The following is a 60,948-nucleotide window of genomic DNA, read 5'->3' as shown; positions in this document are numbered from 1 at the left end:
TAATGACAAAACAACCAAGAGACAGAATATTCAAGAGAAACATACTGTACCCGCATCTGTTTAATTGTAGTTCAAGAGAGACTATAGATAATTGTTATTCCAGCCAAAAGTACAATACAATAAATAGTTGTGAAAGTAAATTATTTGACATTTGATTATAGGGTACAATAATATTATTGCTAATAATACGTAGCTCACACAAGGTACCAGCACATTAATTGGATCATGGTTAAGAGTTGTTTTAAGGTCCCAAACCTGTCACCTGTTATAAATAACTCAGAGTGAGAAGTGAAACAGGATATATGGAAATGAGAGATGCTTTCAGGACGAAGGCAAGGAGTGCTTTCAGACATGCTTTTATCAATAAATATACCCAAGAGCATTTGGCTGACTCAGACAATGCCACAGTAGTACAAGGGTGAAACACTGATCAAATGTATGGTGTCTCCTTTAATGGTAAAACAGTAGCTCCCACCTATCACCCTCTTGTGATGGTGCTTCATTTCATATACAACGATCATACCTATAGCTCTAACATGCTCCAAGTGCAGGTTTAGATAAAGACTGATCTGGTTGGGCCTAGTCTATCACGACTCGGGATAAGACCCAGATGCAGACAGTTCGAATCACAGATGTTTATTGACCAAACAGAGGGCAGGCAAAAGACAGGTCAAGGGCAGGCAGAGGTCCATAATCCAGGGCAGTGTCAGACAGGTTTGATATAGTCTCTCCTAACGTCTGTGACAAAAAGGATACGTCTGTCAGGAGCATATGGGATATGAGAGTTATGTAAATGTGACATTTCGTTCTGTGTTTCTGAGATTACTTTGGGCCGAATCAGGCCTACTGTAACTAGCAGGAACCATTTGTAATTGGAAATCATTTTTAAAGGATTCCAGTGTGAATGATCTACTTGAAATGTGATTGCATTAATGCAATTCTATTTTGGGTTTCATTTGCCTCTAGTTAAAGCTTTGCACATAAATGTGAAAATGCATGGGTGAAGAATGAGTTCCAAACAGAACCACCATGTTAGCTTGCAAATCAAGAGTCCTTTTGTATTGCTTTCCTCTAACAGTTAGTGAAGTGGTTTATTAAGAATGTTCTGCAATACAGAGAAACGGAATCAATATAAAAAAACTATTTTTATCTCTGTGGTTTTCTCATTTTACACACACAACTTTTAAATGACATATTGACTTATAAATCAAGAAAGCTGTTCATTTACACATTTATCAAGTATACATGTTGAAATTAATCTTATCCTAAAACCTCTGCACATCTATTTATAGCCCAGTAAGATAATACCATTAATCTGAGAGGAACTGATGTTTACAGACTACAGGAAGACATGGTGTCCACAGAGTAGAAGATATGTAAATCAAGCAGGGTGATATTATTATTATTTTTTGTAAGTGCATCACCAGGTTGAAGGAAAGGCACGTAAGTTAACTATGAGAAAAACTAAACTTTTCTTCAAGACAGACTGTCTTTCTTATTCTATTATTCTGCTAAGAGGGCGTAGTCTCCAGTCATTGCAAACTTGATCTTGGTGCACCCAGGTCCAGCTTGGTTACCGGTAAATGTCACAGTAGTATAAAGCAGACTTGCTCGGTCACTGGTAGATGTTGCTGTAGCATATTGCAGACTAGTGTCCTCTTCCTGTAAGAGAGAACGCAAGTCACTTCGAGTTATGTGCAGCTGGGGTTGCCATTGGCAGTATATTGCTAGGTTTTGTGATCTGATCAATGCATGTGGTATGGGGAGTAAAATTCAAAGTTCAAACCGTATTATTGAAAGTGGAAGTCAAGTGCATATTAGCCTACTTCACATTGCACTTATTCAATCCAACTCACCTCATCCCTTGGCAGTGGTGTAAAGTACTTAAGTAAAAATACTACTTAAGTCGTTTTTGGGAGTATCTGTACTTAACTATTTATATTTTTGACAACTTTTATTTTTATTTCACTACATTCCTAAAGAAAATAATGTACTTTTTACTTCATACATTTTCCCTGACACCCAAAAGTACTTCTTAGATTTTGACAGGAAAATGGTCCAATTCACACACTTATTAAAAGAACATCCCTGGTCATCCCTACTGCCTCTGATCTGGCGGACTCACTAAACACATGCTTTGTTTGTAAATTAATATCAGAGGGTTGTAGTGTACCCCTGGCTATTCGTAAATAAAAACAAAAAATAAGAAAATTATGCTGTCTGCTTTGCATAATATAATTTGAAATTATTAATACTTTTACTTTTGATACTTAAGTACATTTTAGCAATTCCATTTACTTTTGATACTTAAGTACATTTAAAACCAAATACTTTTCGACTTTTACTCAAGTATTATCTTACTGGGTGACTTTCACTTTTACCTGTGTCATTTTCTATTAAGGTAACTTTACTTTGAAGTATAACTTTGGACTACTTTTTCCACCACTGTCCCTTGGTCTTGTGTTGACAGAATCTGTTTCAAATGAGAGAATGATTGAAAATAAAACACTGATCAAAGAAAGGCAGTAGTGGTTTAGTCAGCCCACATACTCACGGACACAAGGTGGGGTGTTGTCTTCCTGCGCAAGTGGGCTTCTGTCGAGACAATGCAGTACATTCAGACGGATATACACTGAGTGTACAAAACTTTATTTCCATGACATACTGTAGACTGAGCAGGTGAATCCAGGTGAAGGCTATTTATCCCTTATTGATGTCACCTGTTAAATCCACTTCAATCAGTGTAGATGAAGGGGAGGAGACATCTTAAATAATCCTTTTTAAGCCTTGAGACAATTGAGACATGGATTGTGTGTGTGCCATTCAGAGGGTGAATGGGCAAGACAAAATATTTAAGTGCCTTTGAACGGTGTATGGTAGTAGGTGCCAGGCACACCAGGTTCAGTGTGTCAAGAACTGCAACGCTGCTGGGTTCTACACGCTCAACAGTTTCCTGTGTGTATCAAGAATGGTCCACCACCCAAAGGACATCCGGCCAACGGCAGCCCAGTGGTTAAAACAGGTCATTGATGAAAGAGGACAAAGGAGCCTGACACGAATTGTTCAGAGCAACAGACGGGCTACAGTTAGTCAACTGACAGTCCAGTACAACATTGGTGCCCGAAGTCCCATAAAAGAATGCACAACTCGTTGTAGCTTGACACTAATGGGGTATGACAGCCGATGGCCTTACAGAGTATCACTTCTTTCAGCAAAAAAAAAAAACCAAACAAGAAACTGCAATTGCAGTGGGCTAAGGAACAAAAACACTGGACACAGGAGGATTGGAAAAACATTGTCTGGTCTGATGAATCCCGGCTCCTGCTTCACACTACTGGGAGAAAACCACATGAGTACATGCATTCATTCATCATGCCGTGTGTCAACATCACAGGCTGCTGGTGGTGTGATGGTTTGGGGTGTGTTTATTATGGCACACATTGGGCACCTTGATAAAGGTGGAGCAACGTTTAAATGCCACAGGATATCTGAACATTATTGCCAATCAGGTGCATCCCTTCATGGCAGCAGTGTATCCATCTGCAAATGAATTTTTCAGCAGGGTAATGCCCCATGCCACAAGGCTATATTTATTTTACCTTTATTTAACTAGGCAAGTCAGTTAAAAACAAATTCTTATTTTCAATGACAGCCTAGGAACAGTGGGTTAACTGCCTTGTTCAGGGGCAGAACAGATTTTTACCTTATCAGCTCGGGGATTCGAACTTGCAACCTTTTGGTTACTAGTCCAACTCTAACCACTAGGCTACGCTGCCGCCCCAATATTGCCCCATGCCACAAGGCAAGGATTGTCCAGCAATGGTCCCACAAACATGACAGTGAATTCAGCTTACTGCTGTGGCCTGCCCAGTCACCAGATCTCAATCCAATTGAGTATCTGTGGGATGTTGATGGACCGAGCCATTCGGGGTAGAGATCCAGTACCAGCCAACTTGACACAACTGTGGGAGGCTTTGGAGGTAACATGGGCCAGCAACCCTGTGGAACGCTTTCAGTACCTTGTAGAATCCATGCCCTGATGGCTGTTCTGAGGGCAAAAGGGGGTGCAACTCAATATTAGGAAGGTGTTCCTAAGGTTTTGTACACTCAGTTTTATTAATGTGCATAAATATTGGAAACATAATGGTAGTTTAAAATAAATAAACAATTCTTAACCAGTATTTGCAGGCCAGCCTAGAAACCCTTCTAGAGATAGAGAGAGATAATTTGGCAATTCTGAAAATAATTTAAAGTAGCCTTTGGAACAAAATATCAGTGGGATATGAGTAGGCCTATCTGAAGGCATGCACCACGCTTGCGTTGGAGGACACACAGCACAGACCAAGATAGCAGAATGAGTAAAAGGACACAAACTGAAAAATGGTTAGTGAATGATTCTGTAGCTAGAATGTTCATGCAAATAGACCTTACTAAGAGTGACCATCAAAATACTAAGAGTTAAGGAGTTGAGATATTTTAGGAACTAAACAATACCTGTACATTTACTAGCAACAGAATCCTACACTGTAAACCAATGTTACTCACCTTCTCCTTCGGTTGTTGTATTGCTGACTGCCATCTCCTCTCCAGGAGGGATGGAACTGAAAACTGGGGAGGAAATGTTGGTTCCAGGAGGATTTACAACTGAAATAAATAAAATATTGAAATATGTCCAACAGTAATTTATCACTCTTGTAATACAGTAATAGATTAACAGAGTATTGTCATGTTAAAATGTCTGAGCAATTTATAGGATCTAGTCCTCCTCAACATCTATGGGGATACTGAGGCTGTGATGTGACAATATCTTCATCCTTTTCGACCAGCTCTACAGCACATGTGATGAAGATATCTCCAGTACTGGTCCTCTTCATCAACAGCTCCTCTTCCACCACTCTCCCCACACAGACATTGTGTGTGTAGGGTTGTTTTATAAAGTGTGAGGCATTATTGTTCAGGTAAAAGTTGCCATGTTTGGCCCCACATCAAAGAGTGAGGTATTTCCCTTCCTTTTGCACAGACTCGGATTTCCAAGGAGATCTGTTTGTGAATTGTGAAGGTAATATATGAAGTCAATTAATGAAATCCTAGGGAAAAGGTGCCGTCTGTTTAATGCTAACTAAACAAGTGCTTTGGAGTACAGTAAAACAGTCACTCACTGCTCACATTGTCTTCGAGAATAACTACGTTTTGAGAAGATTGTCTCTTTGTCCATTCTGTAGAATAGCACATCTCAGATCGATTTCAGTATTGTTCCACTTTTTGAACTCATTCCAGAACAATGTGAATTGGTAAACACTGGAATGGACTTCCTTTATAGATGTGGTGGTCTTTGTAGAAGTCGCACTCAGTGCCTTCTTTTGACTCACAGCATACTACAACAGGAAGGTATAGCTACAGTGCATTTGGAAAGTGTTTAGACCCCTTGACTTTCTCCACATTTTTTTACGTTACAGCCTTATTATAAAATGGATTAAAACTTATTTTCCTCATCAATCTACACACAATAACTCATAATGACAAAAAAGTTATTCAGACCCTTTATTCAGTACTTTGAAGAAGCACTTTTGGCAGCGATTTCAGCCTCAAGTCTTCTTGGGTATGACACTACAAGCTTGGCACAGCTGTATTTGGGGAGCTAGTCTGAGGTCATGAGCGCTCTGGAGCAGCTTTTCATCAAGAATCTCTCTGTACTTTGCTACGTTCATCTTTGCCTCGATCCTGACTAGTCTCCCAGTCCCTGCCACTGAAAAACATCCCCACAGCATGATGCTGCCACCACCATGCTTCACCGTAGGGATGTTGTCAGGATTCCTATAGACGTGATGCTTGGCATTCAGACCAAAGAGTTCAATCTTGGTTTCATCAGACCAGAGAATCTTGTTTCTCATGGTCTGAAACTCCTTTAGGTGCCTTTGGAAAACTCCAAGCGGGCTGTCATGTGCCTTTTTACTGAGGAGTGGCTTCCGTCTGGCCACTCTACCATAAAGGCCTGATTGGTGGGGTGCTGCAGAGATGGTTGCCCTTCTGGAAGGTTCTCCCATCTCCACAGAGGAACTCTGGAGCTCTGTCAGATTGACCATCGGGTTCTTGGTCACCTCCCTGACCAACGCCCTTCTCCTCCGATTGCTCAGTTTGGCCGGATGGCCAGCTCTAGGAGGAGTCTTGGTGGTTCTAATCTTCTTCCATTTAAGAATGATGGAGGCCGCTGTGTTCTTGGGTACCTTCAATGCTGCAGACATTTTTTAATAGCCTTCCCCAGATCTGTACCTCGAAACAATCCTGCCTCGGAGCTGTACGGACAATTCCTTCGACCTCATGGCTTGGTTTTTGCTCTGACATGCACTGTCAACTGTGGGACCTTATGTAGAGAGGTGTGTGCCTTTCCAAATCATGTCCAATCAATTGAATTTACCATAGGTGGACTCCAATCAAGTTGTAGAAACATCAAGGATGTTCAATGGAAACAGGATGAACCTGAGCTCAATTTCGAGTCTCATAGGAAAGGGTCTGAATACTTAAGGAGTTTCTATTTTTATATTTAATACATATTTTATTTTTTAATTTTTTTAATTTTAAAAACAGTTTTTGGCTTTGTCATTATGGGGTATTGTGTGTAGATTGATGACATTTTTTTTTAATCAATTTTACAATGAGGCTGTAACTTAAGAAAATGTGGAAAAAGTGAAGGCGTCTGAATACTTTCCGAATGCACTGTAGGTATTTTAGACGTCTTTTCAGAGTCATTTTGCTTACTGGGACTACTCTATTTTTTGGGGCCACAATTGTTTGGTCTTGCCTAGGTCGACAGAACGGCAAGGACCGGTCCTGAGGTCCAAACTCCTATTGTGACAAATTGTGTATGAAAGAAATGGTGTATGAAAGATATCTCCAATATCATTCCACAACTAATGTTGTTTGACATGATGTAATACATTCCTGACTAACATTTTCTTACTGCATCACTGGCCACAATTTTAACATGGAAAACAGGAAGATATCGTAAAGAAGGCATTTCAGTTAACATGTCAACATAAAATACACACTATACACTCTTAATATATTGATGGAAATAAAAAACAGAGCCATATTTTCCACTTTCTGCCATCAACTATTGAGATTCTGACTTGAGAGCAGATCTGTGCTTAGGACACAGGACAGCCCAAAGAGGATATGGTGACTGTGGGCAGGTCTGAAGTCACATTGAATAACATTTCTTTTTTCATTATCCACTAAATTGCTGCCCATGCAATGAACCCTCAATACGGCTTACGAAAAATATAGATGAACAGTAAAGTGATAGCTGGAGAAGGCACTTTAACTTGTCAAAGATGATTTATTGCATCCAACCTCTTGGTTAGACACTTTATTCAGGTGGCTAATGTATATCGAAAAGAGACAATTGATTGATCCCTGGTGGGGGAGACCAAGGATATTTCTAGGCAACCTTTACCATTGTGGATTTATTCAGCAGTTGAACAAATGAGTTCCCAAGTCTTGATGTTCCACCTAACATTTCAGTTTCCACATTTAGGGGCCCTGTAGTTTCCAATACCAAAACAACAATACAATGCTAATTTCAGTGGCCATCATTTGAAAATTAGGATCTCAAAATCAGTACATGGATTCATAGACCTAATAGACCCCTTCTCATTGGACAAAATGAAATATAAACTACCAGAAACTGCTGGTAGAGGGGCAGACCTATTGTCTATACATTATATGGTTGTCTGTAAAAGTGGGTATCTATGGAAATTTTAAGAAATGGGTCTCTATCTGGCTATATGTGATTTGGGTTAACTAGTTTGGAGGTAGGCCTATCTGGTCCTTGAGGGCCCCTTTATACTAGCATCATTACTGAAAATATCGAAGAAAGAAAGTGGTGGGTTGAAATGTGAAGAAGTAGGTATGACATTTGCAAATTGCAAATAGTGATATAAAGCATTACTTATACGGTGATAGGTGATTGGTAATTACAATGTGTAATTACACATACCACTAACAGGTTTAAGTTTGTGGGAAGACTATAATTTCTGGGAAGGCCTACCAGTCACAGCCTTGTAGCTATTCTCGCCTGCTCTAGCTCTTGACCACAACCACACTGCACTCATACTTCTGCAAGAAATATCCTGCAGACAATGTTTCTGAGAAGTCGTTTGTCAGAGATGTGCTTGACATGATGTGCTGAAAGCTTTTGGGGCTTTATTGCCCCCTAGCCCCCTCTAGGGGCTAGGGGGCAGTATTTTCACGGCCAGATGAAAAACATACCCCAATTTAAACAGGTTACTACTCCGGCCCAGAAAATATACTGCTCAAAAAAATAAAGGGAACACTTAAACAACACATCCTAGATCTGAATGAAATAAATAATCTTATTAAATACTTTTTTTCTGTACATAGTTGAATGTGCTGACAACATGGGCATGCTCCTGATGAGGTGGCGGATGGTCTCCTGAGGGATCTCCTCCCAGACCTGGACTAAAGCATCCGCCAACTCCTGGACAGTCTGTGGTGCAACGTGACGTTGGTGGATGGAGCGAGACATGTCCCAGATGTGCTCAATTGGATTCAGGTCTGGGGAACGGGCGGGCCAGTCCATAGCATCAATTCCTTCCTCTTGCAGGAACTGCTGACACACTCCAGTCACATGAGGTCTAGCATTGTCTTGCATTAGGAGGAACCCAGGGCCAATCGCACCAGCATATGGTCTCACAAGGGGTCTGAGGATCTCATCTCGGTACCTAATGGCAGTCAGGCTACCTCTGACGAGCACATGGAGGGCTGTGCGGCCCCCCAAAGAAATGCCACCCCACACCATGACTGACCCACCGCCAAACCGGTCATGCTGGAGGATGTTGCAGGCAGCAGAACGTTCTCCACGGCGTCTCCAGACTCTGTCACGTGCTCAGTGTGAACCTGCTTTCATCTGTGAAGAGCACAGGGCGCCAGTGGCGAATTTGCCAATCTTGGTGTTCTCTGGCAAATGCCAAACGTCCTGCACGGTGTTGGGCTGTAAGCACAACCCCCAGCTGTGGACGTCGGGCCCTCATACCACCCTCATGGAGTCTGTTTCTGACCGTTTGAGCAGACACATGCACATTTGTGGCCTGCTGGAGGTCATTTTGCAGGGCTCTGGCAGTGCTTCTCCTGCTCCTCCTTGCACAAAGGCGGAGGTAGCGGTCCTGCTGCTGGGTTGTTGCCCTCCTACGGCCTCCTCCACGTCTCCTGATGTACTGGCCTGTCTCCTGGTAGCGCCTCCATGCTCTGGACACTACGCTGACAGACACAGCAAACCTTCTTGCAACAGCTCGCATTGATGTGCCATCCTGGATGAGCTGCACTACCTGATCCACTTGTGTGGGTTGTAGACTCCGTCTCATGCTACCACTAGAGTGAAAGCACCGCCAGCATTCAAAAGTGACCAAAACATCAGCCAGGAAGCATAGGAACTGAGAAGTGGTCTGTGGTCCCCACCTGCAGAACCACTCCTTTATTGGGGGTGTCTTGCTAATTGCCTATAATTTCCACCTGTTGTCTATTCCATTTGCACAACAGCATGTGAAATGTATTGTCAATCAGTGTTGCTTCCTAAGTGGACAGTTTGATTTCACAGAAGTGTGATTGTCTTGGAGTTACATTGTGTTGTTTAAGTGTTCCCTTTATTTTTTTGAGCAGTGTAAAATATGCATATTATTAGTAGATTTGGATAGAAAACACTCGAAGTTTCTAACTGTTTGAATGGTGTCTCTAAGTATAACAGAACTCGTATGGCAGGCAAAAACCTGAGAAAATACAAGCAGGAAATGAAAATGTTGTACTGTACTATTTTCAAGTCATTGGTAATAAAACAGTGACAAAGGATTCATTTTGCACTTCCTATGGCTTCCACTAGATGTCAACGATCTTTATAAAGTTGTTTGAAGCGTCTGATGAACAGAGACCGAATGAGAAGGAAGGGAAGTTGACGTCCCTGGGAGGTCGTCACTTCATTATTGCGCGCACATGCACGTTCATGTGAGGCGAGACATTTTTCAAAACTTGTTTCAAGACACAGGAGAGGTCTGGTTGAAATATTACTGATGTTTCACGTTAATAATGGACCAAAAGATTGATGCTAAACAACGTTTGACATGTTTGAATGAACGTAAATAGATTTCTTTTTTGACTTTGTCGTGACTTTTCCCTCCCATTGAGTAGCCTACCGAACGCACTAACACGGAACAGCATGGAGTTATTTGGACATAAATTATGAACTTCATCGAAAAAAAAAATAACATTTGTTGTGGACCTGAGATTCCTGGAAGTGCCTTCTGATGAAGATTATTAAAGGTAAGGGGATATTGCTAATGTTATTGATGGTTTTAGATGATTCCAACATAGCGGCTAGCTGTATAGCCTAGTGTATTTTTCTGACCAGAGAACTCAGATTATTGCAAAGTATGCTTTCCCAGTAAAGTTATTTTGAAACCTGTCAATGCGGTTGCATTCAGAATGCAACCGTTATTCTTTGAATAACAGTTTAATACTTTAACCACGTTTTATGAGTATTTTTTTGTAAATTTACTGGCAGTTTTGGGGGAGACATTTTCTCAACGACACGCGCCGATGTAAAATGCTGTTTTTGGATATAAATATTTACTTGATAGAACAAAAATGCATGTATTGTCTAACATAATGTCCTAGGAGTGTCATCTGATAAAGACTGTCAAAGGTTAGTGCATCATTTTAGCTGGTTCTCTGCTTTTGGTGACGCCTGTCCTTGAATTGAAAATGGATGTGTGTACTTTTTTGGCTATGTACTCTCCTAACATAATCTAACTATGCTTTCGCCGTAAAGCCTCTGAAAATCGGACAATGTGGTTCGATTAAGGAGATGTTTATCTTTTAAATGGTGTAAAATAGTTGATTGTTAGAGAAATTGAAATTATTAGATTGATGTTTTGAATTTCCCGCCTTGCTAGCAATCCCGTCAGTGGGATTAGGTTACCCTCGATCCCCAAGAGGAAAGAAACTGTTTACGTTTTTTTGTTCGACTCTGGAAATATACAAGTGTGAGTGAAAGATCAGTACATCCCCTGTGGTCACTTCTACAGGACAAACAGAATAAGCACAAACACACAGGCGTCATGAGACAGACAGTTTAACTATACTGTGTTTCAGATCAAACTAGTGGTTAGAGTACACCCCTGTCGTTACCATTACCCTTCTCCATTTTCTACTGAACCTCTGAAATATCTACCTGTGTGGCAGATAGCTGAGCATTGGACCAGTAACCAAAAGGTGGCTGGTTTGAATATCTGAGCCAACAAGGTGAAACATCTGTCGATGTGCAAGGCACTTAACCCTGCTGTACTACTGTGGCTGACCCTGTAAAACAACACGTTTCACTGCACCTACCCTGTGTGGGACAATAAAAAAAACTTTGTTGCTTCTCTAACTCGCACAATCATTTATCCACATCAACTGGGCAATAAAGGTACCAACCATCAAACAATAATGTTGCCCAACAACTCAGTGATCCCTTGTGGTTGTGCCCATTTCTTCCTCCATATCCCAACATCCTCCAGGAGGGAGAAAAAAAGCCCCTCAACTGCCTGATAGCTGGAATGATGTAACGTCAGGACAACAGAACCACACACCAGCATAAAATTGTAATGCTGTAATATAATACATGTATTTTATATATTCAAAAACATAATTATATATTTAAAACCGCACAGAATAGGAAAATGTTCAAACTACTCTACATAATTATCAGGGATACCTCTGTAAATTGATAATATCTTTAACCCTTTGCACATCTATTTCTTGCCCAGTAAGATATTACACCATTCATCTGAGGGGAACAGATGACATCAGGCTACAGGAAGAGCAGTGTGGCAGTTATGCAAATCAGGAAACAGATAAATTATGTGGAGGAAGTTCAACAACAGGTGGAAGTACAGGCACACTTGAACTAGTACCACCCAGCACTGACACGTCATTGACTTTAGCATAGTCAATCATACACAGTCCCAACTCGCCTCATCCCCATGTTCCGACTGCCTTGTTGAAATGATGAAGCATTTGCATCTGTTTCAAATGAGATAAAAGGTTCAATGTACAGTAGGGGGGGTGAAATGCAAGTGCTGAGGTTGAGGTGATATGGAGAATTATTTAAGATACTGTTTGAAGAGGTAGGGTTTTAGATGTTTTCAGAACATGGGCAAGGACTCTGTTGTCCTAGCTTCAGCTCCAGAATGAGGGTGCCAGGACAGAAAAGAGCTTGGACTGTGCTGAGTGGGAGCTGCCCTCCCATACGGGTGGGCGGGCCAATAGACCTGAGGTGGCAGAATTGAGTGCTTGGGTTGGGGTGTAGGGTTTGAGCATAGCCTGAAGGTAGGGAGGGGCAGTTCCTCTTGCTGTTCTGTAGGTAAGCTCCATGGTCTTGTTGTGGATGCGAGCTTCGACTGGAAGCCAGTGGAGTGTGCGGAGGAGCAGGGTGACATGAGAGAACTTGGGAAGGTTGAAAACCAGGCAGGCTGCAGTGTTCCCGATAAGTTCCAGGGGTTTGATGGCACAAGCGGGGAGCCCAGCCAACAGCGAGTTGCAGTAGTCCAGACAGGAGAGGAAAAGGGCCTGGATTAGGACCTGCGCTGCGACATGTGTGAGGTAGGGTCGTACTCTATGGATGTTGTAGAGCATGACCCTGTAGGAGTGGGTTATTGCTTTGATGTTTGCAGAGAACGACAGGGTGTTGTCCAGGGTCACACCAAGGTTCTTTGCACTCTGGGAGGGCACACTGGAGTTTAACTGATGAAGAGGTCTTGGAGTGGGCAGGCCTTCCCCGGGAGAAAGAGCAGTTCCGTCTTATCGAGGTTGAGCTTGAGGTGGTGGTCTGACATTCAAGTTGAGATATCTGCTAGGCACGCAGAGATACATGACGGCACCTGGGTGTCAGAAGGGGGGAATGATAAAAGTAGTTGCGTGTCATCTGCATAGCAATGATAGGAGAAACCATGTCAGGATATGACAGAGCCGAGTGACTTGGTGTATAGAGAGAAGAGGAGAGGGCCTAGAACCCTGGGGGACACCAGTAGTGAGAGTACGTGGTGCAGATACAGATCCTCTCCACGTCACTTGGTAGGAGCGGTCTGCCAGTTAGGATACAATCCAAGAGTGTGCAGCGCCTGAGACACCTAGCCTGAGAGCGTGGAGAGAAGGATCTGATGGTTCACGGTGTCAAAGGCAGTGGATAGATCTAGGATGATAAGAACAGAGGAGAGAGTCAGCTTTGGCAGTAAGGAGAGCCTCCATGACACAGAAAAGAGAAGTCTCGGTTGAGTGACCTGTCTTGAAGCCTGACTGATGAAGAAGATCTCTGTGCAGTCAACGCTTGGCATTGCGCATGGTGATCTTAGGCTTGTGTGCGGCTGCTCGGCCATGGAAACCCATTTCATGAAGCTCCCGACGAACAGTTCTTGTGCTGACGTTGCTTCCAGAGGTAGTTTGGAACTCAATAGTGAGTGTTGCAACCGAGGACAGACAATTTTCATGCGCTACACACTTCAACACTCAGCGGGTCTGTTCTGTGAGCTTGTGTGACCTACCACCTCGTGGCTTAGCTGTTGTTACTCCTAGACGTTTCCACGTCACAATAACAGCACTTACAGTTGACCGGGGCAGAAAGTTGATGAACTGACATGTTGGAAAGCATGGCAAGACTAACAGATATGGCAGACTGAACATAGCAGAGCAGATAAAGTAAAATTCAATATCTGTAAGTTAGATATTAGCACTTCACATACTGGTGGGTAATAATCTGGATAACAAAACAAATCATAAGGCTAGAGAAATGAATCGACAAATATTACGAAAACAAGCAACACCCAAAGACTCCTCGAAAGACACATACGATTTAAGCTTTTCACCACCGGGAATGGTAAGGGTGGAAACCGATCTGTTAAAACCGATAAATGGCAGACAAACTGGGCATACTTGAATTAGTCAGTAAAGATATAAAGGAGATGAGATGAGTGACGAAAAAGCTGTGACAATGGAGAATAAAAGAAACAAGCTAAAAGGGACAGTCAATAAGATTAAAGTTAATTAACTTTAAAAGGAGAACATCTTTCTGAGAGAAGCCTTACTTGACATATAGACTAAATCCACGAGAGCCAATCTGGTACTTACTGGTATCCAAGAGAAAAAGGAGAAGTTCCTGAGGGTGTAGTGAGGGAGATCCTTATTTTAGTGCATCAGATCCTGAGCGAAGCTGTCGACAAAATCCAAATCGAACGCGTACACCGTTTCGGACAGAGAGGACAGAGATATGAGTGCCCAGTCATTGTCAAATGTGCTTTCTTTAAATAGAAAATAATGGTTGAAAGCCTGGGTAAAAGAATTGCTGGCACGAAAATAGGCATGAATTATCAATTTCCGAAGGAAATTGCAGAATGGCCAAAGCTCTGTACCCAATCTTCAAGGAGAATAGATTAAAAGGGAAACGTGTAGTTCTCGTAGTTGATAAACTTTATATTGATAACCAAATGTTCTGAGACAGAAAGACTACTCCATGGCTATTCTAAATATTACAAAGTTCCAATAAAGGAGTCGAATAATGTAATACCCTGTAACGGCCGTCGTCTGTGGAAGTAGGGGACCAAAGCGCAGCGTGGTGAGTGTTCATATTCAATTAATAGAAACACTTCAACCAAACCACGAACGACAGCCTACAGTTCTGCTACGTACAAAACTAAACAGAAAATAATCACCCACAAACCCCAAAGTCAAAACAGGCTGCCTATGTATGACTCTCAATCAGGAACAACGATCTACAGCTGTTCCTGATTGAGAGCCACACACGACCAACCAAAGAAACAAACCAACATAGAAAAATAAACATAGAACGCCCACCCATGTAACACCCTGGCCTAACAAAATAGAGAACTAAAAACCCCTCTCTATGGCCAGGGCGTTACATACCCGATACTAGCCATGGTAGGGATTGTAATAAAAAAAATATAGAAAAGTAATAAAATACAACAATTGTTAAAGAAATAAACTACAACTAAACTACACCATTCTAGATAGGGAATGTTGGAAAATAATTAGAATTAGACTTTCCATTTACAGTATTTCATGAATTGATAAGACAGCATTAGAAGAAAGGATGATTAGCGAAATAATACATCTTAAAATATAAGGAACTGGAACACAGAAGTACTCAATCACCATGGTAGAGATAAAACACAGCAAATAGAGGACATAGAAGGCACAGTATGTGGGTATGTGAAGATGTATTGTGATGGAAGGTGGGGTGTCTGTTTTTGTGTTTAGAATAGCGTGGAGTTAAGTGAGTGAAAAAGGATAACGGTTGCAAATCTCAGAGCCCATTGTCACGCCTGCTCCCCCTCCAACTCTCTGGCGCTCAAGGGTGCCAGCCTGCCCTTCATTACGCACACCTGTCTCCATCATTACACGCAGCTGCGCAATATTGGACTCACCTGGACTCCATTACCATTACCCTTATATATCTGTCTGTTCCTCAGTTGGTTACTCGTGTCAGCATTATAGTCGTTGATGTCGTTAGTTTTCCCCTGTCCAGACACTGTTCTTGTTCCTGTCTGTTGTTTATTACATGTTCACTCCCTGTACTTGCTTCTCATCTCCAGCATCTGTCCTTACACCCATGTGTGTTTGTGAGCAGGGGTTGTGAGAGAGAGCTTTCAATTTTGTGCAGATATATTTTGAAATAAAATACAAATAGTTTATTTATTTATTGTTCTATCATGATGGATAGGTCCCCAACCCTATACCCTAGATACCCACGAGAGCGACCCATACACTAAGGAGAAGTCCTTATCTGTTTTATGGGCCTAGCCTATACACAGTCAAATCAGAAAGATGAATGCGGTCAGAGACCTACTAAAGTAGCACCAGCCCCTCAAGATTCTGAGCCTTCCTGGCAGGGTTGGTCCTGCAACGCCCAAGCCCCATGATGGGAGTACATAATATTCAAGGAAATTCTCAAAGCTGTTAATGAGAAACTTGACGACGTTGTACCTAGCCTGTGGGGATTCCGGTGGGGTGCACCCACCCAGGTAGTGCCAGTGCTGGCAACACTAGCTGCAGTAACCCATGGTGAGGGGGTCACACTCGGACAGAGAGGGGGCATATTATTGTGGCCCTGGTGGTACAAAATAATCAAAGGTCTGACTGCACAGAGACGCTTTGGAAAATGGTCACAATGGGGGACCAGCGTGTGTTTCAGAGGAATAGGGTGAATCTGATTTCCATCACCTAGGACTTGACGACGGTTAATCAAAACTCCCAATTTTTGCACATTTTTGCTCAATTTTGCATGCCTTCTCAAACAGCTGCAACTGTATATGCATTTGTAAATCAAGTCCTTTCTTTAGATGGGCTCTGGAATGGAACAACTGTTGAGCATTTGAGTTTATGGTTGTTTGTGGGGGAAAGGGGTTGAGTGTGTGTGAGTGTGTGTGTGTGGGGGTATCCCATAACTGTTGCTAGGGAGTAAAGATGTTAGGGACAATATAGGATGAATCACAATCAATTGTTTGCTAAAATAATTGCTTGCCAAAAAATGTAATTTTTGTAATGGCAATCCTGGTTAGAGGTAACAAACCTTTGCATGAACTGCCTACATTACTACGAATATTATTAGTTAATTATGGAAATTAAGATAAGCAGGTTTTAAAAAAATAAAAAAGGATGAATTGTTTAACACTTATTTGGTTACTATATGATTCCATATTTGTTATTTCATAGTTTTGATGTCTTCACTATTATTCTACAATGTAGAAAATAGTCAAAATAAAGAAAAACCCTGGAATGAGTAGGTGTCTCCAAGCTTTTGACTGGTTTATATACACTGCTCAAAAAAATAAAGGGAACACTTAAACAACACAATGTAACTCAAAGTCAATCACACTTCTGTGAAATCAAACTGTCCACTTAGGAAGCAACAATGTTTGACAATAAATGTCACATGCTGTTGTGCAAATGGAATAGACAACAGGTGGAAATTATAGGCAATTAGCAAGACACCCCCAATAAAGGAGTGGTTCTGCAGGTGGTGACCACAGACCACTTCTCAGTTCCTATGCTTCCTGGCTGATGTTTTGGTCACTTTTGAATGCTGGCGGTGCTTTCACTCTAGTGGTAGCATGAGACGGAGTCTACAACCCACACAAGTTGCTCAGGTAGTGCAGCTCATCCAGGATGGCACATCAATGCGAGCTGTGGCAAGAAGGTTTGCTGTGTCTGTCAGCGTAGTGTTCAGAGCATGGAGGCGCTACCAGGAGACAGGCCAGTACATCAGGAGACGTGGAGGAGGCCGTAGAAGGGCAACAACCCAGCAGCAGGACCGCTACCTCCGCCTTTGTGCAAGGAGGAGCAGGAGGAGCACTGCCAGAGCCCTGCAAAATGACCTCCAGCAGGCCACAAATGTGCATGTGTCTGCTTAAACGGTCAGAAACAGACTCCATGAGGGTGGTATGAGGGCCCGACGTCCACAGGTGGGGGTTGTGCTTACAGCCCAACAGACGTGACAGAGTCTGGAGACGCCGTGGAGAACGTTCTGCTGCCTGCAACATCCTCCAGCATGACCGGTTTGGCGGTGGGTCAGTCATGGTGTGGGGTGGCATTTCTTTGGGGGGCCGCACAGCCCTCCATGTGCTCGCCAGAAGTAGCCTGACTGCCATTAGGTACCGAGATGAGAACCTCAGACCCCTTGTGAGACCATATGCTGGTGCGGTTGGCCCTGGGTTCCTCCTAATGCAAGACAATGCTAGACCTCATGTGGCTGGAGTGTGTCAGCAGTTCCTGCAAGAGGAAGGCATTGATGCTATGGACTGGCCCGCCCGTTCCCCAGACCTGAATCCAATTGAGCACATCTGGGACATCATGTCTCGCTCCATCCACCAACGCCACATTGCACCACAGACTGTCCAGGAGTTGGCGGATGCTTTAGTCCAGGTCTGGGAGGAGATCCCTCAGGAGACCATCCGCCACCTCATCAGGAGCATGCCTAGGCGTTGTAGGGAGGTCATACAGGCACGTGGAGGCCACACACACTACTGAGCCTCATTTTGACTTGTTTTAAGGACATTACATCAAAGTTGGATCAGCCTGTAGTGTGGTTTTCCACTTTAATTTTGAGTGTGACTCCAAATCCAGACCTCCATGGGTTGATAAATTGGATTTCCATTGATTATTGTTGTGTGATTTTGTTGTCAGCACATTCAACTATGTAAAGAAAAAAGTATTTAATAAGATTATTTAATTCATTCAGATCTAGGATGTGTTATTTTAGTGTTCCCTTTATTTTTTTGAGCAGTGTATATAAGTGTGCACAATTATTAGGCAACTATTAGTGTGCAGAATTATTAGGCAACTAAATTACAAAAATAATTTCTCTCAACTCACTTATTTATTCTCAATTTTTAGAGTAAGTGTAACAGATAACTAACACAAAATGACAATTATATAAAATTTCTGGCCTTTCAAAAAAATTCTGTGACCAATTTAGCCACCCTTATTTTCAATAACTGCCATGAGCCTTCCATCCATGGAGTCTGTCAGTTTCTTGATCTGTTCACGATCAATTTTTGCTGAAGCAGCAACCACAGCCTCCCAAATGCTGTTCAAAAAGGTGGATTGTCTTCCATCACTGTAAATCTCACGTTTGAGAAGGGCCCACAAGTTCTCAGTAGGATTTAAGTCAGGTGAGGAAGGGGGCCAGGTCATTATTCAGGCATCTTTGAGGCCCTTGCTGGCTAGCCAAGCAGTGGAGAACTTGGATGCATGTGATGGAGCATTGTCCTGCATAAAGATCATGGCCTTCTAGAATGCTGAGGACTTCTTCCTGTACCACTGTTTGACGAAAGAATCTTCCAGAAACTGGCAGTAGATTTGGGAGTTGAGTTTCAGTCCATCTTCAACCCGAAAAGGTCCAACTACCTCATCCTCAATGATAGCAGCCCATACCAGTACCCCTCCTTCACCTTGCTGGCACCTGACTCAAAGTGGTGCCCTGTGTCCATTACTGATCCAGCCACGGGCCCTTCCATTTGGTCCATCAAGAGTCACTTTCATTTCATTTGCGCCTTTTCTTCCCCATGCGTTTTTTGCGCCCCAGTTGACTATTCGCAACAAAACGTTTGATTGTCCGGTGGTCACACCTCAATAGTGTAGCTATTTAAAGAGTGTCGCATCCGTCTGAAAGGCATTTTACATTTTTGGCTTTTCAGTGTCAGTTAAATCTCTTTTTTGTCCCATTTTACCTGAGGTAATGAGGCTGCCTAATAATTATGCACACCTTGATATAAGGTGTTATTCACTTTCGCCACACCCTCCCTCATTACACAAATACATATCACCTGAAAATGATTAAATCCAATAAGCATTCAAGTTTATATGGTTTGGAGTTCGAAAATGTGAATAGAAATAATGATAAGATCAGAATACTCACTTGCCTAATAATTGTGCACGCAGTGTAGTCATCTCACATCAGATACAGAGGTACCATACTCTGGAATTCTTATCTTCACATTGCCTAAACCTCATCATCCCTCAATAACTTCAAGCAAAGATTGATGAACCAAACTACCCAATATTCCCCTCAATGCAGCCTAACTCTCACACTCACACATAATCAAATTTGTTTTTTCTTGTATTCTGAATATATCATGTAAAAATATAATTAATAAGCTTTGTTTAACCTTTTGGGCTTTCAACCTCACCTGCACACCATTTTGTCTTCTTTTTTTTTATCATATGTTTATTATTTTCCAATATATATATTTTTTAAACATACCGCAATACAAACATTGACATTCATTGTACTGCTAGATTGAGCTCACGACCATCAGTATACAACAGAGTCCTGCCCCTCTACGCCACAGAGGAGCTGACAGAGAGGGAGATCGCTGTATGAACCTGAGAGCTCAGAATCACAATCATCTCAGTGCCAAGATATACTATCGATCACTCTGGGGGAGCGGGATGGTGTTCCCGAAAATGGAGAAGCAGCAGGCCATTCAACAGCCAATTCAAAGATAAAGGGAATTGGAGTGGAATTTTACCTGTTTCAACGGATGTGCTACCTTGTCCCAGTCCTACTGTTTCAACTCTCTCTTTCAACCTATGAATGCTCAGCTATGAAAAGCCAACGGACATTTGCTTCTGTGGTGTTGAACTGTTGCACCCTCTATAACCACTGTGGTTATTATTTTGATGTAAAAAGGGCTTTTGTAAAATACATTTGATTGATTGATTGTTTGCTGTGCTGGATACTGTGTGTTCACTAACTGTATGAGTGATGGGATTTTTATATAGTATCTGTAACATATGTTGGTGTGTATTTAATCTGCATCTTAACTTCTTAAAGTGGCAATCAGCAGTAGAAATAATAACAAAGTCTCCCTGCTCCTCTTTCGGTAAAAAGCTGAAGGATGGGGATGGAGAAATGTAACCACTCTCAAATTGGTACCCTGTGGCTCAAATTGGTACCCTGTGGCTCAGTTGGTAGAGCATGGTGTTTGCAACGCCAGCATGGTGTGTGCAACGCCAGGGTTGTGGGTTTGATTCCCACGGAGGGCCAGTACAAAAAAATGCATGAAATGAAATGTATGCATTCACTACTGTAAGTCGCTCTGGATAAGAGTGTCTGCTAAATGACTAAAATGTAAATGTAAAATGTTGAATGGGATGGCCAACTTAGAGGACAAAACAAAACTTAACTCACACATACACAAAATAAAACAAAATCCTATTAGGTGGTACATGTATAAGAAGACAGCATATAGTCATTACAAGCAGTGTAGTTAAGCCAGAAATAAATATTGAGTGGAGTACAGCACAGAGTAGCAGCAGATCATCAACCCAGTTATGAAGCAGGACTAGACCATTTATCCAGTATCAGCTGCCATATTTTGTAAAACATTGGACTTCTATTGGAGGTATTGTATAGAATCTTCTCTATATGTATTACATTCCCTAAAAGGTACAGTCTCCAGTTTCCAAAATTGCAATATGAGCCTTTTGGCTAATAGAATACAAAAAGAGACAGCCTTCCCTTCCTGGTTATTCCCATCAACTGTAACCAAACAGAGCGATCAATGGGTCTGGGGCTAGAACTCTATCGAAGGCCTTAGATAAGTCATCAAAAATGAGAGCCCAGTAAACATGTAACTTAGGACATGTCCAAAATAAGTGGGTCAACGTCCCCTCATCCAGCTTGCACCTCTCACACAGTGGTGAGGAGTCCGGGAATATTTTATGCAGTTTTACTGTTGGGTAATGTAACCTGTGTATCACCTTAAACTGAACAAGGTTGTGCCTGGCATTCACTGAACTGTGGTTTATATTCCTGAGAGCTTCTACCCAGTCCTCATCTGAAATTTCTGAACCAAGTTCTTGTTCCCAAGCCCTTTTTAATAGTGTCTGTGGATACCTCTATGTGGGCCTGTAGCACATCATACAGTCTAGAGACTGACCCTTTTGAATGGGGTTTGACAAGGATCAGGCTATCTAATGTAGGATTATTTGTCTTAATGCCACACTGTGGATGTGTCCTTAAATTCCTGATTTGGAGCTATCTGAAAAAATGTGTTGTTGGCATGTTAAACTTACCCTGTAATTGTTCAAATGAAGCTAAATGACCATCAATATATATGTTACCGATTGTTGTGAGCCCCTTCTCCCTCCACTGTGAAAACACCATATCATCCAATGCAGGGTGGAAAGCATGATTCAGGCAAATCGGGCTGTCAATGTATACAGTGGGTATGATTACAGTCATAAGTGGCTTTTTTCACATATGATGGACTATTAACAAGTGCAGGGAGTGAGGAACGTTGACAAGATGCCTGCTCAATCAAAAGCCATGAAGGCATATCATTCTGTCACGTCCCAGGTAAACTTTCCCTCCATGCACACCATTTTTACCAGTTTTTTATCTGTACCGTTTTGTCTTTCACTTATTTTCTTTGGTGCGAATAAATAAAACCTAAAACCTATGAAGTATCGTGTCTATGAAGTTACAGCCTGGAGAGGGAGTGAAAGTTGGACTTCTTGTAACGATGTGCGTTGAGAGTCGGGAAGCAAGTACAAGGAGAGAATATTTTAATAAATAAACTGAACATAATACAAAACAAGAAACACTAACGACGCACCGACATGAAAGAGAAACAGAAATAATAACAACTGGGAAGGAAGCAAAGGAAGTTACATAAATAGGGCAGGTAATCAAGGAGGTGATGGAATCCAGGTGAGTGTCAATAAGCGCTGGTGTGCGTGCCGATGGTGACAGGTGTGAGTAATAATCAGCAGTCTGGTGACCTAGAGGCCTGAGAGGGAGCATACGTGACACTTCTAAAATAAACAGCATAGGGACATATCAGAATATACAGTTAAGGTCAGAAGTTCACATACACCTTAGCCAAAGACATCCTAGCAAAAATTCCCTGTCTTAGGTCAGTTAGGATCACCACTTTATTTTAAGAAAGTGAAATGTCAGAATAATAGTAGAGAGTGATTTATTTCAGCTTTTATTTCATTCATCACATTCCCAGTGGGTCAGAAGTTTGCATACACTCAATTAGTATTTGGTAGCATTGCCTTTAAATTGTTTAACTTGGGTCAAACGTTTTGGGTAGCCTTCCACAAGCTTCCCACAATAAGTTGGGTGAAGTTTGTCCCATTCCTCCTGACAGAGCTGGTGTAACTGAGTCAGGTTTGTAGTCCTCCTTGCTCGCACAAGCCTTTTCAGTTCTGCCCACACATTTTCTATAGGTTTGAGGTCAGGGCTTTGTGATGGCCACTCTTTGTTGTCCTTAAGCCATTTTGCCACAAATTTGGAAGTATGCTTGGTGTCATTGTCCATTTGGAAGACCCATTTGCGACCAAGCTTTATAACTTCCTGACTGATGTCTTGAGATGTTGCTTCAATATATCCACATAATTTTCATTCCTCATGATGCCATCTATTTTATGAAGTGCACCAGTCCCTCCTGCAGCAAAGCACCCCCACAACATGATGATGCCACCCCCGTGCTTCACATTTGGGATGGTGTTCGTCGGCTTGCAAGCCTCCCCCTTTTTCCTCTAAACATAACAATGGTCATTATCAGACCAGAGGACATTTCTCCAAAAAGTACGATCTTCGTCCCCATGTGTCGTGGCAAACCGTAGTCTGGCTTTTTTATGGTGGTTTTGGAGCAGTGGCTTCTTCCTTGCTGAGCGGCCTTTCAGGTTATGTCGATATAGGACTTGTTTTACTGTGGATATAGATACTTTTGTACCCGTTTCCTCCAGCATCTTCACAAGGTCCTTTGCTGTTGTTCTGGGATTAATTTGCACTTTTCGCACCAAAGTACGTTCATCTCTAGGAGAAAGAACGTGTCTCCTTCCTGAGTGGTATGACGGCTGCGTGGTTCCATGGTGTTTATACTTGCATACTATTGTTTGTACAGATGAACATGGTACCTTCAGGCGATTGGAAATTGCTGCTAAGGATGAACCAGACTATTGGAGGTCTACATTTATTTTTCTGAGGTCTTGATTGACTTCTTTTGATTTTCCCATGATGTCAAGCAAAGAGGCACTGAGTTTGAAGGTAGGCCTTAAAATACATCCACAGGTACACCTCCAATTGACTCAAATTATGTCAATTAGCCTATCATTTCACGGTAAGGTTGTATTTGTAAGGTTGTATTCGGCGCATGTGACAAATAACATTGGATTTGATTTGATTTAGAGATGGTAAGTCCGGTCTGACTCAAAGGCACTCAGGTTCCCACAGGCGAGGAAAGGAACTATGATTCAGTTGGGTCCCTGGTCCCACGTCAAAATGTTAAAGAAGATCGTAAACTGGGATTACAGGAGGGTGACGTCTTTTCCACGGAATATCTACACAGGAACCACAGGATAGGACAACATTCACAGCTAATTTAATTCCACAAAGTTCCAAACCCACTACATCAATGAAATTCTCATCCAACATTCAGCCTACCTTTGCAACAAACGTTCCTTCAGGATTCAGTACCGATTTTGTAATGCTTAGTGCCTGAGAAGGTATATTTAACAAAATATTGTAAAGGGATGAACAATACATATAACTGGATCAGCCATTTGGTATTCAACTGAATATAACACTTGTTGCAGTGTGGTACTCGCAGCTAATATGAGCTGAGCCTGAACGTACTCATCCACATCATGGAGTCCCGTCACTATGGAGACAAGCCAGAAAATGACCAATGAGAGAAGCCATACGCAAATAGTCCAATGACAAAACAACAAACTCCAAAGTGGCCACTAAAAGAAAAGCATGTAACTAAATGCCTACATTGAAACCAGAGGGAATAGAACACTAACCGTCTGGTGCTCCATCAAACATTACCAGGTCTGCAGGCTGTCCTTCAAAATGCAGATGAACTTCTGGGCAGTGGAGATCTAAAAATATTAAAGCAACAGATATTTTTGACCCACCAGCTTTGTTGAAATACAATTTGAGTGCCTGATCCAAATCTGTCACACAATGGCTTGATTCCAAACCAAGCACTTATACCCGTCCCTCTGCCCTTGATGATGACTTGCACTTCCTTCTCTGAGAGGTCTGGAATCCAGCCAATGGTGCAGCCAATTCAGTGTTCCAGAATAGTGTGCAGTCTCTACAGGTCCTTGTGGGACAGACTTTTCCTTGTTACCTTTATGATGTCTCCCTGGATCTGTGTGACCCCTGGGAGAGGAGTCATGGCCTGGGGGTCCACCACCACAATCTTCACCTCCTTACTCTTCTCCTATGTCAAACAATCAGATAACAAAACAGTATTAGTGTTATGCACACTATTCAATAACACCACATACTAACTGCCAACCATGCTTAGAGGAGAAGGAAAGTGAGTGAGACCAACCTGAATTTATGGCTGAGGACCTGGCTCCAGCTGCCTGACGGCTCGTGTACATTAGTACGTGGTAAATTGCGCGTGCCACTCCAGCCGCACAGAGTGGCTCACCTGTGGGTGTGCTGGCAGCATATAACAGCACGTTTGATTGTGCATCAAGAATTCAGCATAGCACGTTTGTATGAAGGTCTGGTTATTGAATGGGTATTCTCCATTTCATGAATTTACTCACAGGTAAACAGTAATATGCACTAAACCGCTCTGGTGAAAAATATTGCAGTGTCACCACTTCGGCAGTCGATGCCTCTCCTTGGTCGGGTGGTGCTCGGCGGTCGACATCACCGGTCTTCTAGCCATCATTGATCCGTTTTTCGTTTTCCATTGGTTTTGTCTTGTCTTCCTACACACCTGGTTCCAATCCCATTCATTACATGTTGTGTATTAAACCCTCTGTTTCCCCTCATGTCCTTGTCAGAGATTGTTTTGTTTGTATGCTTGTGTATTATGGAATGGTGCGCGACGGGGTCTTGTACCCACTTTTATTTATTATGCACTTTGGTTTTGGAGTTTTATTAAACTACTCCATTTATACGAAGTTCGATTGTCCTGCGCCTGATTTCCCTGCCACCTACACACAAGACATTACATACTGCCCTGTTTCAAGTCCTCCACATGGCTGGGAGAACCTATTCAAGAAAGTAAATTCATTTCTAAAATAAAGTATTATTAGCTAACTAGCTACAGTGCAGGCCAACTTTACATATGGTATAGCTAGCTAGATAAGTGAATTAAATATCACTGTCAAAGTGAGAGAGTAGGCTATTCTGAATAGGGAAGGTACTTTTGTGTAGTTTCAGTCCCTAGAAGTGAGGACAGAGACAATAGTAACATAATGTTCAGTGCTGTATAATTTGAATATCCACAATGACCTGGTGATGTGAAAGTTTAATAATGACATTATATTCCTACAGATACCTTGCAGATCTTCAAAATGACTGTCAACAGTTCAAGGTTGCGTGACAAGGGCCCTCTGGGACTGCCTCCTGGGGGAATTCAGGCGTGTGAAGGTCACCTGTGTCCTGCATAACTTCATTAGCATGGACATGAGAACCAGGATGGGATCTGCAGCTCGCCGCCATGTGCCAGAGGAGAAGTCTGCTGCTCTGCTGAAATGTTTCAAGGAAGGGGTCCAACAACGCAGCAAGAGAGGCAATCTGTGTGCGGGAGATCTTCAGCTCCTACTTCTTTGAAGAGGGTGCTGTTCCCTGGCAACACCATAGACTACAATAAAAGAGCCATCCACATTGCAATAAGAGTATTCTTCCATTTACTTAGTTATGTCAACTGCAGTTATTCAATTCCCAGTTTCTCTCCCTTTGATTTCTACTTCTCAGGCGAGGGTGCTGTTTAGGTAAGGGTGATGTCTGTATAAAAGCAAAACAGGCTCTTTTGAGTCACCCATATTGAAAAAATTTAGAACAATTAGACACCCTATAACCCACACCTACACACTAATGTATCAATCTGATTGATGGATTGTGTTGTGCAGTAAGCAGGCTCAGGTGTATAACTGTGGCTCCTTCCACCTTCAAAGAAAACTGTAGGCAAGAGGGCCAACCATCACGAATAGTAAGACACTTCATTATTTCTTTAACTACACTATATTGAGACTGAGACCGATGTCTTGCTTCCGGGCAGGCTAAACACATTCTTCACACGCTTTGAGGATAAAACAGTGCCACCGTCGCGGCCTGCTACCAAGGACTGTGGGCTCGCCTTCTCCGTGGCCTATGTGAGTAAAACATTTAAACGTGTTAACCTTCGCAAGGCTGCTGGCCCAGACGGCATCCCTAGCCGTGTCCTCAGAGCATGCGCAGACCAGCTGTCTGGTGTGTTTACGGACATATTCAATCTCTCCCTATCCCAGTTTGCTGTCCCCACATGCTTCAAGATGGCCACTATTGTTCCTGTACCCAAGAAGGCAAAGGTAACTTAACTTAATGACTATCGCCCTGCAGCTCTCAGTGCTTTGAGAGACTAGTCGAGGATCATATCACCTCTACCTTACCTGACACCCTTAGACCAACTTCAATTTGCTTACCACCCCAATAGATCCACAGACAATACAATCGCCATCACTCTGCACACTGTCCTATCCCATCTGGACAATAGGAATACCTATGTAAGAATGCTGTTTATTGACTATAGCTCAGCATTCAACACCATAGTACCCTCCAAGCTCATTAAGCTCGAGGGCCAGGGTCTGAACCCCACCCTGTGCAACTGAGTCCTGGACTTCCTGACTGGCCGCCCCCAGGTGGCAAACGTAGGAAACATCACCTCCACTCCACAGATCCTCAATACTGGGGCCCCACAAGGGTGCGTGCTGAGCCCCCTCCTGTACTCACTGTTCACCCATGACTGCGTGGCCAAGCACGCCTCCAACTCAATCATCAAGTTTGTGGATGACACAACAGCAGTAGGCTTGATTACCAATGATGACGAGACAGCCTACAGGGAGGAGGTGAGGGCTCAGTGAGTGTGGTGCCTGGAAAACAACCTCTCACAAACCGTCAACAAAACAAAGGAGACGATCGTGGACTTCAGGAGAGAGTGCACCCCCCATCTACATCGACGGGACCGCAGTGGAGAAGATGGAAAGCTTCAAGTTCCTGGGTGTACACATTACTGACAAACTGAAATGGACATCCCAGACAGTGTGGTGAAGGCGCAACAGAGCCTCTTCAACCTCAGGAGGCTAAAGAAATGTGGCTTGTCACCTAAAACCCTCAAACTTTTACAGATGCACAATTTAAAGCATCCTGTCCGGCGGTATCACCGCCTGGTATGGCAACTGCACCGCCCGCAACCGCAAGGCTCTCCAGAGGGTGGAGCGGTCTGCCCAACGCATTACTAGGGGCAAACTACCTGCCCTACAGCACCCGATGACACAGGAAGGCCAAAAAGATCATCAAGGACATCAATCACCCGAGCCACTACCTGCTCACCCCACTATCATCCAGAAGGCGAGGTCAGTATAGGTGCATCAAAGCTGGGACCGAGAGACTGAAACAGCTTCTATCTCAAGGCCATCAGACTGTTGAACAGCCATCACTAGCACATTAGCGGCTGCTGCCTATAGGCATAGACTAGAAATCACTGGCCACTTTAAGGAATTGAACACTAGCCACTTTAATAATGTTTACATATCTGGCATTACTCATCTCATATGTATATACTGTTTTCTATACTATTCTACTGCATCTTAGTCTGTTCCGCTTGGACATCGCTGGTCCATATGTGTATATAGTCTTAATTCATTCCTACTTAGATTTGTGTGCATTGGGTATATGTTGTGTAATTTGTTAGATATTACTGCACTGTCAGAGCAAGAAGCACAAGCATATCGATACACCTGCAATTACATCTGCTAATAACGTGTGTGTGACCAAATACATTTGATTTGCTTTGTTTGTCCGTGTGTCTGTCCATGTTTTTCAGTATAAAGTACTCTGCAGCCACTTAGTGTGGACACCAGGTGAGGCCACACACAGAGATTCTTGTTGGACACTGTCTCCTTAACTACCTTATTTTCTCAATAACATACTCTCTCCTCTTCACTTCATCCTCTCTCCCCTTCTCCCTAAATCCTCTAGGTTATATCAGCTGTGTGGGTGAACCCCTCCCGCATCTGAACTGGCTACATAGAGGGCACAGCATGATGAGAGGTCACTCGGTCAGGCCAACAGGATATATTATTAAAGAGATGCTTTACATTGAAATTCAGATAGCGATGTAGTAGTCCCGGAGTTAATGATCCAAGGTCAGTTTTGCATTTCACCTCCTTATGATGACCGACAGTGTTAGCATGTTCAAAACTTTTTTTACATTTGTATTTATTCTATTCTATCTCTCTCTCCATCTGTCTCTCGCCTGCAGGTATGTTTTGATGTGAAAGAGGATGCCAACCCCCAGTCCCGGACATTGCCACCCCACCCGCTCTTAAGATAACCTTTGGGCCAACTGGGAGCCAACGGCTGGTTAGGAGACACCGCTAGAGACACTATTATGTAATTGTGATGAACTGAGAGAATATTAGGGTAGCACTGTAATTCATTAATCATATGCTGTATTCCCTGCTCCTCTGTTCTTAGCGCTTTCCCTTTCTGTCTTTTACACCTCTCTCACCACCTCCTCTTTCTTCCTCTGTTTTTAGATGTGCATTGAAGAACAGATTGAACTTGTATTTATAATATTTAGAATGCATGAATTATGTATTTATAACACTTAATGATAATGAACTTCTTTCCATAAAGTGTTTCACATTCTCTACTGGTTGAAATTAAGTCTCTCATTTGATGAAATAATACTCCTGTGTCCTCAGATCAGTGCAGTTGAAGGAAATTGGATATTGAGATGAACCGGTTTTAGATTATTTACATGATGCATAGGTGTAGTGTACTGTTTTTTTTTAATTCTGTTACAAATCAGCCTTTAACAAGTTAAATCATGTTTCTAGTCTACTGCATAGTTAAAATATGTAACCATTTATGTCCCAGAACCAGGATTTGTAGACACGGTTGAAGTTTATAATTGTAATACATACATGCAGACACAGCATTTTTCAAAGACTGGAGTTTGATAGGACAGAAAAGGAATGTCTCCCACACATTCATACCTGAACTGGACCTTTATTTGCCAAGGTAGAGTACATGATCAGTGAATATATTCAATGTACAGGCTACAATGTGGGGATCTCATGCATGGTAATAACTACATGTATATACGACTTGCATCATTGGCATACATTTATATTATATTCTACATTAATGTAATTCAGACTGTTTTGAAGTTGATACAACCGGCTATGATAGCTGAGGTTCATAGCTAGGTTCTGAACCAATATTTATATCAAACGTTTTAGGGTCCATACACAGATCGGCTACATAGCTAGCTACGCGTCCTTAGGCATACAGGTATTTTTATCCTCCACTGCACAATAAGCAAGAACATAGTTAGCTAGCTACGTTACTTCAGCTGCATTGCATGGCAAATATCAGCAAGGCAAGCTTACAAAGTTGTACATTCAATTTGCATTAAATGCTTTAGCTTGCTAGTTTCTTTACATCCACTGTTTCACAAGATGACAGCCTGGTTTTCTCAGGAGTCCCTAAAACACTAAACACTAACTACAATTGCATACTCATGTCACAACGCCATAAAGCTAGCTAGCTATCTGGCTAATGTTAGCTTGTCACCTAGCTTGCTAAATAGCGATTTTTGTAAATTTACTTTGACATAACTATGCATAATTGTTAGTCTCTACATTAACTAACATATTCCTCTCAACTGTACATTTTATGCATTATTTGTTATGACGTTATAATTACTTACGCTTGCTGACATCCTAGTATTTTTGTCAGCCATCTTTGCTGAAGAAAGTCTTCAGCGTTGGGTCCCATAGCTTCAAATTCGTCATGGGAACCACTTGATATGATTGGTCATCGCCCAGCGGTCGTCGCTGGTGATTTGCATAAAGATGGGAAATGTAGAACTTTTTCAATGCCTTCCATGCTATGTTTGTGATGCCCAACGGTCCCCTGACCTCTCCGCTTCTCACCACTTTCCTTTTGTTGAAAATGAATGGGAAGCGGTATTTCACCACGCTGCACCGCGTGCTAGTGTACACGGGGCATGAGGCAGCACACAGGCCTACTGCCCTCTTCACACCTGGGAAGGAGAAATGGATGTGAAAATCATATACAAGTAACATTACAAATATGCATGATAAAACTCATCTTCCTATTCCTTTGGCATGATGTTATATCTTACAACATCCATCGATACCCAATATCATAAGCCATAAATATCTGATGTTGACTTAGGGTGAACTAGTGAACTATGCCCAGAAAAGTTTACCCAAATGGCCTTCTTGTCTTAGATCAAGCCAAACTTCTCGTCAAACTGCAGTAGTTTGAAGACACTCCTGGCCATTCAGCCCTCATCATTGGCCAAATGGTAGTAGATATCCTGTTTGTCTTTGGAGGAGTGACACATCTTCAAATTGTTGCTTTTTTTTTTTTTTACTGAAATATCACATTTACATAAATATTCAGACCCTTTTATCAGTACTTTGTTGAAGCACCTTTGGCAGCGATTACAGCTTCAAGTTTTCTTGGGTTTGACGCTGCAAGCCTAGGCACACCTGTATTTGGGGAGTTTCTCCCATTATTCTCTGCAGACCCTCTCAAGCTCTGTCATGTTGGATGGGGAGCGTCACTGCACAGCTATTTTCAGGTCTCTCCAGAGATGTTCGATCGGGTTCAAGTCCGGGCCCTGGCTGGGCCACTCAAGGACATTCAGGGACTTGTCCCAAAGCCACTCCTGCGTTGTCTTGGCTGTGTGCTTAGGGTCGTTGTCCTGTTGGAAGGTGAACCTCCACCCCAGTCTGAGGACCTGAGCGCTCTGGAGCCGGTTTTCATCGATGATCTCTCTGTACTTTGCTCCGTTCATCTTTGCCTTGATCCTGACTAGTCTCCCAGTCCCTGCCGCTGAATAACATCCCCACAGCCTGATGCTGCCACCACCATGAGCACCGTAGGGATGGTGCCAGATTTCTTTCAGATGTGACGCTTGGCATTCAGGCCAAAGAGTTCACTCTTGGTTTCTTGTGGTGCCTTTTGGCTAACTCCAAGCGGGCTGTCATGTGCATTTACTAAGGAGTGGCTTCCGTCTGGCCACTCTACCATAAAGGCCTGATTGGTAGAGTGATGCAGAGATGCTTGTCTTTCTGGAAGGTTCTCCCATCTCCACCGAGGAAGTCTGGAGCTCTGTCAGAGTGACAATTGTGTTCTTGGTCACCTCCCTGACCTAGGCCCTTCTCCCCCGATTGCTCAGTTGGGTTGGGCGGCCAGCTCTAGGAAGAGTCTTGGTGGTTCCAAACGTCTTCCATTTAAGAATGATGGAGGCCACTGTGTCCTTGGGGACCTTCAATGTTGCAGAAATATTTCGGTACCCTTCCCCAGATCTGTTCCTCGACACAATCCTGTCTCGGAGCTCTACGGACAATTCCTTCAACCTCATGGCTTGGTTTTTGCTCTGCCATGCACTGTCAACTGTGGGACCTTATGTAGACAGCTGTGTTCCTTTCTAAATCATATCCAATCTAATTAATTTACCACAGGTGGACTCCAATCAAGTTGTAGAAGCATCTCAAGGATGATCAATAAAAACAGGTTGCACCTGAGCTCAATTTCGAGTCTCATAGCAAAGGGTCTGAGTACTTATGTAAATAAGGTATTTCTGTTTTTTGTTTTTCTTTCTAAAACCTGTTTTCACGTTGTCATTATGGAGTATTGTGTGTAGATTGATGATGATTTTTTAAAATTTAATCCATTTTAGAATAACGTAACAAAATGTGGAAAAAGTCAAAGGGTCTGAATACTTTCCGAATGCACTGTACGGTTTGCATTGTGGGTAGGTTTAAAATCTGAATTTAAGAAATAGGCAAGGTTTATGACTTTGTGGCTGTGTTAACTAGTGACTACCGTCTGAGTTCCCTACATAGTTGCTTTGTTAGCTCCTTTTCAAAATTCCATGCATCAATTAAACCATCCTAGGTTTCCATATCTGGTGAACAAAAGGTGCAATGTAAAAAGTTTATGAATAATTTTTTTGTATGTGACTATTCCGCTTTTTTTATTGATGTTATTTATATATATATATATATATATATATATATATATATATATATATATAAATATATATATATATATATATAAACAAATATTTAATTTAGTCATGAGTAGGCTAGGATACTGTTATAATGAGCACAGTTCACATAGTCCAACAACATGTCTCTTTTTCAGGTGCTTCAACACTATAGATCTTATAGATGGCAGTAAAATCATGAGTAGGCTACAAACTCAGTCCATCAGAGAGGACATATCACCAACTGCAAAAAAACATACAACATTGGTGGCTGGTGGAATCTTAATTGGGGAGGACAGGCTCATAGTAATGGATGGAACAGAAGGGTATCAAATACATCAACAAATGGTTTCCATGTGTTTGATACCATTCCATTTACTCTATTCCAGACATTATTATGAACCATTCTCCCTTCAGCAGCATCCTGTGATATACAACCATATACAACATAGCCTACAACAAAACATACAAATACAACATACAGTATTGACCTACAAAGTATTGTATCATTTTTACATTATTTTTGCAAGCTGTAGGAGCATCCACCAGCATGAATGATTCTACACAAATATTTGGGCCTTTAGTTAAACTCTATCGGTTCTTGCTGCCATTATCCATAGCGTTCCAATATATTTTCCAGCTTGATGAAGCTTATCTGCGAAATTAATGGAAATTCATAAATTACTCAATTGTGTTACGTCCATTAGGAACCATCGATAATTACAGTCTGGCCGTGGTGTAGCCACTCTGAGTAACAAAGTGCTTGGGGGCAAAAAGCCCTTGGCAGACGCTCAGAATGTATCTGAGTGGCCCCTGTTGAAGCCTGCAGTGCTGCTTCCTGTCACAGAGTAGAATAATGCAAACGTTCTGTCTCTATGTCTGAAATGCTGATGAGACGAGCTTAACACATTCTACAATACTGAGCCAACCTCTCTCCGAGGCTGACGTGAGGAAAACTCTCAAAAGAGTGAATACTTACAAAGCCGCTGAACCAGATGTCATGTCTGGCCGCGTCCTCAGTGTGCGCTAACCAGCAGGCGGGCATCTTCTCGGACATCTTCAACCTGTCCCTGTCACAGGCTGTAGTCCCCACTTGCTTCAAGGAGACCACCATCGCCCCAGTGTCCAAGAAACTCAACTCCAATTTTCCTACTGCCATTTCCATCGCTATTCACACGGCCCTAACACATCTGGACAAGAGGAACACGTACAGTTGAAGTCAGAAGTTTACATGCACTTAGGTTGGAGTCATTAAAACTCGTTTTTCAACTACTCCACAAATTTCTTGTTAACAATCTATAATTTTGGCAAGTCGGTTAAGACATCTACTTTGTGCATGACACAAGTAACTTTTCCAACAATTGTTTACAGATTGATTATTTCACTTATAATTCACTGTATCACAATTCCAGTGGGTCAGAAGTTTACATATACTAAGTTGACTGTGCCTTTAAACAGCTTGGAAAATTCCAGAAAATGATGTCATGGCTTTAGAAGCTTCTGATAGGCTAATTGACATAATTTGAGTCAATTGGAGGTGTACCTGTGGATGTATTTTAAGGCCTACCTTCAAACTCAGTGCCTCTTTGCTTGACATCATGGGAAAATCAAAAGAAATCAGCCAAGCAGGGCACTTTCCTTATGAAAACCCAAATCTCTCATTCGGAAGCTAAAATTACATTTCATCTCCTAACAAACATTTTCAATATCAAACATTTCAATTGCATAACAATTCCATGTGACTCTGATAACAAGGGGGTGTATACTTTCTCAGATACAGTTTATGTCGTCCTGTCATCAGTCATAATGTCTCAGATGACAACCGAACTGACATACATACTCATTACGTTCCCAAGCATATTTCCAACTGGTTTTATTAACAAAATGTGTGGTACCTTTCCACATTTGTTTGATGTTCCCAGACTGTCTATATTTAACAGGACAGCAGTCCTTCAGTAGGGTCAGTAAGAGAGGGGAAGGGGGAAAGGTATTTATGGGGGGGGGGGGTCATAAACCTTACCCACAGGCCAACGTCATGACAACGGCAAGCAGGCTCAGGGTCAGGGCAGGCAGAAAAAGTCAACACCGGGAAAACTAGAAAACATGAACAATCAAGAGACAGGAACAGAGGGAAAAAGCGCTGGTAGGCTTGACAAAACAAACTGGCAACAGACAAACAGAACAAAGGTATAAATACAAAGGGGATAACAGGGAAGATGGGTGACATCTGGAGGGGGGTGGAGACAATCACAAAGACAGGTGAAACAGATCAGAACGTGACAGTAACAGTCATGGAAAGAGTTCCCAATGTTTTGTACACTCGGAGTGTATGAGGCTGGTACCCCATCATTATCCTCACAGTTTATGAGAAAACCATCCATCCAAATGTATGTCATAGGGCTTGCAGGGTAAAATGAGATCTTCTAAAAGGTGTTGATTAATTCTTGGACCGTCCCATTCTTTCTGAACCCAGTACAGGCCCGCGTTGCAGAGTGGCAGTGTCTGTTATTGAGTGGCTTCTCCCTGGTCCTGCCTAGAAATGTGCTGACCTCTGAGGGCTAGATTGCCCTGCCTCCTGAGAATAGTGCCACTGCTTGCCGATCAATGCACGTCGAATTGCCTTTTGACAAGTAATACATTACCGTAAATGTGTTTGCTTTGCAGTGATTCTGCAACCGGCAACTCCATTGTTCCATAGATTAAGCCAGGTCTATTGATATTCTATCTATTGGACCTGACCTCATTCAACTGACACTCTCACTCAAGGATATCACAAAAAGTGCCTGATGGGATATGGATCTGGTGCAGATGTGACCAAACATATGATTTCCCAGATTAGATTTCCCAGATTAGTATGACATTAAATGAAAACATTATGGTACACTATACCTCTGTAAACCCCCTATTTCCCTTCTCCTGAAGTGGCTCCTCTGCTTCTCCATGTCATTAGTTAGATGTGTCAGACACACAGACATGCATCTTGGGATAGCTCTACTCTACAGAGCTCTCAGTCACAGACCAAGGCATCTGAAGTCTGCTGGCTTTGAAGGATTGAGTGAATCATTGCTCATGTAATACCTCAACATCTATTTCTCCTCTCCTTATGGCTCCATCCTCCTCGCTGAGGCAATTTAACCCTGGCCTCTTTCCATGCTCCAATTACTGTCCCCATCTCCAGACTAGTTTTATATTACACCACATTAAAGAGCTGAGAGTGATGGCTGGGAAGGATTGTCCCTAGATAGGGTAGTTGAGGGACTGTATGAGTGAGAGAGCAGGTGGTTAGATGAGTTACTGAACTTTCAGATGAGTGAGTCTGTGAATTGTTAGTCTTTGGATAAGTGATTGCGAGTTACTGAGAAAGGTTATTATAGTAAAATAAAACTGAAACTAAAACAAATCATAAAAAACTATTTAGTAAACTGAAATAAAATAATATACAAACCCTTTGAAAAACTAAAACTATACTGAAAATATTATATTTCACTCCAAAACAAACTTTTTATTTTTATTTTTAATTAAGCTTTTGAGGGGTTTTCAAGCTACTGAATCTGGCGGGTAAATGCTGACAGGAAATGGCAATGCCTAATTTGTGCATCACTATTAGTCTCTCTAGTCTAGACAGACGGGTTGCTTGCCTAGCTCATGATGCTCCAAGGTCTGGGATATCCAAGACTACATCACTGTCACTAACTATCACTAGCTAGCTAGCTAACATGATGTCCTACTGAAGTGAAATAGCATTGGATTGGTTACTTTATAATTTAAAGGGCCAATCGGTAATTGAAGCAATTGAAACAATAACAAAGATTTTCCCCACCACAGTTTGGTTAAAAATAAAAGCTGAGGGATGTGGTTGGAGAAATGTAACCATTCAAATTCATAAACATAGCTATTGGTTCAAAGAACTGACGATACATGATATACAAATTAAAGTTTGAGCCATGTTTTGAGGCTTTACAATGTTTGTTTACATTTACTTTGTTCACAAACATTGGAGAAAAACAAGCTTATATTTGTGGTTCTGATGGGGATTGATAGTTGAAGTAATCTCATGAGGCATTTATAAGTTATATTCTTCAAGAATCAATGGGTAAATATAATTATTTTATAAGTCCAAAAATGGATGTAGCAACTGCTGATTGCCCCTAACCTAACCTAACCTATGACCTCATCCATCACCGTATGTATTACTGCCCCCCAGTAAGAAGTGACATCCTAGAAAACACACACAAAAAAAACTATACAAAACAAATGGCTCCTAACATGGCCAACACATGCTTTCTGTCCCTAACACTGAAACTAAAATTGAAGCTAAATAATATACAAACGAAATAGAAATACTGCATTTTTATACAGCTGGAACTAAATAAAAACTAGCAAATCAGGTTTGAAAACTAACTGAAACTAAACTAAATTCCAAATAAAAATTTATAAACGAATAGAAACCAAAACTATAATAACCTTGTTACTGAACGAGGGTATAGGCAAGTGACTGACAAAAGATTTCAATGACCAACAATCTGATCTAAATGTGTATTATGTTCATATATATGGCCAACTTAGGTGCACTGCAGCATCGAGCTACTGAGTGATAGTGAAACTCTCCTCTCTTCCCTCCTCCCCCTCATTGCAGAGAGACAGAGAGGAAAGGAGGGGAGAGACTGCGCAGCACTGCAGAAACTGGGCGTTGGCTCCACATTAGAATAGATGAAAAATAGAAAGGAGGATGAGAGGGAGAATGAAACACAAGTGGTGCAGGAACATAAAATATGTTATTTTGAGAAAGGCTTAGAGGACAGACAGAAGAGAGGGAGTATCTGTCTGGTAGAAAGTGAAAAAGTGGATAGAAGGAACATGAAACTAAATAGGAGAGGGAGGTTCAACCAACAGGTTACTATAAGAATATTCATTAAAAGGTCAAACTATGGCTAACCACTAAAGATGTTGGGTTATGTATAAATGAGTATTACATGAATCCCTGTAGACAGTTAGAAACTAATATGTAACTTTTTGGTTAGCAAAATATATTGCTGATTTTCAGTTCTAAGTAAATGGTGTCAGGTACATGAGTAAGCTCCATTGCATTAAGAAAATGTGTGTGTGTGTGTGTGTGTGTGTGTGTGTGTGTGTGTGTGTGTGTGTGTGTGGTGTGTGTGTGTGTGTGTGTGTGTGTGTGTGTGTGTGTGTGTGTGTGTGTGTGTGTGTGTGTGTGCTCATGCATGTATGTGTGCCACTGAGTGACAGTTTGTGTTTCACACTTGGCCGAGCTCAGGTAAAGACCTGCTTCATTCTCTATCAAGGCTAAGGAGGAAGGCTAGTTAGTACACCTGCTCTCCCAACTCTCTCCCCTCTCATTTCCTTATACGTGACTCTAGCTTCACTATGCAGCCGTACCAGCTTTGTGTCTGCATCGTTGAAGAGCTGCTCAGCACATTTTAACAAGGGTCTATTAACTGAGCTATGGCACACTGTACACACCGAATATTACATTGATATTTAGAAATTACATTTTTACCTGGTTTGCCTGTTACTCATATGGCTATGTGTATGAAATGCATTTGTTGGGCTTCCAGGGAAACCATGAATTACTTAGACAGAATAGGCATAGCAGCAGAGGGATGGAGGGAGGGAGGAAAGGAGGGAGGGAGTGAGGGAGGTGTCCCGCCCAGATAGAGATGACTCACCACTTTTGGAAAGGATCAGAGACAGCACCCTGGTGCCAGAGTCATACCTCCCACCCACACACCCCTAACCTGGTCTCTAACCCATCTATCCCCCCACTGCTGTCCCAACCCACTGGTAAAAATGTCTGGTTTATTCAACCTGTACTTCTCCAATATACCAATATGAAATAAGGACACACTGATTCACAATTATTCAGCCACACCATATATCACATACAGAATCTCATCAAACTTGTACATTGCTCCACTCTGGGAGAATGGATTGCAGTTGTCATAAAATTCATACCAGACAGGGGACATTTTCATATTAGTTCAGAAATACCATGCGGTATACAGTGACCAACCATACTGTAGCTTTTGAAACATTCATAACAGGGAAGAAGGGTATTTTATTTTTGTTTTCGGACATTGTCGTTAGACAGGAACTCTACTATAGTTCAGTCAGTCAGTGGCCTGAATATCAGAGCCGCGTCAGTGTTAGTTGGTCAGGAAACAGGATATCATGCAGATAGATGTAAGTGACTGATGACTGTGCTTAACGTCGCACATGTTTCATGAGACAGAAACTGCAGAGGCTGGCTAAATGGCTGCTAGCAGTCTGTGTGAGGTCTTCAAATCTTTAGGAGAGCCCGGCTCATAAAAGCAAACTGGAACATAGCCTTTGTGAAATAACAGGGAGACAGAGACACATAGACAGATTCTAATAACCACTGCGCATTGTTTCTGGTAGTACACTATATATACAAAAGTATGTGGACACCACTTCAGATTAATGGATTTGGCTATTTCAGCCACACCGTTGCTGACAGGTGTATAAAATCGAGCACACAGCTAGTTAGTCAAATGTTTGCATTGCTAGAGCTGCCAACTGTAAGTGCTGTTATTGTGAAGTGGAAACATCTAGGAGCAACAACGGCTCAGCCGTGAAGTGGTAGGCCACACAAGCTCACAGAACGAGACCGCTGAGTGCTGAAGCGCGTAGTGTATGAAAATCGGTGGTCCACTCACTACTGAGTTCCAAACTGCCTATGGAAGCAACGTCAGCACAAGAACTGTTCGTCTGGAGATTCATGAAATGGGTTTCCATGGCCGAGCAGCCACACACAAGCCTAAGATCACCATGGGTAATGCCAAGCGTCCGATGGAGTGGTGTAAAGCTTGCCACCATTGGACTCTGGAACAATGGAAACACGTTCTCAGGAGTGATGAATCACGCTTCACTATCTGGCAGTCCGACAGACGAATCTGGTGTTGGCGGATGCCAGGAGAACGCTACCTGCCTGAATGCATAGTGCCAACTGTAAAGCCCCCGTGCACAAAGCGAGGTCGATACAGAAATAGTTTGTTGAGATTGGTGTGGAAGAACTTGACTGGCCTGCACAGAGCCCTGACCTCAACCCCAATGAACACCTTTGGGATGGATTGGAACAGCGACTGCAAGCCAGGCCTAATCACCCAAAATCAGTGCCCAACCTCACTAATGCTCCTATGGCTGAATGGTAGCAAGTCCCCGCAGCAATGTTCCAACATCTAGTGGAAAGCCTTCCCAGAAGAGTTTAGGTTGTTATACCAGCAAAGGAGGGACCAACTCTTTCACGACTTCCACCGAAGGTGGCTCCTCTCCCTGTTCGGGTGATGCTCGGCGGTCGTCGTCGCCAGTCTACTAGCTGCCACTGATCCTTTTTTCCTTTTCGTTTAGTCTTGTCTGTTTTGGTTGTGCACCTGTTCCTTGTTAGGGTTGATTAGTGTGGGTATTTATTTTCTTTCTACCCGCTTTGTGTCGTGCGGGTTTATTTTTGTTTCCCTGTTTTATGTTGGGTAACGTTATTTTGTTCATTTCTCATTCAGGTTATGTCCTTTGGATTTCATTCTTTTGGTCATTTTTGGACTGTGTATTTTTGATCCGTTGCCTGTATGTTTTTTGATGGACTTTATTAAACTCTTGTGATTGAAATTATCTTCTCTCCTGCGCCTGACTCCTACACCCACCTCTCGTAGAGTCGTTACAAACTCCATATTAATGCCAATGATTTTGGAATGAGATGTTTGACAAGCAGGTGTCCACATACTTTTGGTTATGTAGTGTAGGTGAATAAAAGCTGTTTAGTAGCAAAAGATGAAACAGCAACAGTTTCTCCCTCGGGTTGCCATATTTACTTTGATGCCCAAAACCAAACCGCATTGCAATGCACCATTCTCAATACCAGGGAATAGTCTAGACTTTATCAGCATATTTTAGTCCTTTTGTCAGAAGGGAGAGGGAAAGTATAATTTTGCAATGCGAGTACGTGCCAAACGTTCCCCTGAGAATAAAGTGGAAAACTAGCCTTTTCGTCAAAGGATTCAAATTAGAAATACAACTGTATTTATTCTTGTTACCCAAGTTTGGGCTTAGTTTTTTTTGTCCCAGCAACACATCTACAGAATCTTACCTTTTGACTCTTGTATTACTTAATCCTCTTTTGTTTCATTATCACACATAGAATACCAGAATGCCGCTCTGATGCCCCTGCTTTAAATTACACAAAGGCAAACAGAAAATGTGCACTCAAACATTGAGGTAAGAAAATAATCATGGTTGACTCTTTCCTTACCTTGTGACAACTGACCTCGTGCTTGTGCATTTAATGAGTTAGAATTTTCTATTACATAATTCCAAGCAGGTGCCAGAGAAAGATATTCTCATCAATATGTCAGTCACATAGTCAGTGGTGGATCAGTGTTGTCTCATAGGAGGAAACCACATTATACAGCACAGGAGGTAGGTGGTACCTTAATTGGGGAGGACGGGCTCATGGTAATGACTGGAGCGGTGTTGGTGGAATGGTATCAAATAGATCAAACACATGGTTTCTATGTGTTTGATGCCATTCCATTTGCTCCGTTCCAGACATTATGAGCCATCCTCCCCTTAGCAGCCTCTACTGTTATACAGTATGCTTCAGTGCTGTTCACAGAGAGACAGTCTAGTACCTAGCTACTATCATTTCTAGCTTTGTCTCAAAGGACCCAACAGACAAACCTTTTTTTCAATGCTGTGATAGCGATATGCAGGAAACAAGGTGGACTACACATATACATTCTAAGACAATAACACTGAATACATACTTTAAGGTTAATGCACAGGATTCAGCCTTCAGAAGACTCTAACAAACTCTACCAATGAGTTATACATTCCACTAGATTTAGCTATTAACTCTGTATTTCCAGAAGAACTTCCTTATTACTATCTGTTATAAACTACACTAGAGCAGAGAAACCTGCAGTGAGTGGGGCACATCCAGCAGAGGGCAGTGTGACTGTCATCTACAACCTACCAAACTGAACCTGGACATACACACACACACACACACACACACACACACACACACACACAGTTAGTAAAAGCGAAGGTAGCTCACCACCATAGCAAAAGAAGTGGCACCATTATATAGTACGCCTGTCTCCTGCACCAAACACCAGCCAGCCTCCCTGCATACGCAGCACATTTCCCTTTCCCTAACAAAGAGAGCGAGAGAGCCAGCAGCAAAGTGTTTACAGTATTAAACAGCCTGTTTAATGTATCTACTGAGTCAATGGTGATACATGGACACGGAGGAATATAGAAATAACACTATACACTAAATAGCTCCTTTATAGAACCACATAGAGCAGGGGTCTCCAACCCTGTTCCTGGAGAGCTAGCCTCCTGTAAGTTTTCCTACAGGACCGTAGCTCTCCAGGAACAAGGTTGGAGAGCCCTGACATAGAGTCAGGCAAATCCAAATTCTCTACCCACACTTGTCATTTGGGATGAGGGATTGGTTTCAGTATCTGGGACCTATGCCTGGGACATTGTTAAGGCAGGCGTGTCCTTGTCTGCACCCTCTCACAGCCGGGACAGGGAGACAGAGCAGCAGTCACAATGACTTGAGGGATTTTGCCCTCTCGCTTGCGAAATATAAAGAGGCACTACGATTGGCTTTACCAGACCGATCCTGTGTTTTTGTGGATAACTCGCCCCTCTATTTCCCTCCAGCCTCACCCTCAGCCTGTGCCCCTCCCTCCCTGATTCCTGGTTGGCAGCTTTATATGAGTAGCCCCATATAATAAAGCTCAAATGTTTTGAGATCAGCCTTGTTTACACAGGCATCCCAATTCTAATATTTTTTTCACTAACTGGTCTTCTGACCATTCAGATCAACTCATAAAAATTATGACTGGCTTACAATGCCTAGTATAAATCAAAAAATGTATCAGTTTCACTTAAAGTCAAAAGGTTTGCCAGCAATGCCATATAAAAATCAAGTCAGTTGGGAACAGGTTTTTGATGTCCCAATACCTTGGCATCGGGTCTATAAACTGACCTATAAAACAACAATTGACACATCAATCCATTCATTTCAATTTAAGCTATTATATAAAATACTTGCTACAAAAATAATGCTCAATATATTGGGCATTGAACAGTCAGCCTTGTGCAGATTCTGAATCAAGAGAGAATCAAGAGCTATTTTCTGGTATTGCCCATTGGTGGCTCGTTTTTGGAGCAAGGTTTCAGAATGGTTGTTATGTCAAAAAAATCTGGGTTCCGGTGGACCTGCGAACTGTATTGTTAGGTGATCTGAAAAACCACGATCAGTCAATGGGAAATATCATTATACTCTTGGGTAAAATATTTATTTTAGGGCAATATCGGTAGAAATGTTACAAATAGGGAGGTTCAGGACCCTCGTAAGACATCCTAGTAAAATGAAGGGATGTATTGTAAAAGGAAATAGCAAAATTATACTGGGAAAGATGAGTTCATCTGTGGAAATCGGAGAGTTGGAGTTAAGATAAAATCAAATCAAATTGTATTGGTCACATACACATGGTTAGCAGATGTTATTGCGAATGTAGCGAAATGCTTTGTGTTTCTAGTTCCGACAGTGCAGCAATATCTAACAAGTAATATCTAACAATTTCACAACAAATACCTAATACACACAAATCTAAGTAAAGAAATGGAATAAGAATATATAAATATATGGATGAGCAATGTCAAAGCGACATAGGCTAAGATGCAATAGATAGTATAGAATACAGTATATACATATGAGATGACTAATGCAAGATATGTAAACATTATTAAAGTGGCATTATTAAAGTGACTAGTGTTCCATTTATTAAAGTGGCCAATGATTCCAAGTCTGTATGTTGGCAGCAGCCTGTCTGTGCTAGTGAATGCTGTTTTTCAGTCTCTCGGTCCCGGCTTTGATGCACCTGTACTGTACAGTACTGATCAGAATTAATGGTGGATTGGCCGCTTTGGGTGAAAACCCAACACTTGCAGAAAGAGGAAATTAGGAATATATGTACAATTATTTAACTACACGTACATGTACCAGACATGTGAGCAAAAATAGCTATAAGTAGCAGTAGAAGTATTGTTGTCCATTAGTTTACTCCAATCAGGCGAAGGATGGTAGGGTTGGGAGAAAAATCTATAAAAATAAATAAGGGGGATTAGAAATGACGCAAACAATTAAATTGATAGAACCCATAATCTGCAATATCAAAGCTGCTTATTTTTTTGATAATAATCTGATCAGCTCTGGATCTGATGTGAAAAGATCTGATGTGATTGGTTAAAAGACCAATTAGTGGAAACAATATCAATATTGGGCTGCCTGTGTAAACACAGGCTTAGTACACACACACAAAATCAAATCAAATTGTATTGGTCACATACACATGGTTAGCAGATGTTATTGCGAGAGTAGCGAAATGCTTGTCAATCACACACACACACTTCATTTTCTTCACTCTCATTGGTTAGACACCATTAGATCAGTCCCACTGATTGGGTTCAAGAGGTAGGTAAGTCACAAATTAATCAAACACCAGCCAGAGGCTTCCTGCCATCAGAGTGTGGCAAGTTGTATATTTCACACTGCAGGATCCGACTGTTATGTAACCTCTTTTGAATAGATATTTATTTTCTTTGCCTCCCAGGGTGAACTGGAACCTACAGCGCCTCCTTCTACTGTATCATCCCCCTTGTTTATCTTCCTCCGTCATCAGTTACTAATCATCTCAATGCACCACTCATGCGCCCTCTACACTCCCCTCCCTTCAAGAGAGTCTGCAGTGTGCTCCCTCTCCCTTTCTTAAATCTCCTTCCTTCTCTCTCATCTATCTTTAACAAGTACCCTCCAGAGTGAGACTTTATGGCTTAAAGGAAAACTCCACCCAAAAACTATTAGTCAATTGTTGATATAGTCCCAAAATCTTTCAAAATACAGAAAAACAGCCTTGCAGCAGTCTACCACAGTGTCCCAGTGTTGACACTAAGGCTGGCGCACACACGCACGCACACACACACACACACACACACGCACACACACACACACACACACACACACACACACACACACACACACACACACACACACACACACACACACACACACACACACACACACGGGGGCTAATTACATCTGGAAGAGATCATTACGCCTGCAAAACAAATCTGCCAATTACACAGCACATCACACAGCTTTACCAGAAGAGAAACAAAAATTCACGAGAAGTCACAGTGAGATTGTCTTCAACACACAAACCGATAAAACGCAGACAAAGGCAAACTCACATAGACATAGGCAAATACACAGAATAGTCACATAAATATATACAGAAAGGCTGATGCAGAGCCATATAGATACACACATACAGACAGTGCCTTACTATGTAATCCCTCATGAAAAAGTACTAATTACTGTACAAAACCTATTCGTGCAGTAGTGACTATGCAGAGACTGTGTAGTGAATGTGTAGGTTACACACTAGTCAAGATACACAAGTAGAGTTTTGTAGTGTTCAGTAGGAAAACAGCCGGGTTTCCAGTAGTAGTCAGGTAGATTGATGTTGATGTTGGAAGTAAATAAGTAGTCAAAACACTATATAGCTTTACTAAACAGGCTTTTCATTAGTAATCAGGTAGATTTTTTACTACTTGATGTTGGTAGTAAATAAATATCACAACACTACAGCCAGACTACACCGGCTTTTCGCGACTGCAGAAGAAGACAAAACAGGAAGTAGTTGGTTGTTGTTAGCTAGCTACTGTATTTGACAATCCCCAATGTAATCATCTTCCATCCATTGTCATCCTGTCTTTCATAGCCTTTATGCTGGCACCATCTGTAAAATGTAACTTTCCTTTATGTTTTATGAATACTTTCATGTCGTTGTCTAGCCAAAACAGTCTTAGCCGTTAGCCTTGTCATAGAGTTGTATTGATTTTAGCCTAGCTGTTTCCTATCTCCCTTGAAATGTAGCTATCTAGCCTTTGTTTTCGCCATGCTGTGTTTGTATGCAAATGTACGGTATGTTCATATTGGTATACTTACCAATTCTTCTTACCTCTTTTGACCTGTTACCAAGGAGGCCCTCGACATAAGAAGACTGGAGGCTATTGTTGGTAAGATTAATATTGTTTATCAAATGTTTTTCTGTGTTGTCTTATATGACCTCTGTTAGCAGATGATTGAAAATGGTTTATAATTAGTTCTCTTCTGCTTGTCTTTATTTTCTAAACAGTTACTGTACGTGGTGGAGAAATGTGGCTGCAACAATAAAGAGGATCTGAAGAAGCTTAAATCAAAGCTGAATGAAGACAAAGCCTCAAAGGGATGAATAAAAAAAAGTGTAAATACATAATTCAATAAATAAAATATTGCAATAAAGTTTGTATAAGCATATTATTTAATTTTGGATGTTATAACTGCAGTTAGAAACTTCAGGAAATAACATGTGCACTAGTCTAGTAGTGACACAGTAGTGAATCAAGATGATGTCAGTAGCGACATAAATAATAATTATGTATAATTATGTATAGATCCACCATTGAGCACAAAAACAACACTTGTTACAGAATATTTTAGATATTCTGTAAAAAGAATATGAATTAACAAGAATTAAAATCCAGACGGAAAATATTTACACAAGAAGCAACCTAATATCACACAGTCAAACTCTCAGTCATTTAGTAAGTTCACCGTTCTGCCATTCTCATTGTTAAACATCGCACAGTGTTCAACACAACGGATCTTTATGTCAATAAATGTTTTCAATGGTAATTCAAAAGGGTTTATGTAGGAAATGAATAAGGATCAGGACTAATTCAGTAGTGATCCATAGTGACACAACGCTACACACACAGATGTCCCTGGCAGTAATAATTCAATAGAGATTGAGTAGGCATACAGCAGTAATGTGTAGTAATTCAATAGGGAACATACGAAGAGGAATTGTGTAGGTATGTTTAGGTTTTAAGTAGTAGATACCCAAAAGCTCAGTAGTTACACAGTAGTCATTAAGGAAGAATAATGTAGTGATTTTAGGAGGAAATGTCTAGTATTCACCAGTAGTGAAACTTCCCAATTTATCACTCATTACTACTTAAATTACTACATAAATCACTACTGGTTTACTACACAACTCAATAGCAATAAAGTAGTAAAACCAGTAGGTTTTGTGTAGATATTGTGTAGTAGTGATCAGTAGTAATTCAGATGTACTTTTTCATGAGGGATGTACTCCAAGTGGTGTATCTTTCATGGCGCTACTATTGACTCACTCAGTGTCTGATTTAGCTGAGCCGGCACAACCAGAGATAATACGGACAGACAGGGCATATGGTTAACCCATGTTATTTTTGACCGCAGACAATACGGGGGTTTGTGACAAAGTCAGTTGAGGTCACTGTATTGCAATGGTATTTGGGCAGGTTCTCTCTGACAGTGGACATTTTTACCACCAAAGGCATCTTACTCGGAATATATAGAACCTATAGGCAAGAGAGAAACAGTGGGAGAAACAAGAGAAGAAGTGCAGAGATGGAAGGGGAGGGGGGAATGCAGAGGAGAAGGAGTGTGATGGTGAATGCAGAAAAAACTGTGTGTCAGTTTACTGATCTCCAGTGAATTGCCAAAAATAATAGAGCAATATAAGTAGAGGGAAGAGAGACATAAAGGAGAGGAGAAGGGGGAGAAGAGGAGTGGGAGATGGATAGAGAGGTAGGGATAGAGAGGAGGAGATATGCCAAAATAGAGTATGGGTGAGGGAGACAGAGCGGGGGTAAGATTAGATGGAGGAAAGAGACGATGTAAATGCATTAGAGATATTCTATTCCAGTCACATACACTATTATAGGGTTAATCTATTCACTCTGCTGGTGGTTGGGCAGCCATTCACGTCCTTCCCTGATGAAAAATAGCTGACTTTAGCGCACATCGCTTTTAACCTCAGCATGAGGGCAAAACCTAGTCAGTACAAAAGAGTGTGTGCTTTTGTGTGTTAGAGCAATGTGCTGCACTGTGTCCTCAGTAACTCTGACTTTCATGTTCATACAGACTCCTTGCAGCGTAGACAGACCAGCTAAGAGGAGACCCCCTAAAGCCCATTTGGGCACTTCACATGGTGGGCTCAGACTACAAACAAGGGGTCTCAGAGCCAGGGTGCCATTGATGAAGGAAGCGTTACTGCAGGGCTGTACAGACCCATAGATTTGAGTCATGTTGGATCAATAGTCTGTAGAATACCTGGGTTGGGTGAGGGAGTGCCATTACCATTTCCTTATGGATGTTGGAGACTGCCATCTCTGTTCCCATGATAAAGAACCTACAGCTCCTTCAAAGAAGGTCAATGAGGCGGCTCCAATATGGCTTCCATGCTCAGTTTGTCATAAATAAATTATTTATTATCTGTGGATATGATGCCTTCGGAAAATATTCATACCCCACATTTTGTTATGTTACAGCCTTATTCTAAAATGTATGAAACTCATTTTTTTCCTCATCAGTCTACACACAATACCCCATAATGACGAAGCAAAAACTGGTTTTTAGAATTTTTTGCAAATGTATTAAAAATAAAAAAATAAAATAAGTAATTTACATAAGGATTCAGACCCTTTACTCAGTACTTTGTTGAAGCACCTTTGGAAGTGATTACAGTATCGAGTCTTCTTGGGTATCAAATCAAACTTTATTTGTCACATGTGCCGAGTACAACAAGTGTAGACCTTACCGTGAAATGCTTACTTACAAGCCCATAACCAACAGTGCAGTTGGTTACACAGAAAATATGATGCTACAAGCTTGGCACACCTGTACTTGGGGAGTTTCTCCCATCTTCTCTGCAGATCCTCTCAAGCTCTGTCAGGTTGGATGGGGAGCGTTGCTGCACAGCTATATTCAGGTCTCTCCAGAGATGTTAGATCGGGTTCAAGTCCGGGCTCTGGCTGTGTCACTCAAGGACATTCAGAGACTTGCCCCAAAGCCACTACTGCATTGTCTTGGCTGTCTACTTAGAGTTGTTGTCCTGTTGAAAGTTGAACCTTCGACCTAGTCTGAGGTCCTGAGCACTCTGGAGGTTTTGATCAGGGATTTCTCTGTACTTTGCTCTGTTCATTTTTGCCACAATCGTGACCAGTCTCCCAGTCCCTGCTGCTGAAAACATCCCCACTGCATGATGCTGCCACCACCAAGCTTCACCGTAGGGATGGTGCCTGGTTTCCTCCAGATGTGATGCTTGGCATTCAGGCCAATTAATTCAATCTTGGTTTCATCAGACCAGAGACAGAGTCTTTAGATGCCTTTTGGCAAACTCCAAGCGGACTGTCATGTGCCTTTTGGCTTCCGTCTGGCCACTCTACCATAAAGGCCTGATTGTTTAGGCCTAAGTTATGCAGAGATGGTTGTCCTTCTGGAAGTTTCTCCCATCTCCATAGAGGGACTCTAGAGCTCTGTCAGTGTGACCATCGGGTTCTTGGTCACCTCCCTGACCTAGGCCCTTCTCCCCCGATTGCTCAGTTTGGCTGGGCAGCCAGCTCTAGGAAGAGTCTTGGTGGTTCCAAACTTCTTCCATTTAAGAATGATGGAGGCCACTGTGTTCTTGGGGACCTTCAATTCTGCAGATATTCTTTTGGTACCCTTCCCCAGATCTGTACCTGGACACAATCCTGTCTTGGAGCTCTACGGACAATTCCTTCGACCTCATGGCTTGGTTTTTGCTCTGACATGTCAACTGTGGGACCTTATATAGACAGGTGTGTGCCTTTCCAAATCATGTCCAATCAATTCAATTTACCACAGGTGGACTCCATGTCACACTCTGATCTGTTTCACCTGTCTTTGTGCTTGTCTCCACCCCCCACCAGGTGTCTCCCATCTCCCCTCAGTATTTATACCAGTGTTCTCTGTTTGTCAGTTTGTTTTGTTTGTCAAGCCTACCAGCAGTTTTCTCCTTGCGCCTTTCTTTTCTAAAGTTCCTGTTTTCTAGTTTTTCCCGGTTTTGACCGTTCTACCTGCCCTGAGCCTTTCTGGCGTCCTGTACCTTGTCCCACCGCACTGGATTATTGACCTCTGCCTACCCTGAGACTGCCTGCCGTTCTGTACCTTTGGACACTGATCTGGATTACTGACTTCTGCCTGCCCTTGACCTGTCGTTTTGCCTTCCCCCTGTTCTAGTAATGAAATGTGTTACTTCGACACTGTCTGCATCTGGGTCTTCCCTAAAACGTGGCAGTATGAACTGGCCACAACCGACCCAGCAGACTCAGACCAGGTCCACAATGCCAGCTCCCTGCAAGGAGCCACCATTGGACGACACGAGGAGTTACTGCAATGTCTTATGGAGGGACTCCATACCCTGGCAGAACACCATGACCAGGCATTCGAGACTGCAATTCCGCGGATTCCACACTGGGCAGCAGGTCACACCCGTAATCTCCCAGCCTGCCCCAGTGTCCCGAGAACCCCACTTACCTCCTCCAGAGCACTTGCTGGAGATTCCGGGACCTGCCAGGCTTTTCTCTCCCTGTGCTCCCTCATTTTTGAGCTGCAGCCTTCTTCGATCACCTCGGACCGCTCGAGGATAGCGTACATCATAACGCTGATGTCTGGGAGGACACTCGCCTGCGCTACGGCGGTGTGGGAGCAACAGTCCGCCGTCTGCCTCAGTCTAGAGGAGTTTGTGGCGGAAGTTCGGAAGGTGTTTGATTCTCCATTGTCCGGGAGAGAGGCTGCTCGTAAACTCCACCTACGTCAAGACTCTCGTTGTGTGACAGACTACGCAGTGAATTTTCGCATGTTGGCGGTTGAGAGTGCCTGGAACTCGGAAGCATTGTTCGATATGTTCCTTCACAAATTATCGGAGGTGGTCAAAGATGAGTTTGCAGCCTGGGAGCTGCCCATGGACTGTGACTCCCTCATAGCCTTGACCATCTAGATTGATGTACGGCTTCGAGAAGGTAGGAGGGAGAGGAAATCTGTGCCCTGTCACCCTCTTTCGCCCTTGATTCCCTTTTCGTCTCCGAAGAATCCCGAGATCCCCGAAATCTACATATCCGAGTGAACCCGACGTCACCCGAGTTCTCTCGAGAATCACCGAGGGCTGCCGGCTCACCTCCTTTTGAGTCCGGGCACCTGGACAGGGCTAGATTGACTCCGGCTGAGTGCTTACGCCGACTCCTCACCCAGAACTGTCTATATTGTGGAGCTATGGGACATTTCGTAGCCACCTGCCCATTAAAAAACCAGGCTAATCAAGAAGGGTCGAGTACTCTGGTGGGCCTTATGGAGAACTTTTCCTCTCACCTTACTCGCACCCCTTTCCATGCCCTCCTGCTGTGGGGGAACCAGTCGAAATCTCTCCGGGTACTCATCGACTCGGACAAATTAGAGATTTTTGGACGCTACCCTGGCATCCGAGTGTGGCATCCCCACTCAGCCCCTCTCCATTCCTATTGACATTAGAGCGCTGGGCGGGCGGTCTATAGGCCGGGTCACTCACAATACCACTCCCATCAACCTACGAGTATCTGGTCATGCCATTTGGCCTTACCAATGCCCCAGCTGTGTTCCAGGCTAACGACTAGTTGATCCGGTTCGTCTTCGTCTACCTTGACAACTTCCTCGTCTTCTCTCATTCCACCCAAGAACACGTGTTCCACATCCGACAGGTTCTCCAACTCCTCCTGGAAAACCAGCTTTTTGTGAAAGTGGAGAAGTGTGAATTCCATCGCTCCACTATTCCATTCCTGGGTTACACCATCGCTGCAGGGAGAGTGGTGGTGGATTGGCCTCAGCCTACGTCCAGGGTGCAGCTGCAATGTTTAATGAAATTCGCCAAATGTCATCGCCAATTTATCCGGGGTTACAGCACCCTGGCTTCCCCCCTGTCTGCACTCGCCTCTCCCAAGGTTCGGTTCACGTGGTCCCCAGCTGCTGACCGGGCGTTACGGGATCTCAAACACCATTTCACCACAGCTTCCATCTTGATTAATCCTGACCCGTCCCCCCAGTTCATGGTGGAGGCCGATGCTTTGGATGTCAGTGTGGGGGCTGTCCTGTCCCAGAGTTCTGCCCTGGACCTCAAGTTACATCCCTGCGCCTTCTACCATCGCCTCAATGCCATGGAGAGGAACTAAGATGTGGGGAATCGTTTCTCGCAGTGAAGATGGCATTGGAGGAGTGGAGGCACTGGCTGGAGGGGGCGGATAATCCATTCATTGTGTGGACCGACCACAAGAACCTAGAATATCTCTGCACCGCCAAGCATCTCAATTCCAGGCAAGCTAGGTCGGCCCTGCTCTTCACCCGGTTCAACTTCTCCCTCTCCTACCGACCAGGATCCAAGAACATCAAGCCAGATTTGCTGTCACGCCGCTATAGGACCCAGATAACCGGATGTTTGTGCCTGACGCTGTCCACTCCTTGGTCCTGGAGTGGGCCCACTCCTCCAGGCTTGCCTGCCACCCAGGCTCCCGTTGTACCCTGGCCTTTGTGCGACAACGCTTTTGGTGGCATACCATGGTCCCTGACGTCTCCACGTTCATCGCCGCCTGCACGGTCTGTGCGCAGAACAAGATTCCTCGGCAAGCTCTGGCTGGTTTTCTTCAACCACAGCCTGTCCCTCACCGTCCCTGGTCTCACATATTCCTGGACTTCGTCATGGGTCTTCCCCCGTCTGATGGCAACACCGCCATCCTGACAGTAGTGGACTGGTTTTCCAAAGCCGCCCACGTCATTCCTCTCCCCAAGCTACCCTCTGCCAAAGAGATGGCCCAGCTCATGGGGCAGCACGTCTTCCAGATCCATAGACTCCCGGTGAACGTAACAAAATGTGGAAAAGGTGAAGTGGTCTGAATACTTTCCGAATGCTCCATCTCTATCACAGGGCAGGGAGAAATATGTTATTGGGATGAAAACGTTCACAATGACACAAGGTTGTAGTCAATGGATGGAAGGATGTACATTTTACATTTTAGCAGAGCGACTTAATTAGTTACCCACTGTCCCTATAAGTGGCAATTACTGTAGCCACATTTAAATGCAGTCTAAACCCAACACACTATTTTAAGGCTATCTAACTAAAACAGTTTTGAAAATATCTCCCCTGGGAGGGGAAATAGGGAATGGTTTAATTTGTGTGGCTACATAGAAGTCATTAAAGGACCATCTAGAGTAGAACATGCTGCATCTGCCTTATGCTACTCACAAATTCAGAGTGAGAGAGAGGGAGAGAGAGAGGGAGAGAAACAGGGAGAGAGAGAGAGAGCTGCTGCTGATGCATTGCAGATAAACTGCAGATCTTGGATAACCCCTCCCATCTCATTTTCCATGCACCCTTCCGCCCCAAATGCTCGATATGACATCACTGCCTCCCCACCCTCACCCCATGCAGCTCGGCTCCCCAGAGCCTCTGACTCGTCAACCCCCTCTCCCTCCTCCTCCCTCCTTCCCGGCACACACACCCCATCCCAGTACAGTTTGGTGCTGATTCACTCACGCCATATCCCAGGTTACGTCCCTCTCCCCACACTAGCGAGCACTATCCAGCCACGCCCATCTATGCTATTCACTATGACATTCAGCACACAGCTCTGCTCATAGATTTGATCAAAATACTTTCCTCAGCGATATACTACATATTTATATTGATCTACCAGGCAGTTACCACACTGATTAATAAAACAAAATACTCTACCTCACAATGATGCCAATATCGGCATCAGCATACTGAAGTCACAAAACTGGTTGATTGGGATATTAGAATTGGGATGATATTTGAGGTTTATTTCAGAACATGACCTTCCAGTTCTGAAGTGCAACAGGACATACCAACCTACTGGGGTAATATTGAGGGAGTATATGTAGAAAATCCAATAAAGGACACCTCTGTGACAACAAAACTGCTTACCAAGGGTAAATATGGCCAGGAAAACAGGTGTCTGAGCAGACAGACAAACACCTACTGTATGTTATCATGGTGAACAACAGAGGACAACGGATGGCGACTGAAAGTGGCAAGCGTGACAGGGATCGAAGGAGATAAAGATGGGTCAGGGGGAGAAGGAGATGGGGAGATAAATTGGAGAGAGAGAGAAAGGGCAAAGGGGGGCGACGCTCCAGCTGGTATTTCTGAACAACCTGTTATTTATGGCTGGTTGCGGCTGTGACTGTCTGGCCACGTATCAGACCATGTCTGTCCTCTAACTCAGCCCACCCATGCAGCGCACACAGACACACACACATATATACACCACAGGAGGTCGGTGGCACGTAAATTGGGTAGGACAGGCTAGTGGTAATGGCTGGAACAGAATTAGTGGAATGGTATCAAATACAAAGAACCCATGGGATCCATGCTTTTGATGCCATTCCATTAGTTCCTTTCCAGACATAATTATGAGCCGCCCTCCCCAGCAGCCTCCACTGACACACACACACACACACACACACACACACACACACACACACACACACACACACACACTCACACACATACACATCCTCAATATCGTTTCCAATTACACATAGTCTCACTTCACTATTCACCCATAAACATTCCTTACACCATGCCAACACACAAACATTAATTTATCGCTAAATCCCTATCCATAAAACATGTCTCTATATGGGAGCACTATAAAAATAAGTATTTTTTTCTCTTTATGATAATGCTTTGTTTAATTTATCAAATTGACAAGCTTTTAGAAAAAGAAAAAGTCTGAAATGGATACTCCTATACAGTATCATAGGTTAATTTGGAAACAGACAGCTACGTTAGAAGCTAAGGCTAAATAAATTAACTTAACCTTTTCCACTTTTAAACCCATCGATTGTGTGTGCATTCCATGTAGGACTGGAGATGGGAGTGATTAAAACTTGTACAGACTCAGTGAGCATAGCATTGCTATTGAGAAAGGCCGCCGAAGGCAGACCCTCTCCACATAGAAATCAAAGATTTCCTTAATTTTGAGTCAGTCACAGTGGTCAGGTGTTCTGCCACTGTGTACTCTCTGTTTAGGGCCAAATGGCATTCTAGTTTGCTCTGTATATTTGTTAATTATTTCCAATGTGTCAAGTCATTTGATTTTTGTTTTGTCTTGATTTGGTTGGGTCTAATTGTGTTGCTGTCCTGGGGCTCTGTGGGGTCTGTTTGTATTTGTGAACAGAGCCCCAGGACCAGCTTGCTTAGGGGGCTCTTCTCCAGGTTCCTTTCTCTGAGCTGAGGTCAGTGATAAAGTAGTCTACAGTACTACTGCAAGAGATGGCTTTGTTATGGAAGGTTTGTGAATCGCTTCCTTTTACGTGGTTGTAGAATTGAATGGCTCTTTTCTGCATGCATTCGGCTATTTGGTGTTTTACGTTGTACACAGAGGATATTTTTGCAGAATTCTGCATGCGGAGTCTCAATTTGGTGTTTGTCCCATTTTGTGAATTCTTGGTTGGAGAGCGGACCCCAAACCTCACAACCATAAAGGACAATGTGTTCTATAACTGATTCAAGTGTTTTTAGCCAGATCCTAATTGGTATGTCGAATTTTATGTTCCTTTTGATGGCATAGAAGGCTCTTCTTGCCTTGTCTCTCAGATCGTTCACAGCTTTGTGGAAGTTACCTGTGGTGCTGATGTTTAGGCCGATGTATGTATAGCTTTTTGTGTGCTCTAGGGCAACAGTGTCTAGATGGAATTTGTATTAGTGGTACTAGCAACTGGACCTTTTTTGAAACACCATTATTTTTGTCTTACTGAGATTTACTGTCAGGGCCTAGGTCAGACAGAATCTGTGCAGAAGATCTAGGTGCTGCTGTAGGCCCTCCTTGGTTGGGGAGAAAAGCACCAGATCATCAGCAAACAGTAGACATTTGACTTCAGATTCTAGTAGGGTGAGGCCAGGTGCTGCAGACTGTTCATGTGCACTCTCCAATTTGTTGATATATATGTTGAAGAGAGTGGGGCTTAAGCTGAATCCCTGTCTCACCCCACAGCCCTGTGGAAAGAAATGTGTGTGTTTTTTGTCCATTTTAACCACACCCTTGTCGTTTGTGCATATGGATTTTGTAATGTCGTATGTTTTTCCCCCAACACCACTTTCCATCAATTTGTATAGCAGACCCTCATGCCATATTGAGTTGAAAGCTTTTTTGAATCAACAAAGCTTGAGAAGACTTTGCCTTTGTTTTGGTTTGTTTGTTTTTAATTAGGGTGTGCAGGGTGATTATGTGGTCTGTCATACAATAATTAGCTAAAAATACAATTTGACATTAGCTCAGTACATTGTTTTCGCTGAGGAAACGTATGAATCTGCTCTTAATGATAATGCAGAGGATTTTCCAAAGGATGCTGTTGACGCATATCCCGGTAGTTATTGGGGTCAAATTTGTCTCCACTTTTGTGGATTGGGGTGATCCGTCTTTGGTTAAAGAGTTTACGTATAGCAAATTGGAATTTGTGGTGGGTATATTTTATCATTTTATTTGGGATAACATCAACCCGACAGATCTTTTTGGGTTGGAGGGTTTGTATTTTGTCCTGTATTTCATTCAATGTAATTGGAGAATCCAGTGGATTCTGGTAGTCTTTAATAGTTGATGTTAAGATTTGTATTTGATTATGTATATGTTTTCTGTTTGTTACAATGAGCTGAGTTCCTTATTTTCCCGTAGTGTATTTCTGTTTTGTTTTAGTGATTCACCATAGTGAAGGCGTAGGCTCAGGTTTTCTGGGTATTTATGTTTTTGTTTGGATAGATTTCTCAATTTCTTTCTCAATTTCTTTCTTAGGTTTTTCCACACCTTTTTTTCAGGAAATTGTCTCGTAGGGATTGAATTTGTTGTTGCCTAATTGTTTTTTTGGTAGATTTCCACACTATTTCCCTTCCATCAATAGCATTTCTTTAGTTCCTTTGGCTTTGATGCCTCATGATTGAGCATAGCTCTGTACAAGTAGAGTCTGATTTTGCTGTGATCTGATAGGGGTGTCAGTGGACTGACTGTGAACACTCTAAGAGACTCTGAGCTGAGGTCAGTGATAAAGTAGTCTACTGTCACGTCCTGACCATATACTTAGGTTTTTTTGTATTATATTTGGTCAGGACGTGGCAGTTATGTTTGGTTATGGTATAGTGGGGTTGTGAGTGTTGGGGTAGGTTCTAGGTTAGGTATTTCTATGTGGAGTTTAGTGAGTGTATGTCTGTTTGGTTAATTGGGGTTGGGACTCTCAGTTGAAGGCAGGTGTTGTCTATCTGCCTTTGATTGAGAGTCCCATATAGTGGGGTGTGTTTGTGTTTGATTTTTGTGGGTAATTGTAATTTTGCACTGTGTTTCGTTTCACCTGTGAAACTGTCACCTTTCTCCTCTGCGTGTTTATTTTGTTTTGTCGTTTCCATCTAAAATAAATATGATGTGGAACAGTCAACCTGCTGCGTATTGGTCATCGAGTGATTTCGACATATCTTCCGATGAGGGAGAATACGAGGAACGTGACAGAATTACCCACCAACAACGGACCAAGCAGCAGAGGAAGGAGCAGCACAAGGAGAGGCACCAGGAGAAAAGCATTCTGGAGTCATGGACTTGGGAGGAAATCCTGGATGGGAAAGGTCCATGGGCTCAAGCTGGGGATTATCGCCGCCCGCAGTGGGAGATCGAGGCGGCGACAGCTGAGAGGCGCTGGTATGAGGAGAGGGAGCGCAACGGACACGGGAGGCAGCCCCACAATTTTTTTGGGGGGGGGCACACGGGGAGATTGGCGGAGTCAGGTGGTAGACCTAAGCCAACTCCCCGTGCTTACCGGAAGCAGCATGGTACTGGTAAGACACCGTGTTATGCTGTGGAGCGCACGGTGTCCCCAGTGCTCGTTCAAAGCCCGGTGCGCTACATACCAGCCCGCCGCAAGTGCTATGCGAGTGCAGGCATCGAGCCAGGGCGGATGGTGCCAGCTCAGCGCGTCTGGTCTCCAGTGCGCCTCCTCGGTCCAGGTTATCCTGCGCCGGCGTTGCGCACTGTGTCTCCAGAGCGCTGGGAGGGTCCAGTTCGCCCAATGCCTGCTCTCCGCCCGTGCCGGGCCAAAGTGGGCATTCAGCCTGGAGTGTGGGTAAAGAGTGTCCGTACCAGAACTCCAGTGCTCCCCCACAGCCCGGTTTATCCTGTGCCTCCTCCTCGGACCAGGCCTCCAGTGGGTCTCCCCATCCTGGTTCATCCTGTGCCACCTCCCAGGACCAGGCCTTCAGTGGGTCTCCCCATCCTGGTTCATCCTGTGCCACCTCCCAGGACCAGGCCTCCAGTGGGTCTCCCCATCCTGGTCCGTCCTGTGCCACCTCCCAGGACTCGGCCTCCAGTGGGTCTCACCAGTCAACAGTCGTCAGAGCCGCCCGCCAGTCGTCAGAGCCGCCCGCCAGTCAACAGTCGTCAGAGCCGCCCGCCAGTCAAAAGTCGTCAGAGCCGCCCGCCAGTCAAAAGTCGTCAGAGCTGCCCGCCAGTCAACAGTCGCCAGAGAGGTCAGACTGCGCTGAACTGCTGGAGAGGTCAGACTGCGCTGAACTGCCGGAGTGGCCAGACTGCGCTGAACTGCCGGAGTGGCCAGACTGCGCTGAACTGCCGGAGTGGCCAGACTGCGCTGAACTGCCGGAGTGGCCAGACTGCGCTGAACTGCCGGAGTGGCCAGACTGCGCTGAACTGCCGGAGTGGCCAGACTGCGCTGAACTGCCGGAGTGGCCAGACTGCGCTGAACTGCCAGAGTGGCCAGACTGCCCTGAACTGCCAGAGTGGCCAGACTGCCCTGAACTGCCAGAGTGGCCAGACTGCCCTGAACTGCCAGAGTGGCCAGACTGCCCTGAACTGCCAGAGTGGCCAGGGACGCCCGCCAGCCCGGTGAGTCCTGTGCCTACGCCTAGGGCCAGGCCTCTGTCATGTCTCCCCAGCCTGGTGAGTCCTGTGCCTGTGCCCAGGGCCAGGCATCCATCATGTCTCCCCAGCCTGGTGAATCCTGGGTCAGGGCCGTCGGAGGATCCGACACCGGGGTGCGGCCCAGAGGATCCGACACCGGGGTGCGGACCAGAGTATCCGACAACCTCTTGCGACCCGGGACTGAGGGGAGCTGCCTGTGACCCAGAACCGGGTGAGTCTGGTCACAATTCTAAAATAAAGTTGATTAACTATGACTGTGATGATTCTGCCTACAACCCAGAACCGAAGGAGTCTGCTTACAGCCTGGGACCGACGGAGTCGGCCCACGAACCAGAACCAAAGAAGTCTGCCTACTGTCCTAAGCCCAACAGGTCTGTCTACGGTCTGTTGGACAGTAGGCCAGAACCGGAGCCACCTCCAATATAGGTGGGTTGGGGAGGGGGGGTGTAGTACTGTGCCGTCGTTGACGGCAGCCACCCTCCCTTCCCTCCCTTTAGTTAGGAGGTTAATTGTGTGTTGTTGTTTTTTTGTTTTGTTTTTTTCTGTTGGTTTTGTGCATTCAGTGTATGCACCTTTAGGGGGGGGTAATGTCACGTCCTGACCATATACTTAGGTTTTTTTGTATTATATTTGGTCAGGACGTGGCAGTTATGTTTGGTTATGGTATAGTGGGGTTGTGAGTGTTGGGGTAGGTTCTAGGTTAGGTATTTCTATGTGGAGTTTAGTGAGTGTATGTCTGTTTGGTTAATTGGGGTTGGGACTCTCAGTTGAAGGCAGGTGTTGTCTATCTGCCTTTGATTGAGAGTCCCATATAGTGGGGTGTGTTTGTTTGATTTTTGTGGGTAATTGTAATTTTGCACTGTGTTTCGTTTCACCTGTGAAACTGTCACCTTTCTCCTTTGCGTGTTTATTTTGTTTTGTTGTTTCCATCTAAAATAAATATGATGTGGAACAGTCAACCTGCTGCGTATTGGTCATCGAGTGATTTCGACATATCTTCCGATGAGGGAGAATACGGGGAACGTGACATCTACAGTACTACTGCAAGAGATGAGCTGTAATTGTACCTACCATAGGAGTCCCCTCGAAGCCTACCATTGACTATGTGCATACACAGCATGGCGCCGATATAGATGGTAGATTTGTGTGTATTAGGTAGTTGTTGGGGAATTGTTAGATTACTTGTTAGATAATACTGGACTGTCAGAACTCGAAGCAGAAGCATTTTCGCTACACTCACATTATTAACATCTGCTAATGACGTGTATGTGACAAATAAAATGTGATTTGATTAAATTTACTCTGCGTCTGATAGAGCTGCAGGAGTTGTGACCGATTCTTGTTGGTTATGTTGTCATAGTTGTGTCTAGGGAGGAATATGGGGCAGGGAATGCTGTCACCTCCAAGTAGGTGTTTGTCCCCCTGTGTCGGTTTCTTGTCCATTTCTGGCATTTAGGTCGCCACAGACTAGTATATGTCACTGAGCCTGGAATTTGTTGATCTCCTGCTCTAGGATGGAGAAACTGTCATCGTTAAAGTATGGGGATTCTATTGGGGGGATATAGGTAGCACACATGAGGACATTTTTCTCTGAGATAATTTCCTTATTATTTTCGAGCCATAAAATGTTCCTGTTGTGACTAATTGAATAGAGTGGGTTAGGTCTGCTCTATACCAAATTAGCATACCCTCTGAGTCTCTTACCTGTTTCACACCTGGTAGGAATCTAGAGGGCAACCAGCGGGTCCGTCTCCTTTATACCATGTTTCTTGTTGGATGACAATGTCAATGTTTCCAATTTCTTTGAAGTCTGGGTTTCTGCTCTTTAGGCCAGAGGCAGATGACCTCAGACCTTGTATATACAGGATGAGATAGTAAACGCTTTGTGTTCCATAGTGTCTAGTGTTGTTTTTGTGTGATTTAGGCCCGGACCAACTTAATGATGATGTTGGAGTCATGCCTGGCTGTGCAGTCATGAGGGAACAGGGGAGTAGAGGAGGGGACTGAGCACCCACGCCTGAGGGGTCCCTGTGTTGAGGATCAGCGTGGCAGATGTGTTGTTACCTAACCTTACCACCTGGGGGCGGCCCATCAGGAAGTCCATGATCCAGTTGCAGAGGGAGGTGTTTAGTCCCAGGGTCCTTAGCTTAGTGATGAGCTTTGAGGGCACTATGGTGTTGAACGCTGAGCTGTAGTCAATGAATAGCATTCTCAAATAGGTGTTCCTTTTGTCCAGGTGGGAAAGGGCAGTGTGAAGTGAAATAGAGATTTCATCATCTGTGGATCTGTTGGGGTGGTATGCAAATTGGAGAGGCTCTAGGGTTTCTGGGATAATGGTGTTGATGTGAGCCCTGGGCAGCCTTTCAACGCACTTCATGGCTACAGATGTGAATACTATGGGTCGGTAGTCATTTAGGCA

General features: G+C 43.2%; 1 long non-coding RNA gene and 1 pseudogene across 1 annotated transcript; both read right to left on the bottom strand.

The window, feature by feature from the left end:
- Window positions 1–1,273: 1,273 nt before the first annotated feature.
- Window positions 1,274–14,743, bottom strand: LOC106563374 (uncharacterized). Its single transcript, XR_001319242.3, has 5 exons — window positions 14,609–14,743; window positions 14,173–14,254; window positions 4,546–4,644; window positions 2,555–2,595; window positions 1,274–1,662 (listed from the first exon to the last, which is right to left on the bottom strand). It is a non-coding gene; the product is annotated as an uncharacterized LOC106563374 (long non-coding RNA).
- Window positions 14,744–23,723: 8,980 nt separating this feature from the next.
- On the bottom strand, window positions 23,724–30,968 carry LOC106563352 (tRNA (cytidine(32)/guanosine(34)-2'-O)-methyltransferase-like; annotated as a pseudogene).
- Window positions 30,969–60,948: the final 29,980 nt, after the last annotated feature.

The sequence above is a fragment of the Salmo salar genome, chromosome 11 (genome assembly GCF_965601325.2).
Source record: "Salmo salar chromosome 11, fSalSal1, whole genome shotgun sequence".
NCBI lineage: Eukaryota > Metazoa > Chordata > Actinopteri > Salmoniformes > Salmonidae > Salmo > Salmo salar.
The sequence above is the reverse complement of the archived record's forward strand: the minus strand, read 5'-3'. Positions and strand labels throughout refer to the sequence as shown.